The 72,089-nt window shown below is 38.1% G+C and overlaps 1 protein-coding gene across 1 annotated transcript; it reads right to left on the reverse strand.

Moving 5' to 3' along the window:
* Positions 1–416: 416 nt before the first annotated feature.
* Positions 417–34,113, reverse strand: LOC122165971 (atrial natriuretic peptide receptor 1-like). Its single transcript, XM_042829389.1, is given in 23 exon segments — positions 417–581; positions 1,174–1,265; positions 3,339–3,437; positions 4,264–4,416; positions 5,377–5,516; positions 6,463–6,550; positions 7,342–7,435; positions 8,387–8,506; positions 9,455–9,540; positions 10,429–10,499; positions 15,019–15,151; positions 16,689–16,810; positions 17,896–18,039; positions 18,299–18,385; positions 19,284–19,431; positions 20,793–20,865; positions 23,594–23,739; positions 24,956–25,058; positions 25,650–25,754; positions 26,516–26,639; positions 30,536–30,668; positions 33,004–33,100; positions 34,060–34,113. Coding segments are annotated over 23 exon segments (2,577 nt in total).
* Positions 34,114–72,089: the final 37,976 nt, after the last annotated feature.

Raw genomic sequence — 72,089 nt, forward strand, 5'->3', positions numbered from 1 at the left:
GGCTCTGCAAAAAGAGTAAAAGCAAGAACTTGGACATTACGTGGTTCTCCAGGATACCTGGCACCTGAAATAACTCTCAGCAAGGATTACAATAAGGCAATGGATTGGTGGCCATTAGGAATGTTGGTCTATGAAATGGCAGATGAACTCAGAAGCACCACAGAGGGAGATAAAGGAAGGGTGCATTGGACACTCTGGGCACAGCAGTATTCATGTACAGGTTCAGGCTGTGACCTGGCAATTCCACTTCACTTCCCAAGATGAGTTTTTGATTTTTTGTATCTTTCTTGCCCCTAATGGAACAGTGGTAACAGAAACATCCACAAGGCCAAAAGACATTCTATTTTCTTACTTTCTGAATCAGAAGAATCAACTAACAGACTGAGAACAGACTGGATATTGGAGTCAGTGAGTGGCTAGTAAGCAGGACTTGAGACAGCATCACTCTGAAGGACACCTGGTATCAAACTAAATGAAGTTCTGTTGGGATCTTGAAGAGTCACAGATGGGTTGGGGACTGTCTTGTGAGTGGCAGACGCTTTCTTACCTTCCAGCCAATAAGTTATCATGTCTCCTTTTCCCTGAAAAAGAAAATGAGTCATGAGGTTCTAATAGTACTCATCACTTGTGTAATCATCTTTTAATTACACCTCAGATTATGTCCCAAAAGGACACTGATATGTCTGTCACACATTTTATATATAGGAAGACAGGCACAAAATCTCACCTTAAAAAATAGTGTGCTAGTGGCAGCAGCATAGTTTAAACAATTCTTTGAAGTTCCCTCCAAAGCTACATCCAGAAATGGGATCATAGAATCACAGAATCATAATACAATAAATATATACCAGTATAATTTATATAGTAAATATACACTAGAAATATACTGTTGTGTTACAGTTGGTAATGTTGAAATGTTGGTATTTATGATGTTCCTTAATGAATTCTTTTATTGCAAGAAGTTTTGTCAGAATTCCGAGCTGGGTGTAGCCCTTCACTCTCTGAGTTAGCAGGCTTATCCTGATTAAATGCCTGAGATACCTCTCTTGGGGGGCAGGAAACAGTCTAATCCATGGAGTTCAACAGAGGACTGCATGGGTTAGAATTCCAGAACTCCAGACTACCTTCACACTCTCCTCTCTGAAAAGCTGAGTGTAAACGTTGCATACACACCTTGACTTGTAAATTCCCACGACATATTAACACATAGTCTCCAATCTGCTCCAACAGCTGGTATGTACTTGGACTGCACTGTATTTTAAGAGCTGGAAAAAGAGACAATTGTCATATTGTTATAATGATTTAACCATTCAGGACAGAAAGATATCTTCTGTGTACCAAAGACTTCTAGACTTATTCATGAACATTCCCTTATTGTTTTCATGTTTTTGCTGTCATTCCATTGTTGTTTGAAGTGCTCACACATACATGCTGCAATACCCTGGCCTCTTTGTGAGGGCATCTCAGGACAAATAAATGGCTGTCAACAAACACTACTTCTCACATCCTGCATCTGATATTATTTTTCTACTCCTCATAGCTTCCTGGCTGAAATTACAGGCAAGGAGCCCTTTTGCCTAGTAAAGAAAACCATGAATGCATAGTTCTACCTCACGGTTTATAAAGAGCCAGTGTCTTCTTTACACAAAGTGTTTACAGCAAAGTATAAACATAAAAGACACTTTTATCCTTGCTCTGCTTCCAAGCCTGTAAATAAAAACAGGAGGAAGGGATAATATTACCATAATTCCACTTTGGTTTTTCTTTTCTGTTTGTTGGTTGCTTTTTACTTAGATGTTTTTTGCTGAAAGACTCAAGATAACTCCATTCAGATTAGTAATACATGTTTCAATATACCCAGATACACAGATCTGAAACATTCTTGCCAGCAGATATTTAATACTTCAATAGTTTGTCCTCGTTTGGAACAAATCACACAGCACTCAGATTCCAACTGAGAGAAATTATAATTTACATTGCTAGTAATGTTTATTAGCTCATCTGTTTTACAGTGATCATCTGGGGGTTAAAACATGGTGACATATTTTGAGATCCTCAGATGTGTGACCAGAGAAAGGGGGGGAAAAGGAAATTCGTAAAAGATAAGAATCTCTGACTCTCTATTTAATTTTTATGTCATTATGAGCCATAGGGAAGACAGATAAGCATACAGACTAAAAGATAAAGTATCAAGAATGATGGAAGCAGATTTTGAAATCATCACTTTTAAAACCATTCCAATGACACCAGATCATACAGGGAGCCTGAAAGGAGCAGGAGAGAAGTTACCTGGAAAAATGACAGGAGGGGAAAAAGTTAGATGTGTTCAACTCAGGATAGAATTTGTTTTGGAAAAAGGTTTGTAATGGTGAGAAGGAATGGATCCTGCTTGATTTCTCAAATACCTAGGCTAAAGCAAAGCCATCCATTAGTGCCACTCCTCTGCCTTCCTGTGTTGTTTTTAGTGGATCATTTTTTATCCTGAAACTTAAAAACACCTTGGATTCTGCCTAATTCAAGTCATTTCAGAAGGCATTGCAGTGTAAGCCATAAAACTATTTGGCTTCACTGCATGAATGAAAGAAACAAAAACAAACTATCAAGAATGAATGTTATTGAATCATTCCCTCATTTTTTAATTTAATTTCATTTCATTTCATTTCATTTCATTTCATTTCATTTCATTTCATTTTTTCCAGTTCTTGTAGTTCAGGCTAACATATTTCAAAAGCTGAGATTCAGATACTCATACTGGCTAAATATAAAGCTTGATAACTAAACATGGAGCTCTGGTATCCCCTGGGAAGAAGTGAAATCGAAGTTAGCTCCACAGTTTATTCTACAGAGATTCTCCTCTCATTGCTTTGCTGAGATATATAACCTTCTGTACTGGCTAAAGACAGACACAGCTCCCATGGTGTCTTGCTATCTCCTGTGTTCTCCATTAGAAGAAAGTTACTAGTAAAAAAATACATAAAGTATTTTTCCTGTAAATTCAGCTGGGTTCCAGGTAAGAAACAAAACAGTGAACATACCCACATACCTTTTTCAGATCTTCTCTAAAGTCTATTTCTTGTGTACTGTTTTTTATTGTTGAGAACTTCAAAGCCATGAAAATGCCCCTTTAAGATGTGAGGTATTGAGGGGATGCTGTTACAAAGGTTTTAGGGAATAGCACTGGCAAATTTCCCCATGGGCTATGAATCCAGAAATCAACACCTTTCTTCAGAAATTGCAGTAATTTAAACAGGACAGGACTCAAAGTTACAAAGCATAACATTTGTTCAATACTCATTAAGGGATGGTCAAAACTGCACCTGTGGTTTGCGCCTCATTACCTTCACTGGTAGATTCCATCCTGGAAGCTGTGTTCACAGTATCTCCAAATAAACAATACCGTGGCATCTTGGTTCCAACAACTCCAGCTACAACTGCCCCTGTTAAAGAAATGGAGAAAAAAGATATTTTGTGTTTTTAAATCATGTATTTAGCCGTATAACTTCCTAGCCATTTCCTACATTATCTTATTTCTCATTCATTGGTAAGTTAGGACTAAGTGTCAGTACTGCCTCATATAAGTCATATATCAGGTTTACAGATGACTTCCAGACACCGTGGAAGAATGTGCAAAAGAGAATGGTGAGGGAAGTGAGGTTGAGATAAAGGTACAATGCATGAGTTAAAGCACCTGCAGAAACTGGATTTCAGCACCATAAAATACTATTTTTAGGGATAAGGAGATAGGAATCCTCCCAGTAGGAGCTACACACACAACACCCTCGAGTCATGTGGAAAACTGGGAGTAGGAAATAACCTGATCCTGCTAAAGGCAGAAAATGTCTGTGTCCATCAAATATTAGTTTTGATTTCTTCTTGTCAGCCCCAGGGGATTTATATAAAATTTGATCTCTTGCTGAGACAATAGAAGCTGCTCAACTTGCAGACACTGGACTACATAGTGCATACCCAACTCCATCAGGAAGGAGTTGCAGTCACATATTAGTTTAGATCAGGCAGATGAGAGTCTGAGAATGAAGGCTAGATTGAAGACCCAAAAGGAACACTGTTTTGAGAGAACAACTGAGAAGGAGAGCATTGGAGCCACACTTATGTACCCAGTGAACCCTGTAATGTATACTGTTGAGATGACCTCTGCGAAGTGCTCCATCCCATGCTGTACATTATTTTCATTGGAGAGGAAACACGTCCAAGGAGACATTTGATAAACCAGAAATGAGTTCTTTTGTAGCTCTCTCAACATACCTGAATGTATTCCCGCTCTTATCTCCAGAAGGGTGTTGGGCTTGTGTGGGATCTTAAAAGTCCTGCAGACATTCACAAGGTCTAAAGCCATGCTTGCAATCTCACCAGCGTGAAGGATCCCATTCTCTTTGGGTACTCCGGACACTACCATATCTTAACATAACAATGCAACTATGTTAACCTGTGACATTATACACACACTTATCAAAGTGCCAACGTAACACAAAAGAAGCCCTATTCCTTTCTACACTGAGGCACAGCTGTGTCTACTAAGCAGATAGAGTCATCCATTGAAAAAATTCTGGATTTCATTCTTAGTTTTCCTACACTTCCTTCCTCCCCCCTCCCTCTCTTGAGGATCTCTGAAAAGAGGACCTGTTGGTGCATTTCTTCAAGAATTCCATGCTCTACAAAGCCGACACCATACCACAGAAAAAAAAAAGTGTTGGCGTTTGTGGGTTCCTTGTTTGTTTGTTTCTGTTTCGTTTTTTACTTTCCCACTATCTAAAGAATTCCTGATTGTCTTATCCCAAGTTTTTGCTAGATTCTTCTGGGTTTTGGATGTAAATAAGCTTTAATAGTGGTTAGTTGCTAGCAGGTTTCCATGAGGGCAAATACAATCTTTTCCTAAAAATCCAAAAGAAGATGCAGCTAAGAAGATAGAACTTAAGGGGAGAAAAGGCTATCAGAGTCTTTGGGGGAAAAATAAAACCAAAAACCAAAAACTACATATTATAGCTTAGGAAATGGCATTTATGTTCCCATGCAGAAGGTACATTTTTCAGTTTTGTTCCCATGAAACAAAAATTGCCAACTGTGATTACTCAGTTTCCAAGATTTCAGTTCAGACTTTGCAAGTCAGAGGAACCAAATAAAGAACTTTTGCTGCACCCCAATGTTCTATCCACAACATTCACCAGCTGTAGAAATGATGAAATACATGCAATGGAGATGTTCCAAAAGTTTGCTGGGGCTGTGCTAGGACTTTTTGCCTATTTGTTTTGTGTGTCTTCCCAGTAGTAAAAAGTTTTTCTAAATCTCCTTCACCTGCCCTTCCTTGTCATCAGTCTCTGTCTTGATGTCCCAACATTTTCCACAGTTCAAGGAACTTACAGGCATCTCCTATTGTCTCCACCTTGTAGACATCATAGTTATCTATGATTTCATCAAAAGTGGTATAAAGCTTGTTCAAGAGATCTACCACTTGGTAAGGTGTGCTGCTGCTGGATAGCTGAGTGAAGCCAACAATGTCACTGTTAAAACACAAAAAAAGAACATACGTACTGTCTTAACCATAGCAGTCAGGTAATTTTAGACATTCAGACTTCACTTTTTTCACTTTGTCTTTGGCTGGTGATCTTACAAAATAGTTCTATCTTAAAATGTTTACTTAAACTAAAAAACACCCTTCCCATTTGAAGGGACTGACTAACCGAAGTCTTTCTGCTTACTAATGGAATAAAATGTTGGCTTTTTTTACAACTAGACATTAATGTGTCAATCTAATTAGTCTCTAATTTTAGTTTATGTAAAAATGAAAAAAAAAAAAAACCCATAGAATCTATCCATTTTATTACAAGAGCAAATTTGATTTACATGATGCTACAAGCACACATAATGACACCAAGTGTCAAAAACTGTAAAGATCTGCTGACTCTAAGGATGGATATGTTTCCTTTACATAGCTAAACCTGGAAACTGTAATTAGGCTTGTCCTGTGAAATGGATATGAGTGTGTGTAACACCTACAGTGATGTGCTGCTGTGTGTTAGAGCTCTGCAGTACTCATTCTTCTTTTAAATAATTCTAATGAAAAAACTGAAACATGGAATCATAGAATATCCAGAGTTGGAAGGGACCCCCAAGGATCCTGGGGCCCAACTTCCAGCTCCACACAGCACCACACAAACCCAAACCCTGTGTGTGAGAGCGGTGCCCAAATGCTCCCTGAGCTCTGGCAGCTCGGGGCCGTGCCTGCAGCCCTGGGGAGCTGTGCCATGCCCACCATACTCTGGGGCACAGCCTTAGAATCTGACAGTTTTGATAGACACTTATTTGCAGTCAAATGTTGCCACCTGATACAAGCAGTGGTAGTTTAAATATAAATTTGATACTCAGCTAGAAGCTTCACCTACAGTAGAAGCCTAGATGCTGCTAGAGAAGGAGTCAGTTCTATTCCTATTGCTCACTTTTATTTACCTGAAAAAGATGGTGGCACTTAAGTAACTTTGAGCTTGTGCACGTTTTCCTTGCCTGAGATCATCTGCTACTTGCTTTGGCAACATACCTGTTATAGAAGGTAAAACATTTTTAATATTTTGACATAGATAAAAGAACACAGTAATAATAATATGTTTGTTTAAAGATGTAAGAGCAGTGTCTGTAAAGGTGAAACAGTCTGAAGGTGAAAGCAGTCTTAAGCATCAAAATCTGTTCTGCAGATAATGTCAGAATTCACAGTAAATCTCACTGGTAGCAAGTTCAGATTTTTCAGATGACTCATATATTTTAGCTTTAAGAAACCAGTACCTATACATTCCAAGAAATGTCAGATTCTAATAGGGTGACCTGGGATATCACTAAGTCATTTTGACAACTTTTTGTTAGTGTTTTCCTCCTGTGTTGGTTTACTATCTCTTTGGTTTTCTTTATCGTCTTTATTTCTACCATCTTGTATTTTTTACAGCCTCTTCCTTTTTCTCTCCTAGGAGTTATGACTATTTCATCATCCCTCTACTTTGAGGTATTCCCAAAGACATGATGCTAGCAAAAGTAACCTCAGTCCAAAAGCAATTCCCCAGTACTCATAACTATATAGAAAAACAGCCAAACAAGGTCAAAACAAACCAGAGCCACTAGAGTATCCAGTGTCCAGAGTATCCAGTCAAAGCTCTGAGATTAGAGCGCTGACTTTTAGGAGGGGCATATAAAAAGTAGCTAAATGTCTTTAAACTTAGCAAGGAACATGTGCATAAATTCGTTGACAACTAAACTTATTACAGGATTTTTCTGTTGGTAATTAGCTAACTTCAAACTATTTTGAGAATATCCAGCTTTTTTGTCCTACTTATAACTTACTGTACAACAGACGATCGGTCTTCTGTTTTTCATGCATTAAGTCTTGGGTTCTCTCAGAAACCAGTATCTCCAGGTGTTTGCTGTATTTCTCCATCTAAGTAACACAGAAAATTGAACGAAATAATCTATTTATTGAAACAGGTTCTAGTTGGGCAGGATCTAAGCATTTGAATTATTATGCTTTGAAAATATTCAGATGAGTAAAGCCCCAGGTTTGAGATAGGTTGTTGATTTTCTTACAGAATGCAAAGACCAGCTTTCTCCTAAGGTAAATTCACAATTCTACATTGAAGATAATTTCTTACACCTAAAAGGACAGAAGCAAGTCCCAGTATTTTCAAGGCCTGTATGAAGAGTAGTGGTTAAATCCAAAGCAGAGACCAAGTTTCCAGTGTTTATTAAAATATGTTACCAAGACTGAAGAGGTATGTAAGTCTCTTTTTTTGTCAAAAATTCATACTGCTGTTTCATAAGCTTTCCAGCTATGCTATGTTTTTTTTTGCGCCCTTGCTCTGTAGGAGGCAATAAGATGTGAAGTCAGGATTCTCTTCTGTCTGCTGATGGGCTTAAGACACACTGCTCAAAATATGTGTGTAAACAGATTTGTATCATGCTGGGTTTCCACAGCCCCAGCACTGTAAAATCACCACCTAGCCATAGGGGAGGGGGAAAAAAAAGCAGTACTTGACTGACAAAAACAAAGTGTTCAGCTGTAGAGCAGCTGAGAAAGTTAAGAACAACTGACAAGAAGAGGATGAGAACAAAAGTCTGAAGGAGAACTGCAGCTTTGTTTTTGTAACTCAGGTTACATTTAATCTGCCAGAAGTGAACAATTGACTCAAAGTATTCCCATTAAACACAAAATATGAGATTAAACAAAAAATAAAATAAAATAAAATAAAATAAAATAAAATAAAATAAAATAAGATAAAATAAAATAAAATAAAATAAAATATAGAATAAAAACCCACAAACCCCATGAAGCATAGAAGTAGCTGCTACTGCAAGCAGATAAATCTAAATTGGATTAAAAATCTAAAATTACCAGAGTCATCATCATGTCAACAGGGTTAACTTTATTAGGATTCATCTTGTTTAACATCTTCTTGATTTGTTCAAATGTAGGCCTCTGGACTGGATTATTTTTTCTGCATTTTCTGATTAGCTGTGGCACAAAACGAGAATGAGAAACACAAACAGCCTTTTGTCATTCTAAGCACATGTAGTGTTTCTAATTAATACTATTATTTTCTTGGTCCTAGCTAATCAGGTGAAGCTGTTATCTGCAGTGGTGAAAAATGGCAGAGCTACACCAAGACCTCCTGACTTACACAGATCAATGCTGTGTGACTCAATGAAAGATGTTAGCTCATGGAAGTTCAGCTGGGGAAATCAAGAAATAAATGCTTACATTCCTTCTACCAACCTCTGCATAAGGTTTTATCTTGTGCTTTAAGGTATTGTTATGCTACTGAATCAAATGACCATTCAAAAAAATTCACAGGCACTTAAAAACTGAAATGTGTCTTAATAATTTTAACTACCCACTGAAATGCAATACTGCTTACGAAAAACCTGTTACATTTAGGTTGCTACAGTCATTAAAGGTGAATTATTTAGCTCTTAAGCTGAAATAAGGATGCCATAAAACCTCATTCTAATTTACCTGAACAGGCAGGGTGTGCAGCTTCTTCCTTATTTGAGGCTACTAAACAAGTCAAACTTTTGCATAAGAATCACTGAACTCATGCTCTGCCTGAGAAATATACTTCAGTACTTGAAAGAATTTTGCTTTTAAGCTAGACACATATTACTAATATTTATTGAAATCAACCTTTACAATAAAGTGAAAATGCACAAAAATCAATGACTGAATTTAATAACATTTTTTATTATACTGACGATTTGAGGGGATAACTGAAATTTCTATTTGGGAGGATGACTGCTCTTCTACTAAGGATATGAAATCAATTTCACTGTTCCTTGTTTGAGATGTGCATCTTGGTATCTCAGTTCCTTACATCCATCAGTGATATTGCCATGAAACTTCTGTCACATTCGTTGGATTCATTTCAATAAATAATTTATTTTTGTATGCAGTATTGTATCTTACCTCTATGTAATCTGTGGGACATGGGCAGGAATCCTCTGCCTTTCCTGAAATTAATTCTGCTAAAGGTAGACACCAAGAACATTCTGCTGAAGGCACACCATCTTTCTAGAGAAAAAGGAATTAACAGTGTTGAAAAAGTGGCATTTTTTTTAGACAGCTTTTAAAAAATACATTACTATGACAATCTCTGTCTTTATGACAGCTTCCCTATCACTTTTTTTACATTAAAAAAAAGTTACAATTCAGTCTAACCTGAGTGGCCTTGTTTATGAGGCTTTTCACTGCTATAAGGCTTTAATTCGTGTGTTTATACTAGGTAAACAAATTTTGAAATGAATATCTGGCAAGATATTTGCTGACTTCTGAGAAACATTAATGCCTACATTGGTCTAGTATCATGAGCTCTAAGAAGTGCAAGAATGTTAGTTTCAAGTTTTAGTTGTTAGAATTACTGTTAAGTAAATTATTTCAAGCAGTATATAATTATTTATTCAGAACATCTGATTTCTAGTTCAAGGTGCAATTTTTGTGTTTGCCATTTAGCACTGGCCATGAAAAGACATTTTTCTTACAGTAAGCAGCTCAGTTGACCTTCTATCATATTCTTAATGGTGCAAGTCTCCACTGACAGGACTGGGAGTATTAGGAAGGAGGAGAAACTACTGTACCAAAAGAAAGATGCTAAGGTATGCAATCACCCTCTCATTAAATGTCAGAGAGCTAACACAAAAGCAGTTTTAAAGCCACAGTTATTTTCTTCATACGGTCTTCTTTAAATCTTCTTTAAAGTTCTGGAGGGTAGACTGATATGTTCATGAAGAAGCTCTAGTTGCACTTTCCATTGGAACTGAATTTGCACCCAAAAAGTAAAGAGCAAAGTGTGTGTACTCTCCCCTCCTTCAAAGAAAAAGCACAATTATTCAGAGTTTGTATTATATCTTCAACCAAAGCAGAATCAAAATTACCATACAAACTTCATAATTCATCTTTACTTACTGGCATGGGGTCACTTCTTGTGGCAATTTCTAGTAAAATGATGGCATAACTGCAGGGTAATAAAAACAAATCTTAATGGAGTAATAGTTAATGGAGTCACTGACTTCAGCTTTCCAGGATTTCTCATTTCTCCTAATGTCATGACTGAAAGCACAGTATCCCATAAGGAAGGCTAGCAACTTTTCTGTTATCTGTTACTTCTGTGTTTTTAGAGATCTGTCACTGATCATTAGCACTGAGCACACATCTACTCACAGATCAGTCTCAGAGATTAAAGATTTGAGTCTGATGGACTGCAAAGCAATTTTCTCTGGAATTCAATGGAATCCATAGGGAATATGTGCAAGCACTACATGATACCTATCAATTAATCATGCAAGACAGGTCAGTGTTGTAATCAATGGACAGAATCAGATTAACCTGAATCGTAACAGGGATGAGTAGTCTTTTTTTCATTAAAGATCACTGTTCTGGAAAACCTCCACGAAGTTAATGATAAGACATAGTGCCCAGAGTAGCTTACACAGTAAGCGTTTTTGCTGCTTGTTTCTGAATGATATCTCCATCATCAGCATCAACATCATCATCATTCTCCTTAGAGGAACCAAGGTTAAATACACTCATCAAGGACGAAGAATGAAACAAAAGTGTTAACAACTTGATGTTCAGTCTCTTTATTGAACCCACTTTCAAAACTGTGATCTCTGGGAAGCCAATAACTCCTGCAACCAACAATATTGATAAAGTTGTTCTTGCCTCTGTAAATATTTAAACTGTGTAATATTTACTTCACAACAAACATCTCTTCTTGATAACATTTTTTCTTATGAGTAAACTGCTATACAGTCTGTTGTATTGCTAATGAGTCCTCTGCTTAGTATGGCAGTCTGGCAGAACAGTGGGACATGGCTACCAACCTTTTGGAATATTAGTGGGATATCAATAGCAAATAGAATAACACATATAAATAATACTGAATAATGTAGAAACTAATCTGTTGAAATTTTAATGCTGATTTTGTGGTGATTTAGTAGTAGAAAGGATTACCATTCCTAGTGGGAGAGCAAAGCTCAGATTTTCAAGGCAAGTAATAAGAAACAGTATTGATTTTATTCAGCTTTAGCAGTGCTGCACAAGAGAAGTCTTAGTAGAGTGGCAAGTCAGATTCACATAACCATCACAAATCAAGAGAAGTTAATCTAGGAGAAACTGTAATGGGAAACTGCCTCTTCAGCTCAATTAAGAGGTGCTTTCATGTTCCTGTTCTCATTTCCATTTTAACTTTCCCATCTGACCAACACATTCCCTGGAGAACTTTAAAAGCAAATGATTCATCTGCAAAAGCACACAAAATTACAAGTCCCACTCCTGTAGTCTCTACTCTTTCTTCATTTGGGCCAGATCTTCAGGAACATTAGTGTATTTTTTTGGTCAGGAATTTTGAAAATTGAGGATTTCAAGATGAGGCCACTGCTTCCTGGCCAGTGAGCTCTCATGGAAGGGCTTATACATGGTCATATGAATGAACACAAATTGTGTTAAAATGCAATTTCTGGAGACTAGCTCTCTTAAAGAGAAAAGCTAGCTAATACTACAGGATACATCTCTTTTTCTTCATCTTTCTTCCATGACTGGGCATTTCAGCTCTTACTCTTTTTTTTTTTTTTTTTTTAGTAGCAAGCAAGGATTATCTGCAATACAACAAAAGGAAACCTAGATTTTGCAGACACAGGAACTGACAGCAAAATAAATTCAGCAAGCATTCAATAAATCTGTCAAAACTGCATTGTGTAGTCATTTACAATATAAGAAAATCATTTGTTAGCATTATTTTAAGGGGAGTCTTTGTCAAGAAATGGCTTCAGGAAGCCAGGCTGTCTGCAAAGACAAGTCATGGCATCTAGCCTCAATATGGGCAACGTGTAAACCAAGCAGGCACTAAGGAAATAACATTTCTGGAAAAGAGAATGCATATTTAATTTGGAGCAATTACAAAGTGCAATGTATAACATAACTCTAAATTACTGCTTACTTAAAGCACAGCAAAGCCAGTTCATACAGACAATATCAGGATTGAAACAGGACAGAATTACAATAGCCAAAGACATCAACATGATGACAAGATGCTTTTAGATAAGCTATTCTGAAGCAAATTATAAAGATCTATTTTTGCCCATAGATAAAAATACTACAGAGACTTCAAATTCTTATTTCCATAATCTGACCTCATAGAATGGATTAAAAATAATGATTGTTTTGGCATATACAGGTATTTTATAAGCATACGAGGGATCAATGTGAATCAATCCAGTAAATCTTGCAGTTTACAAAATCGAGCTCAGACTTGCCTTCAGACTTTCATATACCCCAATTGGAAAAAAAAATGAGATTTAAACATTTTCTGTTTCTGAGACTAAATTTTCAATGCAAGCCCCATAACGCTTATTTAAGGCAGTAAACACTTGTTGGAGCAAGGCCTTTGACATAGTCCCCCACCATATCCTTAACTCCAGTTTGGAGGGATGTGGATTTGATGGGTGGACCATTCAGTGGATAAGAAATTGGTTAAAAGGCTGCAGACAGAGAGTGGTCATCAATGGTTCTATGTCCAGATGGAGGCTGGCTGTACGAGTGGTGTCCCCCAGGGGTCTGTCTTGGGACTGATGCTCTTTAACATCTTTGTCAATGACATCGATGACGGAATCAAGGGCACCCTCAGCAAGTTTGCTGATGACACCAAGCTGAGTGGTGCAGTTGACACGGTGGAAGGAAGGGATGCCATTCAGAGGGACCTCAATAGGCTGGAAAGGTGGGCCTGGGTGACCTAATGAGGTTCAACACAGCAAAGTGCAAGGTTTTGCATTTGGGCCGGAGGAATCCCAGGCATCCGTACAGACTGGAAGGAGAAATCCTTGAGAGCAGCCCTATGGAGAAGGACCTGGGAGTCTTGATAGATGAAAAGCTTAACATGAGCCAGCAGTGTGCTCTTGCAGCTTGGAAAGCAAATGGTATCCTGGGCTCCAGAAGAGTGGTGGCCAGCAGGGACAGGGAGGTGATTGTCCCCCTCTACTCTGCTCTTGGGAGGCCCCATCTGCAGTACTGTGTCCAGGTCTGGAGTCTCCAGTACAAGAAAGACAGGGAGCTGCTGGACAGGGTCCAGAGGAGAGCCACAAAGATGATCAGAGGACTGGAGCACCTCCCCTACAAAGACAGGCTGAGGGAGCTGGGCTTGTTCAGCCTGGACAAAAGAAGGCTGTGGGGTGACCTCATTGCAGCCTTTCAGTACCTAAAGGGAGCCTACAAACAGGAGGGGAATCAACTCTTTGAAAGGGTTGACAACTGCAGGACAAGGGGAAATGGTTTTAAGATGAGGGACGAAAGATTGAGGTTGGATGTCAGGGGGAAATTCTTTACAGAGAAAGTGGTGAGGTTCTGGAACAGGCTGCCCAGAGAGGTTGTGGATGCCCCGTCCCTAGAGATGTTCAAGGCCAGATTGGATGGGGCCCTGGGCAGCATGGTCTCTGTGGAGGTTGGTGGCCCTGTATGCGGCAGGGGGGTAGGAGATTTGTGATCCTTGAGGTCCCTTTCAACTCTGGCCATTCTGTGATTCTGTAATTCTGTGTGATTCTGTGAAACTTGAAGCTTTTGATAAAAATAACAGTATGTACCCTTTCATAAATGTTTTCAACAAGTAATGCTAACAATGCCTTCATCTGCTCAACGATCAGCATTTCAAGCTCCATTTAAATTTGAGTACTTTATGCTTTGCTAGCTACTAAATTCCTCAGAAAGCAGGAGCCTTCTGCTGTTCTGAGAAAAGCAAAAAAAAAAAAAAAAAAAAAAGAGAGAGAGAAAAGCCACAAAAATCTTGCATTACCATCCTGCAATTTTCCCTGTCAACTACTTTTAACTAACTAATTACTGGAAACAAGCACAGAGGAAGTATTGATATTATAAACTAGGATATACCAAGAATACAGTTATTTCCTACTTACTGTAGAAAATTGGTGGGAAAGTCAAGAAATATTGATATGGTATTTTTCAACTCAGTTTGATGATTTTGTTATTAGATTATTATTCTCTAAAAATTCAATAGTAATCCCTTTCACTTGGAAATGAATTGGATCTTCTTTATAGGAAATCACTTTGCAGTAGCTTTTTTTGGCTATCAAGTTTAGTGTTGCCAGCTGTCCATCACTGGTAATGCAAACCCTGATGACCAAATAAGCCCTTGCAATGATCTCCCAAAATAGCTTTCAAAAGGAAAGGGATAGAGCAATTCATTGGTGCTTATTATTATTCACTACCTTCCTAGCTCTAATTGTTACCTGCAAACTGAATATTATCATATTATCATTGTCAACAATGTGTTGACACTAATTATAGAACTGTGGGATGCACAAATATCCTATCCTGCAAAACTGATGCTATTAACTCTAAGGTATTGCCATTATTGAATTTCTGTAAAATGCATTCAAGCATATCCTTGGGATGACCATGATACTCTTGAGTCTAAAAAGTGAAGATAGTATACTTGAGATGTAATGATTAAAGAGACAGGAAATTACCTGTATACATCTGTCATGGAATTGGGTTCAAAATCCAAAAGGGAATGGATTTCAGGAGCTATGTAAATCGGTATGAAGTTCTGCTGGTATCCCTCAGAAGAATCTTCTTTTCTGTACAACTGCAAGCCGTAATCTACCATGGAAGAAAACAGAAAACAAACCGCTCAGTCTGTATTTCTCTGAAACACAGGTATTAGTACACAGTGACAAAACAAGTCTGAAGGAATTAGGTTTCTCTCTTCAAAATAGAAATCTCTGTCCAAAAGTGATGTGTGCCTGGTAGTTCTTATCTTTCTAAAAAATATAGGAAATTTAGGATCTGGAGAGTAAATATTTGGGTGAGACTGCATAACAGTCTTTCGAGAAGGCCAGTTGAACTAAATGGCCCCTTCCAGAGAGAATTATTCTATGATTTCATAAAAGTATATTCAGAGACAGTATGTTCACTTGAGTGCAAGAATTAATATGCAAATGCAGATTTCTTTTCTACTTATTCACCAATCCTCTGACAGATTGTTAGAGCAATGACAAGTTAGATAGCTATCAGACCTGCTATAAATCAGGGGGGGTTTTACATGCACACCACTAGCATGAGAACAAAGGCAGATAAACATCTTTACAGCTATACTTTTGCTTAACACAGAAAAGGCTCTTAGTATCTGACTTAGAACTGAAGAAGAGAAAAAAACAACAGATGTCTGTTTTGTTAGATATAAACAGCACTCTGCTGAGTATATGGTGTGGCAGGAGGTAGATCCCTGGTTTTTTTTTTTTTGTTTTTTTTTTTAAAGACAATCCTAAAACTTCATTCTCCATATTGGATCTCTTTGGAATTTTTCAATTAGGTCCCACATTGAGCATCTTGTCATTATGAAAACCACATAAATTAAATTCTCAGTTATTTCATGGGGACCTCATTTAAAGCAGAGGTGTTGTGCAAATGTGATGTAGTTGATGTAGTCCAGTTCTTTCAATTTTTTTTGTTTTTCCTCAGAAAAGGCTCTAAGCAAAGCATATTCTTGCAAGCAGGATACTAAAGGTGGTAGAGAAGCAGCCATAGCATTTTGTAGGGGTCTTATTCTTAGGAGAAATTTTTGAAAGTGTATCTATTGCAGTTGTTTTTAAGTTGCCTGTAGATTATAGGGTCAAATAACTAGCCTGGGGAAAGATGAAGAAATTTTCCAGTCCATTGGGTGTTGCAGAATAATCTAGGCCCTCTAGTGGTTTTCATGTTTCCACATACTGTCTTTCTGTAGCAGGAGCAGGGTGACTATAGCTCCATAATAATAATTCAGTTTTGAGTACAGGATTGAAAAGCTCAGTTGAGTCTGCTTTTCTCCACGAACTACTTTGTGTTTGCCAGTCAGCATTATTCCATGTATTTACAGTGGTGTCCATTGCTAAGATTTTCTCTCTGCATCGTAACAGAGAATGAGACAGAATTTCTGTTCAGCCTGATGTTGATAGACTGATAGACTTCATCACTTATGGAATCTGATGCATGCAGCAGTAACCTATTTTAAAGGAGAGGTCTGAAATGATTGCATAACACCAGCATTTTCACCAAAAAGGTCAAAATGAAGGTGCTTGGGAGCAGTGTAAAGTGTGAAATCTCCACACATTAGTAGACTACCTTGAGAGTTTTGAATTTTCATTTATCTTCTCTTTACCTGCAATTTTACAAACCCATCGGTCATCTATTACACAATTATTAGACTTCAACCGTCCATGATACATTTTGTGGTGGTGAAGATAGGCCATTCCTTGGGCAATATCAGTAGCAAAAGAAAACCTGAAAGACAAAAATCAAGAAGCTAGCATGTCCAATAAACCAGATCTTCAATCAAGAGTGGGTTTGAAACCTCTTGAAGCTCCAAGGCTAACTAGAGCCTTGGAGAAAGGCTCTAGTAATTGGAATAGCTTCGAAATCTGTCACTCCACCTCATTTTTCCAAAACATATGAAGTGGGTTGATGAAAGCCTTTAACTCTCACTCAGTTGTTTGGGGTCCACAGGCCATTAGCTTCTATTATGACAGTTCAGATTGCTTTAGAACTTCCCAGTATGTTTGCATCATTGGAAGTGCTTTTCAAATGTTTACAAGAGAAACATTTTCCTTCTTTATGCTCTTTTTCTTTGCTGAAAGAAAACAATAGGCAGAAGTAAAAAGAGCATGCCAAGATTAATCTCAAAAAACAATGAGAGTGCCCTTGTGGATTGGGACCATTAGCTCATTTTCTTTGTCAGTAAATATAACAAAGTATTTGTAGATATGTTAATCATTTAATCTATGCAGTTTTACAGTGCTTTTTAATTAAATGCAGATGCCCAAGATATTTCGGAAACACACGAAATCCCACAGAAATAAAGATCTAAAAACAGTAGCAGTATAAACAAGAGTGGGTTGAAAAGTCATTAACTTAATGTAACCAGTGCTCAGTGTATGACTGATCAAAAATCCAGGAACTCAGTTAGGCTGGCTATTTGAATTCATAGAATCACAGAATTACAGGATCAAAGAATGGGCTGGGTTGAAAAGGACCACAATGCTCATCTCGTTTCAACCCCCCTGCTGTGTGCAGGGTCACCAACCAGCAGACCAGGCTGCCCAGAGCCACATCCAGCCTGGCCTTGAATGCCTGCAGGGATGGGGCATCCACAGCCTCCTTGGGCAACCTGTTCCAGTGCTTCACCACCCTCTCCATGAAAATCTTCCTCCTAAAAATTCCCTCTTTCTTCTTCATTCTCTCCATAACATAATGTAAGCCTCATTCCAACTACCAACTGTAATTTCTATTTTGTCCCAAACAGCACACAGCATCTGTCAGCACAGTTTTGTATCTTTTAGCTTTTTTAAAAAAATCATTATTATTTTTACCTGAATCCCCAGTTCAAAGGGATATCTTCATTGAGCAGAACATCACGAAGGCTGCCTTTGGGGCAGTACTCTGTCACTATGGCAACATTTGGTACTTCTATACAACCACCAATGAATTTGCAGAGATTGGGATGGTCAAGTTCCCTGTAAAAATTAGCAGAAAACACAGCACACAAATAATTTTCATGGATCTCCTTCCTACTTTCTGTAACTGGAAAACTAGAAATCTTGTCTCAGAAAGTAAAGAAAAAGGTAAAACAGCTGTAAAAAGATTTTCATCTATTGTCAAAGCAGAGTTTGAAGAAAAAAATATGAGTGTATTATAATGTTTGGACAGGTTGTAACCTTTAAAGAACCAATATACACATAGAATAGCATACAGTTTTCAGGTTTCACGTCTTACCTTACTTGCTTTACTTCCTTACGTATGGATTTGGATAGGGTAAATGCCTTCTTCATTATTTTTTTAATGGCCACTGTTCTACCGTCACTGAAACAGAATTAAATGCTGTTCAGAGAATAGTAGGCCAACTACATAATTTCATAAGGCTAGGAAAATTGGCAGATTTTTTTTTTTACTGCAAGCAGCTTCATATCTCTAGAGATGAAGCAGAATGGCCGTAAGTATGTGTGAAGCTGAACATGAGTATTTGACAAGACCCTGCTTCTATGATAAGACAAGCATTAGTACTTACAGACAAGCATTCTTGTTGTGTGTATGCCACTTGAAATACGAGAATGTTATAGTAAATTTAGGCAGCTGGATGATTGAGTAGCAACAATGGGAATATCAGAGATAGTGAACACAGCAGTACCTATTCATTATTTCTCTTCTACTGTTTTACAGATCCACCACTGATACTTAACATCCTTCTGCTTCCATGGGATGAAGCATTCTCAGTAAAGCAGTAGTAAAGCAGTAGAATTTGAACAGACAAAAAAAAAACAATTTTCCATTAAAGAATCCAGTGGGGATGTATGCAGGAATTAACTGATTTTTAACTGATTCTGTATGGTACCCAACATATAAGCACTATGCCATTCTTCAAATAATCCAGCTGTGATCTACCTGCATTTCAGAAAAAGATCTGCATTGAAACCTTTGGTTCCAAATGTATTTGAGCAGTAGGTATCATTCATTAACAGCTGCAGGTCACATTATGCAGTCACCCACGTAGAAAAGGGGAAATGACAACCAAAACAAAAGACACTGTGTTTCAGATTCTACAGCCAGTAAGTGGTACAGAAGTCAATGATGCTACTAACTTACTAGATTTGGTGTAACAAGAGAATTTCAATCTATTTATAGCGAGGTTACAAGAAATACAAAGCACAGTGAAACTACAGGACAGTGAATAGTGAAGAAAATTAGTAATACGTTGACTTACTATCTCCCAGTCTGGGTGAAATGCTGTTTCTTGGGTGCGTTCGCAGCTGCAGGGCAGGAGCTCAGAACAGTGATACAGCTGGCATTGGATTCACTCAGTGCTGGGAGAACACTTACCACGCTTCCTGTTGCTGTCCAGAGTTTGTGATCTAAATGGGATGTGGGATTAGAAAAGGCACCTGTAAATGCATATTATTACAAAGGTACAGACCCTGGAGGCAGGCAAATTTAAGGAATTCACCAAATCTTTACATGCAGGATTGGTCTTGTCAACATGTAAGACAGATATTGTTTTTAGAGTGTGACTGCTGCATAAAAAGTGCAACAACCCAAGAGGTGATGTATTGCAACAGATCTTTCCCACTAAATCTCAAGATTCAATGCAAGTCTTCCTGATTTCAGGATGATCAGTTCTTGCTGCTAGTGCAATGCAGAGGACAGAACTTAGGGAAGCAGAGCAAGTTCTGTGCCATATTTTAACAAGTCTATTTGGAGCTCCTAGAAGACTGTCGAGTACAGGGTTGTGGGAAGTGACTCTGACATCTAAGGGAAGTCAGAGAAGAGAAATAATGCAGTTAGATAGGGGGGAAAAGTGATCTCAATGTATGTTTTTAATATATGTTGATCAGCTTTAGGTTACAAAATGAATTTCAGAAATTTTTAATTAATTTCTTATTGTTTCACCATCTCCACCAGGTTTGGCCAGTTACTCTGAGCACTGACAAAACTGTCAAGGTTTGCATTCTCTACTCAAATTAATTTCTATGCCAGTCTCCATCCTTTAATGTAACGAGGATATCATATTAAAGCTAGCTGCACAGAAATTAATGTTCATATCCAAAGGTGAAAGTGTCACTATAGCATTAGCACAAGAACATCTTTATACTACTAGAAACACAATGGCATAAAATAGCTAAAACTGATCTATCAATTCCTTGAGGAAACAGAAAATCAGAGAGTTCATATCAGCACAGGCAAATCAATTTCAGTCGATTTCTTCAAACCTGCCTCTTCTGAGAGTCTAGGCATTTCTCTGCTTCTGAGTGCTAAAGCTCTGGACAGGAAAGTGAATCAAATGCAGCACTGTACAGGATTTAATAACATCTGATCTTATTCTTAACGTATTTAGTTACAGCCAATTAAAATCATATTTCATATCCTGAAGGTAAAATGAAGAAGAAGTCAGGTCACAGTGAATTCATTCTTGCAGCAAAACTGCAAAAGACAGTATTCACTGAGAGAAATTAAGACTCATTATATCTTTCATTTTATTTGTGTAAAGCCAGGCTAAGCGAGTGAGGCCAATTATACAGAACCACACATCCACTGCAGCAAATATGATTTATTTTTTCCAGGTCTAGAAGCTGTCTGTTCATTTGGGGATAGATCTGTCTTTTTGAACTGAAAAATTTCTGTCTATTTCTGTAAACAAGATGTACTTACGATTGACATTATTTCATAAAATTATTAATGAAGCTGCTAAACAGTAACAAAATGAAACGTTACTAACCTTGTTTGATACAGGTGAACTCTATAATCCAGCTTTCATCCCAAAGCATCTTTTGTTTCTGATACTGAAACCACTACAAAAATAAATCACATTCATTCCTGAATTCAACTCCACCAACTTTGAAAGAACTTATCCAGAGATACTTTTTTTTTAATATGAAAATGTTTAAATCTGATGTTTAAGTATCCAGTCTGTATCATATCAGCAGCATTAGAAGTAACAGAAAGAAGAAGAAAACAGAATCTAACAAAGTTCTTTAGAACAGTATATTCTATATTCTAGGAGCTAGTGACATGTAATATTTGCACTGCTATGAACTCTTTCCATTATTGTCAGTAATTTTAACACAATGCAGTTGATCTCAGCCTGGGCATCCAAACAGTTGTTTACATCACCTCGTAATACAGAAATGCCCCACCTATGATGCCTCATTGCATGACAAGAACATATTGCTCTGCAGCCCCAAGAAAAGGAGCACTGCATGTTATATATAGTGACAGAATAATAACCAGATTTACAAATGAGATCAAGTTAAGTCCAATACTTTAGTATAAGCAATATTGGATATAGATCTTGTGGCTATTTTATAAATAAGACAAAGATGCTCTCATAAATAGCTGTCTTAGGATATTTACAAAACATAAAAGTGTAAGCATATGCTTTCAGAAGACGAGTAGCAGATTAAACTACACAGCTGCATAGCTGCAGTCAATGCCAAACCCACATTTCACCTTATTTTCTGTAGTGTAGAATTGAATATTAGAAATCATGCATTCCTTGAAACAGTTAACAGAAGTCCAAATGACACTCAAATATACTCTCCACCAAGTGGAAACTGTTTCAACATTTGGAAGGAATTTAAGACTGATGTAGAGCTTGCTGAATCAAAATTATATCATCCCATCTATTTCAAAAGATTTCTGGGAAAAGATACCTGCATTTTATTTTGTAAAGATATGACCAATGACATATTAGCTAGAAGTGACCACCAGTCTTGGTGCAGACACTGAGATCAAACGAACTCTCTCTTCTGCTTGAATGCTTAAGAAAATATTAGATTCTAAGATGATAATTCTTACATAATATTAATTACTGAATTAGATAAAAGGATCTTTCCTAACTCATTTACTCATCACCTAAATAACAAAGAAAAGAAGATGCTATTGCAGAATTTGACAGAAGGAGTAAGTATGTAACAAAAAAATTCCCTAAAACCTACCAAAAAAAAAGAAAAAAACAAAAAAGCAACACTAATAGGTAAGTTTCACTACATTAATAAACTTTTAATTTAGTTAAATCTATTCAAAGTCAAGAAACTCCATTTTCTTTTTGTAAAATTTCAATTGTTTAAAAATATCTGACTTTGTCATCTGTTCAATTATACATTTCTATCAGAGCATATTCTTTTAAAGGAAAGTTACCATAAGCACTTTGCCACAGCCTTTGTATGGATTGTAAATGCTCGGGTAAGAAATAGAAACACAAGGAGATCAAGGCTTAGTTTTCAAAAAGACTTCAGTTCCTAACTTGCAAAGCCACACAAAGAGATGCAGAACAGAGAACAAAATCAAACGGTCATTGAGACCAACCACAGTAACTTACTCTGTGGGCCATCAACATTCTTCCACGTCTTTTCAACACACTCAGTTACTTCAGGTGCTCAGCACAAACGCAGTATGAAAAGAATGGATGAAATATGATTTTATTGATTTACATGATCTATAGGCTACACCCCACAGAAATTATCGAGTAAGTGGACATAATGACTCTACAACTGTACATAATCATCTGCCATGCCCTTGTTACAGACTTTTTTTTAACATGTGAATAAATGAGGCATACAACTCCACCTCACCAAAGGCACTACGAAGAGACAGTGCTAAAAGTAACAGTGCAAATAAGTTGTAATAATTTGTCATCTCTATACAGAAATATTTCCACTCAAATGAATCCACAAGACTAGTGGTCACTTCAGGTTAATTTGCCTTTGTTCAATCATACTTTTACAAAATGAAATGTAGATTTTTTTTTTCTCAGAAATTTTTTGAAATAAATGGGGCAACTTTGACTAAGTGAGTTCTGTATCAGTCATAAATTTCCTCCAAAATAAGGACACACCATGTTCCTCTCTTGTTATCCTTTTGGTTTTCCTTCACAAGTCTTTTATATTAATCAGTAACACAGATAATCACTAAATTAGTTCAGCTACATTAAGAAAATAGCTTTTTTAAAAAGAGCACACACAGATAAACACACACAAAAAAATTAACAGAAAAAAAAAAAAAGAAATATCTTCTCATTATTCCTTTGGATGTCCAGCTATCAATAATCTTAAAATATCCCAAGTTGAATGTATTCTATAACAAGATGTATTTGGACACTCAGACTTAATGAAGTCTGGTGGATCTAATCCCTTTATGAATTTATCTAATTTGTTTTAGAATTTATGCATACCTCTCACCTCCACAGAGTTTTGGAGTATTTAGTTTCATAATAGGATTTTATTGAGTCAAAAGCACTCTCACTTCACTGGCCGCCCCTACCTTATGTTGTGAAGGACTTAATACCGAGGTGTTCTTATTCCACCATTATGTAGCCTTCTGTGAAATTCCCCTTCAGTCTTAAGCATCAGGGGATGAAATTTCCTATCACAACCAGCCTTCTCATCTAGAGAAGCCATTAATGCCTTGTTTCCTACCACACAGTTTTAAGATGCAGAAGAAAATTTACCCTCTATTAGAACACTCTGTTCAAAATAATGAAATATTGGAGGCAAGAGTAAAGAAAGAAAGAATACTCACTATGACTGTCACAATGAAGCCAGTGCAGACTAAACATACGGGTAAGGCAATTGCTATCCTAGTATAAGCAGACAGAGGGCATTCTCCACAATCTGCTGGACAAACAGAGCAGCTTTCCTCTTCCTCGCAAAAGCCATCTCCACAAACTGATTAGAAACAGAAATGAGAATTAGGTTATTTTAAGGTAGTTTTATTAATCAACAAGGTTGAATTAAGATTTAAACATGTGTTCTTAGGCTGGAAAACCTCAGAGTACCTGAAAAAATACATCCAAAGAATTCAGAGATGGTATCACCCAAGAAGCTGAAATAATTGTGTTCGTTTTTTCTTTTTTTTTTTTTTTAAGTGATGTAGGTTCTGCTTGATCAGATGAAACTGTTAATGATGTGAGAGCCTTTGACTTTTTTTGTGTCTTAACTCATCGTCCATCTGTTGTTTTTTTGTTTTTTTTGTTCTTCTTTCCTGAGGCAAGAAGTTTCTCCGTGCGCACATTATCTTTTGTGTTCTTTGTACTTAATCCAACCCTTGGCATCTCTAGAAGTATATGATCCCAGGTACTTCAGAGTGAAAGCCTGCAATCCATGCTTCAAGGATTTATTTTTCTCCAAGGTCTTAAGAAAATTATCAAATGTGATTTAAAACAAAAGCCCTAGAGGACAAAACTCTGTCTGTGTCTTGAGTTCTGTTTCAATTTTACCTCTGTGCCTAAACTAATAAAGTTCCGCACTTCAGCCTCCTGAGACAAGCGAAGGATATTATCCTGTCACTATGTGATACATTTAAAAAAAAATCCTCAGCAAAACAAAATCCATTGCTTCCATCCACTTTGGAATTGCTTCGGTTCTGCTTTTTTCGTGACACTGAGAAATATATTCTCAGACTTTCAGAAGAGTAGCTAACAAGAATACTGTGATGTTTGCTTAAGCCAGTATTTTTCTTCAAGCTGCATGTTTAATTTATCAAATAAGTTTTTCTTTTTAGATTTCATTTTGCTAATATAATTTTATTACTATTTCTGCTTTCCTGCATATAGCTAAACTAACGTGCACAGAAATGTGATGACTTTGGAAGCAAAAGGATTTTAAAGTGAACAATGGTTACAGGAAGGGTTTCTACCCTTACAGTAGAGTTAGGTCTAGTTTGCATTCCTTCAGATGAAGAATGTGCAGATCCTCACAATGTCATGACTGGAAGAGTATTTTCAAGGTATTTTCAGCTGATGCTGTTGGTCTCGGTTTGAGTTTACCTGTTTCAATGATAGAGAGGGGTAGCTGTTGCTCTTGGTATCCATGCATGAATGTTAAAAGCACTGAGATCTGCAGTCAATGTGCAGTTCCCTCACATCTTCACTCTGTATCATACCTACTGCAGGAAGGACTGTGGTTTTCGCTTCCAGAGCAACCTGCATTCTTCCAACTCTGATGTGTGCGATGAGAGAAGTCACACCCACATGAACCAAAACAACCTGCCAAACAAGTGAACAAAGCTGCCAGGATCAAAACTTCACTTGCATATAATAAGTCATTTTAATAAGGATCATACAGTTGTGAAGTTCTCAAAAAGAAGGTATGCATTTTTCAGTATCAGCAAGGAAAGGAGTGCTTGTCTGGTAAGATAAGCAGCAACAAGAAACACAAGCCTCTTGGGATTCCTTTCACTGGTATGTTTTCTTTCAGCCAGGAATGTCTTTCAGCCTGTACATCCATCACATTTGTTTTCCCGTTCTGTTTGGAAGAAAATTCACAAAGATTTTGCTAACCTGTAACACAGTCCAGTCACTAATGCAGTATTTTCTTAGTGTAGACTTTAAACAGACAGATTAGGCTGTATTCTTCCTTCTCATCCCCATTTTTTTTCAACTAACTGCATAGGAGTAGCAGTATAAAAAACTTGTGTTTCCAATCAAGTCAGCTGGGAATTGATGATACTCAGCCTGAAGTACCACCTCCATACATAATCCTGACATAAGTACATGAGTCAGGAAACACTGGAACCTATTAGGAAGTAAGTTCTGAGAACAGCAAAGCATTTGTTGTATTCAAAAAATAAATTTTACCTTGGCAGTCCAGTTTCTTTGGCTCATTTTGCCAGCTGTCGACAAAGTGTGAGTAAATATCTGGCCATCATCAGGAATCCATGGACCACATATTCCTCCTCTACCCTTTATCAGAGAGATTGGTTATGTCACTAACAATGACCATAAAAATCCTAGGTCTCCCTCTTTTACCTTTTTAGAGTTATTTATATTCTTCTCAAGAAATAACCAAATCTGTTAAAATGAATAAACTCAAATAATAATCATACACTGAGTTAAAATATCTGACAAATCTCATTACTGTTGAAATACATGAACCAAAATCTGGTCATACATTTAGCTGCAGTAAGTTTATGAATATACTTTTTCAGTTTTTGCTGTACAAGAACAAGAAACAGAATTGTATCCCACATCTTACATTTTTCTAAAGGAGTTTTATTGCAACTTTTAATATTGCAGTTTATTTTCTTTAGAAAGGAAAAGATCTTTTATGAGTCAATGCCAGTTTGCAGAGCATATCTCACTAAAACTGTCAAAAAGTAGAGAGAGATAATGATACCTGCAATGACAATTCACTCTCTTTCTCTACTGACTGTAAAGAAAGGGTGAATATGAGTCAAGTAATCTTTAAGAGTTGAAACTGGTTCCATCAAGCATAATGAGCAATTCTGAATATTACCTTGTACAAAAACACAGGTATTTGCTTTGCAGCCTCAAATATAGTACAAAACTTTCTGAAATTGACTGACATCCCCACAGCTGCTTCAGTGAACTACTGATTTGGTCTAAATGTGATCACAGAAATAACATCAAATATTTGATCACTGCAATGACTGTCTTATCCATTATCACAAGCAGAACACAGTAACTCATACTATCATACTAACCATAAAAGCCAAAGGACAGGAGTGAATATTGGCATGGTGGACACAGCAGTTCTCGCCATTTGCATCTTTCCAGCTGGCAGGGCACTCATGCTCCTCACAAAATTCCTTTGCAGCACTAGCATTGCTAGACAACGAGAAAAGAGTGATAATTTTATATTAATTCATTCTCCCTCAAAAATTGTAAAATGAACAGAAAACCTTTCACAGAAAAATTACCAGCATAAATATATGCAGTGATAGAAATATTGTTACATCATTTCTTTCTCCTTTGTTCTACTTCTGGTTGAAGCAATCCTATAGCAAAGAGTGCTTTCAACTGGATCACCATCTATATTAAACAATAGGGAGTTCTGTCAGATAAAATAGCTTAGACAGCTACCAACCTCCATTCATGTCTCCTCACTGTCTGCACAACCATATGGGACTACTTGGCACTGCTACATCTGGCTCAGAAGAATTACCATTACTACACTTTTGCTACCAAAAATCTGTGTCCCTGGCTACCTTCATTCTTAGTACTGTCAATTTTGTATGTCCATCTACGCATGTGGTTACTATCTGACTTTGGTATTTTCTTCACAACCCAAACATACAAGGATAGTTAGCACATTGGACAACAATATCAGATAAAATTCCCGAAACCAAAAGCTTAGATCAAAAAGGGGACTATATGAATAGGTTGTTCTTCAAAACAGCCACAGAATCAAAGAACAGCTTAGGGTGGAGTGGACTTCAAAAGATCATCAGATCCAAACTCTCATGAGCAAAGGGAGTCTCTGTGAGATTATCTAGCACCCTGTCCAGTCACAACTTAAAAACTTCCAGTGATGTTGACTCAACCACAGTGACCCCGCAGAGACAGTTCTGGTTACTAACTGTTCTCACTATAAAAAAAAAAAATCTTTCGTGAATCAAGATGAAACCTCTGCCAATGCAGAGGTTGAAACCTCTGCCAGTGCAACTTTTTTCCCATTGTTCCTTCTACCTGTGGCTGCTTGTGAAGTGGCCCCCATCCTTTTAGTAGCCACACTTGAAATACTATAATGTGGTCCTCCATAAGCCTTCACTTATGGAGGTTGAAAAATTTTAATTCCTTCATCTTCTCCTCACAGGACAGGTACTTCAGCACTTGGATCATCTTTGTGGCCCTTCTTAGGATCCTGTAGAGTCTGTCTGCAGCTTTTTTGAATTATGGGGACCAGAACTGGACACAGTACTCCATGTACAATTTGACAAATACTGAGAAAAACTGGCCAGTAGAGAGTAGGCTTAAAAGAGAAGACAATATTATATGAAATGAACATTAGGTAGAACTTTTGACAGTTCACCACTGGAGGACGGATGTAGTTCTCTGGAAATGTATCACACTTTTTTCCATCTGTTTGCTAAGTTACACTTTCAGAAAAACAACTACTTCTCTGAAATTGATTATCACCCTAATAAACATATTTTACTTTAAAATAACATAATTTTTTAGAATCACAGAATCGTTATGGAAAAGACCACTAAGATCACTAAGTCCAAGCATCAGCCCATCCCCACCAGGCCCACAAAGCTATTCAGAGCAGCATCCATGTGTTTCTTGAACACCTCCAGGAATGGTGGGTGACTTCATCATCTCCCTGAGCAGCCTACTCCAATGCATCATCACTCTTTCTCAGAAGAAATTTCTCCAAATATGGTTGACTTGGGAGATATAGCCAGAAGTAGTTATATGGTTTAGTCTGAAAGTTACACATGGTATTTCTCTAAATTGAAAGGAATGCCAGCACTCCAGGAAATATCTATATACAGGCTGCTCTGAAAGTAATACCTCCTATTAATTTCCATGGAAACTACAACAAATGCGAAGAGCACAATGACACCATTTGATAGAGCAAATTCTCAGCTACAAAATCTATTTTTCAACAGAGTCACCATCATTAGCTATGCTTTTTTTTTTTTTTTTTTAGCAATAAATAAAAGGCTGCAAGTGTGGTTGTAGCATTCTGCACTAGTGGAGGTGACCACTGTCACTGCTGCCACTGTTGAAATGCACCACCCACCTACCCCTCACACTCACTGCTCGGTCTCCATAAATGTTCAGCATGTATCAATGAATGTCAATGAGTACAATATTTTTTGCATAGAGGATTTCAGTGAAACACTTTTTTCTTCATCTGTACTTCCATGTCAGATGCTGTTTTGTCAGACTGCCTCTCTGCTGCTATCTGTCACATGTAACAAAATGTAATGGAATATCGGTGGTTCAGCCTTTACTGCCATACAGCCAACATCTGCCTCTTGTGTGGTGGACTGACATAATAAAAAAAGGAGGCATTAGTTTCAGAGCAGCAAGATCAAGTAGCCAGAACCTAGCAGATTTAAAAAAGAAGACTGTATTGTAAGAAATAATGCAAAAACGGGCAATAAGGTTGACATAGGTCATATTAAGGACCAGATTTACAAAGGTACAGACATACCCGATATCTGAAATAAGCAAATCTGTCAATCACTAAGACACCTAAATAAATAAAATATTAAAATATTAAAATATAAAAAACATAAAGCTCAAGGTAAAAGTTAAAAGAAAGAAAAAAACCCCAAAACCTTAAGATAATTACTCCTTAATGCTTTTAGGTCTTTGTAAATGCTTTTTAGAACTTACTATGCATTCAGTACTGCTTTCTGAAGTTCATCAGAACCTTACCCAATCCTTCTGAAGCACATACAATGACTTACCATCTACAGTCATATTTGAGTCAGGCATTCTGAGAGACAACTGAGATAGGCCTTAGATACTGAGGTACAAGTTGATGCCTCTGTAAAATCACAGCATAAATGCTTCCCTTTTTAATATTTACAGCCTGTCTCTTTGTGCAAGATATGTGTAAATATTCAAAAAGCAAAATTTTATAAACTTCTTACTTATATAAGGGAGTGGGTCACTTTGGAAAGACCAGAAAAACAGATTAATTCCACAAAGTGAAATGTTTTTTGGTCAAGTTCTTGGAAATATCACAAGCCAGAAATCTCAGATAATTTGATGAAAAACTATTACACAGATCATCAAAATACAGCAACTTTTTTTTTTTTTTTTTTTTTTTTGCCATTGCAAATGGATTATAAGTAACATTTCAATTGTAAATAAAACCACTTACCACAAAAACTCTTACAGTCTGAACTTTGTAAAGCAAAAACTCACACTGACAAAGAAAGCATGTGAGGTTTTTCCATAAGCATCTCTTCTAGTAGTCAAATAAAGCACAGAGAGTGGGAAACTAGGGCTGCCATCTCTTTCACAACCCTTTTCTTATGTGGTTGGAGCATGCTGTGTACAGCTCAAGATGTATCAGTTCACAACATATTAGTCTTTTATTGACACAAAGTTATACAAAAGCTGTAGGTAGCCTACATTGTCCATAGTTTGTGAGGTGACATATAAGGCTACGAGGTGATATTCCAGGCTGGATGTGGCTCTGGGCAGACTGGTCTAGTGCTTGGCAGCCCTGCACACAGCAGTGCAGTTGAAACTAGATGATCACTGTGGTCCTTTCCAACCCAAGTCATTCTATGATTCTATGATATAAACTTCTGGACAGATTTCAACGCTACAGCAATCAAAATAAGCTCTTCAGTGGGTTCTGGAGATTCAATCCCTATGTCATTTATGTTGTGCACTTTGAACGCTTTTATTATTAAAACTGATACAAATTACAGTGAGTTTGAGAGTCACACTAGAATTTCAGTTGTAAATTCCTTGTGTAGAGATCAGAAGTAACACTCAGAGTTGTACTGAGACTGTAATATATATGCAGGATGACAAGCATTGTCACTAACATGCAGGTGAGTGTGTCATGATGTGATAGCCAAGCTATTCCAGAGGGGCTAATGATAGTGCAAATGCTTCTGCAAGAGAACTAAAGAGATGCAAGAAATTAGTAAGGAGCAAAAGATCACGTGTTCTAACTGTGTTACAAAAAACGTGTGTACGTACAAAATCACCATATACTCGTGAAAACATATGATAGGAGGTCATACCTGTGAGAAAGGACTCCATTTTGTACTGCATATTGATAAAAGCCATCTGAAGCAAAGACTGCATAGGTCACATTGAAGAATTCCCCACTTATTGCAGTTTCTGGAGGCTTTTGAACCCACGCCATCTCCAGACCTAGAAACAATAAAATCTTCAGCCTTTTCTACTTGACAGTTGTACAAAAATGTGAAATTTCTTCTGTAGTAGGGAACATAGTGTAGTGAAACAGAAGTATGATTTTCAATTATTCTTCCTATTGCTTTTTACAAGCCCCAGATATTCATCCATCTTAGTGGCTGCATAGGTAAATGCAAATGCACATTTAGATAACAATTCTGACATTCACCTTCTCTAAGCAATTGGAGAAACAGGACAGAAAATCTGATCATCTTACCTATAGTAAATTTATTCCCAGTATAATGGAGTGCTACACTTGATTTCCTCTTACATCAGGTAATAAACATTGTTTGCAATTCTTGGCTGCTTTCACTGAGGCCTACCTCCTGGAAGAACAGACAACTCTAATACCCATGAAATACAGTCAGAACAGTTAGCCTCACAAAATATAAATTATATGTGCTAGGTAAACACTTTAAAAAGTATTATCTTCTTATAAAACCATTTGACAGCTAGAGCAGAGGACAGTGGGAGTACTGCTACTCAGACATTTGTCTTTTTCAATTTCTATACCCTTATAATTTACCCAAATAATTTATCCCACTCATTTCCCTCATTCTCAAGAGACCTTATTACCAACTTTAAACCTAGAAATGAAGTGAGATTATTCTCAAACACTACTATCAAAATCTTTCCATTCTTTTCACCAATCTTTTCCCCTGCTGTTAGATGAAGGTTTTAATTTCTGACATGTCAAATTACTAACATTATGCAGACACATAGACCTCAATCTGTGAGGAAATTTAAAATCCTTTCCCAGAGGATGGGTGAACCTGCTGTTCAGTTGCTGTTCAGTTATAGACTCAGGTATTACTCCAGAGCTGTTTTTGTAAGTGTATTATACACTTGCACTGTTAGTGAAATAAATCACTATTTTTCCCCTTAAACACAAATCCCTTTCAGAAGTAGCAAATTGTAAACTAACCTAAAGATATCACCTCTCCCTTAAAAAGTAAACACTCATTTAGGAGCAGCCTTATGAGAGAAACTACAAAACAAAGATTTACATAAAATGCTAATGTGATTTGCATTAAAAGGAATGAAAGCTAAGCTTCAGGAAAAGTGAGAGAGAACGAAGGTAGAAGGTCAGCAAAAAATTCATAAAAACTCTTATTTCAGTGATAGATACTTCCACATACAAATGATTTGAAGATCTTGCATTACAAGTTAAATTCACAGAAATACAGTAGATGCCTATTACTTTGCATTTAGCAATGCACCAAAGATGAGAAGGAAGAATCGTAGAGAAAGGCAGAATAAAGACTGGAGTTTGTTCTAAAACCATTTGTGAAGGGTTTATGTAAATAAAGCTGCCTACTCATATTGGTTTCCTTTGTCCTAAGTTCACACTGATTTATTAGTAAGAACATTTTTCAAACTAGTCTTTTTTTTTTTTTTCTGGTAAATAGTAGTTTCAATGTTAAAGCAATAGTAAATTCTTACAGCTTGACAACTTACTTGACAATTATCTAGACAGTCTTTCAATTTCTTTGTTCAATCCAAACTTTTCACAAAATGTTTCACTACATTTTTTTTTACTACATTTTGTGTAGCATGGAATTCAGAGCATCACCCAGCAGTTTATTTCCTGGAGTATTTTTACCAGTATTACAGTTTCACAGGTGCACTTGTTTTTCTCTAAAAAAGCCTACCAAGAAAGAAAGAATCGTCTCCAGTCCAATCTTTTCTAACATAAACAAAAGGGTTCCACTTTGTTTTCCCATCTCAATCAATTCAGAAGACTTAAAAAAAAAAGAAACTTGTTGTTGCCATATCATCATGTAAACTCAGTTTTCAAACTGGAGTAAGTGGTTAAAGATCTCAGATTTTAAGTGAAACACAATTTTCAGCAAGGAGAGAAAAGCATGAAATGTAGAAATGGTATTTTTACTTCCTGGCTAGAGGGTTTAAGTAATTCACTTTTTAAATGATGCCACAGAATTCCAGGAATAGAATTTGCAACAGTACTCAGCTGACTACCTGATTTGTTTGGATTATGTTGCGTTCGGTTTTCTAATGAGAAATGTTTCCGATTCTTATTTTAGGAGAAGGGGCTCAGCTGTTGCGATTACTTTTTCTTTTAGAATCAATAAATACTGAGCAAATAATTGCTCAGAAGTATCTTTTGACTGTTTTCTTTCACCTTTTTCTCAAGAAAGAATGTCATCACCGACTCTGATGCCTGCCACCATATGAAGCATTTGTTATGAGTTAGGTATCAGTCTGAGCACTTCAATTTTAGGTCTTCAGCCATTCCCTGAAGTGATATTCCTTCAGCAGCTTTAGAACTCACCTCCACAGTCCATCATGTTATATTCATCTGGTTTTTCCAGGGGCCAACAGTCATAGTCTTTGTTGTCTAAATCATGCCATCCTTCCACTAATATCACCTGCCAGATAAAGACCTTTTAAAACACTGTATAGAAATGGGAAGGATACTTTCAATCTGCAGTTTGCCTTTCTATCTGAAGCAACAATAGAAACAATACCTGGCAATTTTATTTTGTCTCTTCAAGTTCTGGAGACAAAAATGATATTTCCTAGGGATCAGTATATTATTTTGATCTACCCAGTAATTAGTCGTAAGACAATTAGGTGAATTAACTAAAACTTCTCTTCCAGAAGCTTTCCTCTGCAAAAAATAGGCAGTTCTAGGAGCATATGCAGAGATGTATTATTTAAAGACATTTTTTCTTTGTGTTTAAAATGACATACTCCTGCTCCAAACTATCTTTTTTTCAATCTTTTACACATAAATTATTTCAATGACTATTTTTCATTAAAGCTTCAATAACAAATCATATATATAATACATATAATTTCACAAATGTTATAATAGGCAATTACAGAAAAGGTTACATATGCCTATTACATGCATAATACAGCATTATAATAGCATACAGAGTGAATTTGAATGGTTACAAAACATGTAATATACCTATATATATATAAGTTATACACTGCAAATGCATTTATACTAATCAAGTAACAGAATATACACTGTAGGCCATAGATGAAAAGAATATATTGTGATAATACATTTTGGTCTTAATCTACAGTTAGTAAAGCATATTAAGTTCTATTCATATAATCTGTTTCTTTCTGTACGTATTATTGGAGAATAATCATCTACTGGTTTATGCAATTACTTATCCCATTATTCCAGGAGTAAGATTTATATAATTGATTTTTACAATGCAGCCTGCCCTCATTCTTGTTTTTTATGTTACTAAAAGAGGATTCAACAATTACCTGAAATTAATAGCCATCTCCCTGCAATAAGCCATCTACAGTTCCTTTCAGACCACACAAATATGTGATGGTGAAAGGATCTACATAGCTTACCTACCAATAAACTGAGGAGGCTTCGTAGCCTGAAGGCAAGTGTTTTGGTAGCTCTCATGCTCACTAGTGTGCATCCAGCTCATCAAGTGATGAGGCTGCTTCTGACACTGCTGTTGCTGCTGAATTAGATGCCCCTGTCTAAGAAGGGGGGTTGCTAGGCAAGCTGATTCTGACAACTTCAGCTGCTGCAGATGTTCTGCCTCCCCCTTCACTCTTCTACCCTATTCTACTTCTTTTTGGTGCCAGTTAGAAACACTCTGCCACACCTCTGCCAGACCTCTCTGAAAAACCAGTACTCTCTTAGGGGAAGCCCCACCTTCAGACTGGTGTCATTTCTGCTCCTGTTCAGCTCAAAGCCGTAAGAGCAATGGGAGGATTTTACTGCAGTGCCTGCTTGAGTTTGGATAGCATCTGACCTTTAGATGGTATCAGACAGATGATGAATTAATAATGTGGAAACAATCACAGAGACAAGTTGGGCCTGGGTGAGGAGAGGTGTACAAACTTCAAGACAAGACAGGGCCAGCTAGAAGTTAACTATGTGATCTCCCTATGTTCCTTCCAATCTGAAGTATTTTAGATCCCACAACTCCAATTACTCAATCCTGGAAGCACAGGACAACTTCAGTCTATGATATGCTACACCCAGCCATATTGAAAAGATGCTTCTAGGGCTCCTCTTATTTTCTGAAGTCACTGTTAACACAGGATGTCAGTAGTGATTTGGCTCTTCTAAGTAACTTGTCTGGAATTTTGGCTCTCAACCCAAAACGACTTCAAGAATCTTAGTCAACATGCTTGACTTCACAATCTATTGAATTTAAAGTTACTCTGATGCAATATATGCCCTGTTCATCTTGAAAGTGGTTTTAGGTCAATTAAAAAATACTTAGCTCCCTGTACTTTGCTGTGAGCATTTCACACAAGTCATAGGTTTAAATATATGGAAGCATTTACAGATTGTTTCAACTTGGCTATATTGTAGAAAGAAAGGAGAAATAAAAATGCCATTTTGGGCTAGAATTAACTGCTCAGAAGAGCTCTACATATATTAACACTAGGAGAGGTTTTCTTAGTGATTTGTTTCAGGATGTTTTGTGCTTAATGAGGAATTTGCTGGCAGGAAAGCTAACGATTACAGATTGCTAGATCCTACAGCAGCCAACAGATTAATAGACTGATCTTATTTTATTTAATAGGGCTGTCAAATATTCAGACAACATTAGTATCATGATTCAAGGCCTGCTAGAATAATACCTTAGCTTTGTAGCTACTTGTCTGCCACAAAGTTCAGAAGTCCTGGAAGGTGGCCATGTACAACAAGCTGGCCCAGGAATCTGAATTAAAGATGGATGGAAATCAGTGGTGAATATCTGATTTAACAACCTACCTGAGCAATACATTAGTCATGTATTTATACAACTTTGTATACAAAGGAAGTCAGAAAGAGATTTCAGTGAAGTGAGATGGTCATCTGAAGCTTAATAATCTTCCCATTTGCTTCTATTTCACTTAGCAAATTACCTGCATATTAATTTCTCAGTACTGCATTATGCTATGAGTTATATTTCAGACACAGTCTGACGAAAATATAGATTATTCCATCTACTGCCACTTGATTGGCTCACTGTGCTCAATAATAGAACTCCTTGGATCCCTCTCTTCAAAGGAGAAGTAAATGAAATAAAAGTAATTTCTACTCCTTCAAATAAAGTTTATCTAAAACTTATTTTTACATATTTATTTTTGTTGGTTATGCTCAGATGGTCATTTAAGAAACATGGTTTCCATTTCATTCTTTAACTTACTTACAATTTCTAATATTGTAAAAATGAAGGAGAATACTTCTTTAACTTAAACATACATATACTGCATTTGTAGAAAATAACAGTGGTTAAAGTATTGATGAATAAAACTTCTTAAATATATACTTTGAAATATTTTAGAAAAGTAATTTCAAGCAATATACTGAAAAAAATAAAAATCCTACCATGAAACTTCCACAGCCCATCTTTGAAGATATTTATTCTGGAATTCAAGCTTTCTAGGTAGTTCCTGTCTTGGTAACAATCTAGTGTTAAAATAGAGATGCTTAAACTATTCTGTGTCTAATTTGATCCAATTTTATAGAATGACAATTATTTGCAACATAAAACACTCTCAAAAAATCATTACTAAGCCCTCATATGTAACTTAAAAATAATGGAATGCCAGTGATCTCTTTTGTCACAAATGCATTTTCTTCTTTTTTTTTTTTAATATTACATACTACTATGCAGTGTATGTTATTATCCAGATTTTATCAGAGCATTTTATACATACACAGGAAAAGACAGATTTAGAAAATGACAAAAACAAACAAACAAACAAAAAACTTTATAAACATTTGGATGGACTACAAAATATTTATTCAGGGATGAATCAAGAGGGACAGTTCAAGGGGAAAAACTGGGCATTTATTACATAAAAGTGAATGGATAAGGTGTGTGAAAAAAAGCTCCAATAGCATTTATGCTTCCTAAAGGGAAGTGGTTTATATAATCTTTCACATTACATGCATGCATTCACACACAGGGATATTATGACCCTAAAGACAAAAAAAGAATTCCAAGCAGAAACTGCAGAGATCCTGACCAAAAGATCATTGCACACCAAGAAGTCATGAGCTGTGCTGTACACCCAGAGTGGCCGTCAGGAAAGTAGTTTCTTTTCCAACAGTGTAATTTATAGATGGGATTGTTTCCTTGCAATAAAAACGTGCACTGGGTGAATGACTGAAAGGGGACAATCTCTGCAACGTACAAGTTCTGCGTGACATACTGTGTGTGGGTTGGACGTCTGTCTGCTGCTTCAGGGCTTGGGGTTCCCAGCATCTGAAGGGCCATAAAATTATCCGTGGTATTCTCTTTTTATAATCTTAGCTCAAATACCAAACACTGTAAATGGAGTCCGATTGCTTTTTTTTTTTTTTCCACTGGGACGTAACACTGGGACCAGCACCTCCTTGCACAAGACAGAAGCTTCTACACTCATTTTTGCTAAAAGGTAAACAACCGTGACCAGAGCACTCTGAGATTTCCCTCTAGTGGTGGAACGGCAGAACAACGAGAGGACGATTCCCCCTTGCGCGCAGGTGGGTTTAAGCATAGCTTCCACTTCACGCCAAAGGTTCCACAAATGGAGCACCTGCAGCGTCACCTGCCCGCGAGCAGCGCAGCACAAAAACTGTTTATCTTCTCAACTGAGAGTCTGGTGAGACAGTAGGGGTGGCTCCCTACCTCTTCCCTTCAGGAGAGTGATGCAATGGACAGAGACTCAAGCAACGCACAGACGTGTTTATAGCAAGTTATTACACATCCACTGTTTGCACGTTCAGCCTGCATAAAGTGCTCTGCCATTCTACTTAATGCAGCCCATATACAGAGAGTATAGTTCCAGTGCTGGAATTCCATGTTGACACAAAGTACATGTGTTCAGTTCTCCCAGCAGACTTTCTGCTAATTATGAGATTAACTGGGCGATCAGATCAGAATCATGATCTAGATACAACTGAAATTTTCTTTTCCTTGTTCAGCTGCAAATGTTCTAACTGGGTCAGGGTTTTTTCCTCTCACCCTTTGCCTTTTCTCATCTATTCTGGCTGCAAAAATCTCTTGCATTCAAGTAAGAACCTTGTTCATGATATGGTTCAGTAAGACTTCAATCATAGCGAAGCTTCGGTAAGATCAAGAAACAACATCTCATTTTCTCTAGAGTTCTTGGTAATTTGATTAAAAGACTGAAAATTGTCATAATTTTTGTAGTAGGTTGGAAGCTTCAGAAGTAGTGAGTATGGAGAATGTTGAGACCAAATTGCATTGTGGTTAAATGCTGGGGTGCAGGAAGCAAGCTCCAGAGCCTTGCATAAAGCACACCATCACATCACCATATGTATCTTTAGATTCCCCTCACTCCCCCAGGTACTGGAAGTTGGAGAGAACTCAAAAGAAAAAGGCCTTGGGCTAAAAGTATGCTAATCAGAAAATAAGAAGGGGTAATGTATTTGTTCCAAAAGATCTGAAAGCTTAATGTTAGATAATTAATCTTTGATGACAGTTTAACTGAAATGCTGCAGAATGAACAAACAGTTACACAGTTTACACAAAGGAATAGAGCTGGAAGGAAGTGTGAAAGCATGACAGTTTTGTGATAAGGTAATTAGGGGCACTGAAAACTGTAGCTAGAAAACTGCTTCTCCTGACTACAATCTAGAATGTTACATACTTTACAAATTCACACGAATCTCAAAAACGCAAATAACATTCATCAGTAGGGTGACAGGTAGTCTTCTCTGGACTCTCCAGTTGCTTAAAAAATATACATTTTTATAAATACATTCCTTAGGCCCATTGCAGTGTGTAGAGAATCACAGAAAGGTTTGTTCTGTGGCTGCAGCAGTGTTTAATCTGCAGCAGTACATAAGATTAAATATTTAATTCATCTCAAAAATGTTAAAAAAAATAATCAGAACACAATGCATGAAATATCAAGAACATTCACTCTCAATTGTGTTAAAACTGTTATCTGGGATATATTGCAAATGTGAAATAATTCTCTTTAAGAATATACACTTCTGTCTGTTCAGAGAATTGATTAGCACACAAGCTGCCATGGAAGGTATGCAAACTTTCAGGATTTTCATCGTGTAAAGAAATCTATCCTTCTCCTAATAAGAAAGTAGAAGGAAGGATGACATCTGGAATTTCACAATCAGAATACCCACAGTGAGAAATCTAGCAAGCAATAGTGATTCTCTAGCTGGAAATTCTGTTGATTGAAAACTTTGGGACTGGATAAGAAAAAAAGAGTGTGCAGTTCTCATAGAATCAAACAGCAACTTCTCTTTCTAAGAGATCCAGGTTAACCTTCAGAAATTCTTAGCCTAAGTACATAACTTAAAAGAGATTTTTGCATCTAGAGATTTGCTTGAATTAATCAATAGGTTTCTGCTACTGTAATGCAGGATGTCAACATCAGAGTTGTTCAAAAGGCATTCCAAAAGCCTGAGAATGTGAAAATCTTATCCTACTTCAGTTTGATAGGATGACTTCCTGAGAGGCGTAGAAGAATTGGTCCTAGTTCAGCACAGAATAATTCTGTTTGGGAAGAAACTGAGTAGAACATCTCTGATGTTCTCAAATGCCTCTCATCATTCGGTACTCCCACACAGGCAGAAATGTTTGTAGTCCTAGAGAACAAGGTAACTTAGTTAAGATCTGCTGGGGAGGATCTTGGTGTCAGAGTGACAGCAGTGGAAGGACATTTCTGTTCTTACAGAAACCATGTTCCGTAGGTACACTGATCACTCCACAGGTTGCAGTGACATTTGAATGAAATCTACATTTTGCCTACATTATCCAATAACTTAATATCTAATAACTTAATCTACATTAAGTTTTTCATTCTTCCTCCTTTCTCACTGCATGACTCATTTCTGTTTACAGAATTCTTGAATGATTTTCTGACCATGTTTTCATCCATTTAGTGTTGCATATTTATTGACATTTCAAAAAGACACCCTTACAAGCCACAGTAGCCTCAGTGTTTCCAGGAACTCATGAGATCAGGAATTCCTCATTGATACTGAGATGTCAATGACATAGGGATCTTTTCATTGTATGCCAATGAAGGATAATTTGGTTTTTGGATAATATCTTTGGATCAGACGAAAAATGAAATGGGAATCCCAAATTATTCCCTGAAGTCATGATTATTTTTGCATACATCAAACTAGACAGATTTTTGCTTGACTTCTTTTTAATAATCTTCAGTATGATCTTTACCCCTGCACTGGTGGCCTAGTCCAAATAATTCACTAGTCTTCCTTGTAAGAAAGCTTTTGTAATGTTCAACCTCTTTCTATGTTGCAGTAATTTCAGCTCAGAACATGGAGAACAGTTAACAGTCTGATTTGTACACCAGGACTACAAGACTTCTCTCATACTGTAATTAAAATAAATATCACACTTCTGGAAAGACATAGGAAACATTATTTGCTTAATATTCCAGTCTATTTGCTAATGGAAGCATCATCTCAGTGAACCTTTAAAATCTGTGCATCGAGTGGAATAAACTTGATTGATGTCCAGTTTGCCATAACTCGATTTTACAGGCTGTTTTGCTGCTAACTAGTTGTCTTTTGGGAGATGCTGAGAATTTTCAACCTCTGCTGAACCTGAAAAGATTTCAATGCCATTCAAGATCCTCTGCTTCTTTGAGTACATTACTTTCTTTGCTAAAGGCAGATGTGTTTTTTTTAACAGAAAACACAGGAGAGCCAGCAACTCTATTCCTGCCACATTTAGCACCCAAACAGAGATCAATCTGATATTTGCACTGCAGCTTTGACACAAGGCACAGTGGCTCAAGAGCTGGCAGAAGAAACAGAAAAGAAAACTGAACTGAATTTGAAAGCTAAATATCCAGTGTGCCTTACCTGTTGGGATAACATAAGGTATGCTTTTGCAGGCAACTATCATCTTATGTAGGACTCAGCCTACACTTTGAAATGCCCTGCACACATCTTTGCTTTTTCCAATGATATGCTAGGTCCAGAACCTGAAGGGAAACTCCAATGAAAACTTTAGGGATACCAAGTCATTATTATAATTTGTATTTTCCATGGTCTTACTTTTTTATTGCCTTAGGCAAGTGGCTATTTAGCTTTTTCTACTGTCTGTCTCCTCCAGAGAGCACACACTAGAGTACTGTCATTACTACATCCAGTAGAGGCAAGCTAAGTGGATACGTAGAGTGTCAGTATGATTCTACAGTTATATATTTTTCACTCTGCTCTGCTAGCACACAGATAGGACTTGAGCTGTGTCTTCTCACTTATACTTCCCTCAGTCCTCTTTCAACTTGTACAATTCCTTGATAACTAAACTTCTTAAAGCAGTCATCTTGTGGGAGACTCTCAAAGGCACCAATAGCAGCCAGAAGCCTGATGTCCACTGAGTCTCCCTATGGTATGCCACTTCTTTCTTGGAATAACCTCTTCTCCTTTTTGTGTAAGCATGTGTTTGATGGGTAATAAAGGAGACACTAAGAATCTTGACAGAGGCTATCAGGACCTAGATTTATCTCTCCCTCCTGAAAACTATGCTGCCTGGACTTAGCAGCTATCCTCCTTTAAAGTGATGTGAGGCAGAGATGTGTAAGAAGCCCTAGCACAAGCTCTCCACCTTTCTCTGTTAAGCTGCTTTTAGGCTGGGTTTTCATGCCTGTTTTCTTACAAAGCAGTGTTGCCCCTCTGCCCATACCTGACCAGGTACCCTCTTGATTTGAATCCTGACACTGAAACATGGACTTGTCTTCAGAATTCTCTTATCACTGTGGACTTGCCTGGAAAGCTGCACTCTTGGATTACACTGTTTCCCATCTCCAGACCTGTCCTGCTTGCTGTGTTTCGGCACTGCTATGACTGGCTTGCTGTCACAGGTAGTTTCTGCACCTTCCTTCCTTGTGGAGGACTCTTCCCCTGTGGCTCATTGTCAACGAGATCTTAGCTGTAATGCTACAGAAAAAAATAAATATATTCTGAGGAAAAAATGCAGTAGAGTAAAATTCTACTCGGAGAGGAGGAAAACATAAATGTTTTATCAATACCTCTCTACTTTTCATGATCTTCTTTTCTTTCATCCTCAAGTCTTTGGTATATTTTCCTGAACTTTTTCTAAAAGAAAGAGTGGCTTATAGCAAACACCTACTTTCTACCAAAACAAAAAAAAAGGAAAAAAAAAAAAAAAAAAGTTATTGATTACATTTTAACTAGGTAATTATCATACAAAATTAACTTCAAAACCAGGCCTTATCAAACTTTGAGACTTTTTTTTTTTTAATAGTACCTATTTATTTATTTTGCTTTCCAAGCATACTGCTCCCCTATAGTATTTGCTTCAGACTGGCAGTGGATTTAGAAGTTTTTCCTGAATTTATACAAGCATTTTAGTTTTTTAACAGTGATAGCTCTATTACATTATCTGACCACTACCAATTTTCAGAGCATGGCCAGCAGGTCAAGGAGGTGATCCTTCCCTTCTACTCTGTCCTGGTGAGGCTCTTCTTGGAGTACTGTGTCCAGTTCTGGGCTCCCCAGTACAAAAATGACAGGATCTCCTGGAAAGAGTCCAGCAGAGGGCCAGAAGGACAATAAAGGGCCTGGGACACCTGTTTTATGAGGAAAGGCTGGGCAACGTGGGTCTGTAAAGCCTTGAGAAAAGAAGGCTCAGAGGAAGGCTAAGGTATGGGAAGCAAAGGGACAAGGCTAGACTTTTCAGTGGCGCATGGCAGTAGGACAAGTGGAAACAGACATAAATTAAAGCATAGGAAGTTCTGCACAAATGCGCATGAGAACTTCTTCGCAGTAAGGGTGACAGAGCACTGGAACAGGCTGTTCAGGGAGACTGTGAACTCTCCTTCTCTGGAGACATTCAAGACCCATCTGGACACCTACCTGTGCAGCCTGCTGTAGGGAGCCTACTTTTCAGAGGGGTTGGACTAGATATCTCTGGAGGTTCCTGCCAGCTACAATTCTGTGATTCTGTGATTAGTTCATAAAATCATTCCCCAAAGACAAGCAGTGTTCTCCCCTCATGACAGAAGGGAGTTAAAGAGTCAGGCTACTTGTTGAAAGGTTAGGAAAACTAGATATGCCACACAGACACAAGAACAAAGGAAATAAATTGCTCTTCTACTAACTCCTGCAGAAAGCAAGGCTTCCCAGAGATTTTGAGGCTTATTCACTTTACTTTTGGAAAGCAAATATCTGGACTCTGAGGACTCAGAAGTATGGAGCTTGAAATGAGCTTGATGTTAGAAGATTCTATGTTTAAAGAGAGAAGGGGTTTATGAAAAACCTGAATGCCCAAGGAACTGGTGTGCCTCTGTACTGATGAGGAAGATGCCATTTTAATGGTGGTTTGGGATGAACTCATTAGCACATTGAGCGTGACTCATGAGGACTGTTATAGAATATTTTAGAGATTTTTCCCCTTTACATTTGAGCAGAAGAGTGCTTTTCATCCCTGGTTCGGCTATTTCTGATAGCTAGGGCATATTTCAAGGCATTCTCCATGTTTCATGCGGGGCTTATGAAAAGACTATTTTTACCACATGGCTATTAGCAAGTCTCTCCAGCCCTCCTGCCTCCCTCAGGGTCAAATTCTCCCCTGAAAATGCACTCTGATTATGTAAGAGATATAAATTGAAATTCCACTGGGGAACTGTAGCTAGGATAAACCTGAAGAGAAGATTACTTGTATGGTTTTGGTTAAGCACAAGTGGATCATTCTTTTAAATAACAGTTATTATTTTTGTTCCCTCTGACGTACCAGTGGTTCAGTACATGTCCTGCTCATAAGTTCAGTTCTTACACCAACTTACACCTTGCTCTGTTTCAGAAAACAGTGAAGAAGAAACAAATCTATTTGAATTAGTGAGCTTTTATGACAGAGGTACACCTGTTTGTATTATGAATAGAATGTATTTAAAATTTGAATTTCCTATAGAATTCCTTTCTTTCTGAAAAGCAGTCTGAGACCACTTTTTCACTCCTCGTCATGGAATAAGCATGGAATACAATTCACAGTGTCTAGCCAGTGGGATGGACTCTGACTTTCTCAAGAAGCAACACTTCTTATTATGTGCTAGGGATGCACTTTTGTTTAAAAAAAGAAGTCATATTATGTAAGATGATCACGTACCATACAAGATAGCATGCTGTAGTGTATATATTGTTCCTGTGCATGGAAACCAGGGTAAAATGGCTTTGTTAATATGCAGAAGTGATGGTTTTGGGTTATTAATGTCAAAACTATGAAAGAAGAAAAAGAGAAATAAAATTTTCATGGTTGCAGAGGTCTGTATGACAAAGAGAACTAGCTGTATGTGTTCTGATAGGATTTAAATAACCAAAATATGTTTGGTTAATGGAGCAAAATCTAGGTGAGCAAGCAAAGAGCAGCAAGCAGGATCAACGACTAGTGCTGCAAGGATAACAGTTTATATGTGCCTGGCATCATACAGTAAGGAACTACTTGTACTTCTGTGTTGAACAAATGTGTTTCTGGGCTGAAAGTGATTTTGATGGGATGCAGATATACTCCAACTGTTTTGTTATGCTGTTCTCTTTTTCTGACAGTAGTTTCTGTTTGCCAAATGAAACTAACTAGCAGTAATAGGTTTCCTGAGTGCTGCCCAATGGCACAGTAGAAGGATGCAATTGTGCAATTGCCCTGTGATCTCTTGAGATCTAGGTACGTGGCAATGAGAATTCATGCAAAATGATACTTGAGAGGAAAGCACAGAAGCAGGTAGAGGTGAAGGGTTTACTGATCCACTCTGAAGAACTGTGACTTGTAATACAGAATAAATATCAGTTTGCTCTGATTTAACTGAGAAGGACAAGAGAACCTTAAAGGAAAAATGAGGCTCAGCTGCCATGGAGGAATGGGGAAGTGCTGCTCAGAATTATGAGATAAGTAGTTACTATTCATTAAATGTATGAAATGAACCAGAGTAACAAGAGCCAGGCATATCTGGACTTACCTCATGATGTCATGTACAACATCTCCCCTGGCTTTTCTGAGATCTGGAACTGATGTTGGCTACTGCCATCTTCTATATTGAAACCAGAGTCCATTTTTCAAGTAAATGTGCTGAAATAGTCAGTTTGTCTTAGATTTACAAGGAGTAAAGACACTTATTTACTAAATGGAATCTTAGATTCTAGGAAAAATTGCCAGGATCCAAGCAAGTAGCTTTACTTATACATCTTTTAATAAATGTCAGGCAGATTATGTTTTCTTATGGATAAAAAAAATTCTAGTCATATGCCTAATGCAGATTTTTCACCTGTGTTTGCAAATCCCTGGCTCTGCCTGTGTCAAGCACTCTTACTAAGGGATTTGGTTTTAGACTGAAAGACTCAAATTCATACCCAGGGATATTAATACACAACAGCCAAAGAGCAAGGCAAGTTTCTACCCAGTCTGCCAAGAAAAATCAAATCTGTAATTAAAGATAAATGACTGTCTATGGTTAATGTGTCACAGTGGGTATCTCTGGTCATGCAGGATATTTACAAGTATTTTTCAAGTTTTTGTAATAAATACTGGAAAGCTAACTTTTAGTTATATCAATAAAAACACCTTCATTTAACTCCACTAGTTCTAGTATGAGAAGAATCTCAAACATAATTCTGTATACATGACATTCCTATTGTTACAGCTCTGCCTCAGTGGTGAATTGTGTCTGACTTGTTAGAAGTAACAACACTGATGGTTAGTACCATACAAAAAAATTATCATCAAGAAGGTGAATTCTTTGGAATCAAGTGTTTTATTTTAGGTTTGTCAAAGCGTAAAATGTGGAAGTAGAAATAAAGAATAAATTTGTATTACAGCAGCATACTGATAAGATAAATAAATCAGAATTGAGTAACTTCTACGTTTTCTTCTATGATTCTAGGTTCACAAGCCTTGAGCTAGTGTTGGCTGCAGTACTACAAACTGAATTTCCATGCCATTAGACTGCACTGGGAATTCAGTGCACCAGGATATATTTCAAGCAATTTTCTTCAGAATTGTTTCCCCTCCAGATGCTATTTAACTTTGACAAAGCTGTCCCAGAAAGTTTAATTGTGTCACACTGATTATACTTGTTTGATGATTTTCTAACTTTTTTTTATTAGCAGTTGGCTTTTATTACTTTGACAAATTATGGGGAAAATACAGTGAATATTAATTGCCAGTGGTAATTTTCTTCTTAGCAATTTTCACTTCACTATACATTCCATAGAGTATTAGTAGCAAAATGCAGGTATAATAAACTATCAACTTACCACTATTTTTCTATCTCTAATGCCCTCTCTTCGGAGGACAGTCATATATTTTTAAGCAACTCACTTTTCAACTGGGGTCTTATTAATTTCACTTATACGTTGCTTCTTCACTGTTAAGATTTTTTTTAACATACTTAAAAGGTTTTCAGTGACATGCATTCTGAGAGTTATTTTCTGAAGAGGAAAATGAGTTCGAGAAGATGAGGACTAGTGAAAAGAATGTATTCTTGTAGTACAAAGCAGCACTGATTTTCTCTTTAGTGGAAAGTGATCTTAGTGAAAAACATAGGCGTTCAAAAACTGTGTAGTATAAGTAGGAGAAGCACACTGAGTTTATAGCATTTGCTTTTAAGTTCCTGTAGCTCTGCAGTTAAAATAAACAAACAAGCAGACAAAACCCTAGGTCCCACAACTAAAATTAAACAAATAATTTAACATACAATTAAAAAAAACCAACCAACAGCTTATCACCTTTACTCAGAGAAGAACAACAGCACTGCCGTGCTAAGTTGTTGAAGGAGTTGATTATTTGGTTGATAATGGAACCGTGTTAAGGTCAGTTCAACCTCTTTCTCTGTAACCACAGTTCTATGAAGGCAGTACACTTTTACTGAGTCTCTCCTGAGATAATGCCAAGCAGGCAGCTTACAGCACTTGTGCTGACTTTTAACATAACCTCACTTATGTAGTTGCTTAAATTAGGTCTTCTGGATGTCTGGTCACAATCAATGAGATCCTGATTTACCACAAATGAGAGGCATGCTCAGTGATTTTACAAAGCAATCTATTTTTAACCCACATTTACACTCAGAAGACTAATTTAAGGCACCTTCATTTTACAGGTTTTTACTTTTCCTTTCCAACTAAATGATCCAGTTATTTCAGGCCCTAGAGATGTCATTTCTAAAGCATAGGTCTAAAAATTTTATATCCAAGAGTAAGCTAAGGAAAGTCATTAATGGTAGACAGACCAAACTCCTTGAAAGAAAGAAAGAGAGGTGGGCAATGTCTTGTCAGTAAACTGGCTGCTATCACTAACTTGGGTGATTTAAACTAAAATTATCTGAGGATACCATTGCCAGCAAAAACTTAAAGGAGGTATCTATACTTATGATAACAGATTTTGAATCATTTGGCAAGTTACTTCCATTATCTTATCTAGCTCAAAAATATAAGTAGCATTGTGCTAACAGGACAGTATAGGCCAGCAGACATGAGGAACTAGCTGGAGCTCATCTCTACCATATACCTGCTCTGTATCAGTGTAGTTTATCAAACTTCACCTATCTTTGGTTTTCCTGTTTTTAAAACAAGACTACGAATAATTGATTATAATCCTAAAGATTAAAAAAATGCTTTATAAAGGTGAAAGTATGGTTGTTGCTAGGCAAGCAATAAAAATAAACAGCACTCCTTACAGCTGTGAGCATGTTCAGGTATAGACAATGGTAGCAAGATGACATTAAGTAAAATTCAGTATCCAGTACAATCTTGTAGCCTCTCTCCTACAAGTAGGCTGAAATACCAGAGATTCTGAACAATTTGCAACTTCTAGTATCCCAATATTGTTATTAATGCAAATGTTTCTGATACCAGTTAGGCTACAATAAACACTGATCTAAGTGTTCGTTCTTATCCATTTTCACTCATTTTTAGAAGCCAGTTTTCAGCACTTAGAAAGTAGCTTGCCTTTTCCTTACAAACAGACAAGCAGGAGCCCTATGTTTTATCAAAGAGTCTATGTTCTTAGACATATAGCGTATTTGCCTGGTTACCTGAAGATGTCCTATGAGTTTTACACTGTTCTTGTCTTTATTTTTAAAAAGAGACAGTGCTGAATTAAGAAAAAGCTTTCTTCCCTGCAATTTGTAGGAGCTTACCAATAACTTCTTTTGGCCTTCCAATCACGGATCTGATGTCACTGTCTTCCCTGAAGATACAAAATAGCAAGACTCAGTTATCTATTTTGGAAGAAAATATAAATTCCTTCAAAACAACTTCAAACTTTTCTTCAACCCTTGGTTGGTGTGATCACTTTGGTAATCCCTACTACTTTAAATCATGGAATGATAGAATGGTTTGAATTAGAAGGGAGTTCTAAAAAGTCGTCAGGTTCCAAACCCTTTTCTGTGGGCCTTCACCTTGAACATTCCCAGGGCTGCTGCATCTGCAAAGCCTCCGGGCAACCTGTTCCAGTATATAAACACCCTCATAACAAAGAACTTCTTCTTAATGTCTAGTCTAAGTCCTTTTAGTTTAAAACTGCTTTTCCTTGGCCTATCACTACACATCTTTGTAAAGAGTCCTTCCTCACATCTCTTGCAGTCCTTTTTTATGTATTGGAAGGCTGAGATGCGGTCTCCTCAGATCCTTCCATTCTCCAGTCCAAACAATCGCAAGTCCCTCAGCCTTTATTCATAGGAAAGATCCTCTAGCTTTCTAATAATCTTCATGGCCCTCCTCTGGATCTGCTTCAACAGCTCCATATCTTGTGCTGAGGCTTCAGACCTGGGCACAGTACAACAGATGTGGCCCCACAAGGGCAGAACAGAGGGGGAGAATCATCTCCTTCATCCTGCTGGCCACACTTCTCTTAATTCACCAGTACTCCTAAGCCTTTCTTTGCTGGGCTGCTCTCAGTACATTCATTTCTCAGCCTGCACTGATGTTTGGGACTGACTCCACCCAAATCGTAACTCTATAGTCTCAAGTATTCTGTTGACCATGTGAAAGAGGATACAAAAAAGGAAGCACTGTATGTTTTGCACATAGCCAGAACATGCCACTATTTTCTGTACAACCTCTCAAATAGAGAATATTGAAGTAGTAAGATTAAGTATAAGAAGCACATTTTAGTGGCATTAAACATCACAAGATTTCACTCATCCTCTAAAATAGAATAAATAATATTGTTCTATCACAAATACGAATACAGTTCCTTCAATTAAATGTAGCACTTTTAATGGGTATTCTAAGCAAGAAAAAAAATCTCTGCAGAAAAAATATCAAGTAACGCACATTAGCTTTGTGGTGAATCAAAAATGCAAACTGTAAAATGCATTGTTTCTGTAGTTCTGTAGCTGTATGAGATTGGAAGCTGAAACACCTTAAAGTATTAGTGATTAAAGTGTTCTCCCCTTCATACAGTGTCCATAGATTCTTGAGAACACAGAGCTTCTTAGAGATTTGGTAGCATGTTGACTTAAAAGACTAGAAAGGAAAAACATGTTATATTGCCTTTTCACTTTTCAGTTTCAGTACTGACTCTAAGGAAATACACAGTGTCTACAAAAATTAGCAGATGTGTCAGTTAGATATTAAGAAAGCAATTTATTTGTCTAACTAAGGCAAGTCAAACAAATTAAACTGGTTCTCAAAATACAGCATAAATGTCTTTGCAATACTGTGCCTTGAAAACTAGTTCAAAGCTTTATAAAGAATGAGTGACAGTAAAGGAAAAACATTCAAAAACATGGGAGACACTGAACAAACTGCCTGACACCAGTTGGACTTTTCAGAGAATAACTAAAAAAATAATAAAATAAATAGAAAATCTATCTGCCAGAAATTTGCCACTTCTGCAGTCGTCAGGTGATTTGCTGATTCAGAGGCTGGCAATCCTGACCACAAGGCAGAGGAGTGGAACTAGATATTCTTTAATGTTCCTTCCACATCACTGTAAGGTTTTATGATTCCATGATTTCCAAGACTGATTTTGTTTGTTTGCTTGTTTCCTTGGCAACTTTTTTTTAATAATTTTATTTTTTTTACCCTGACAGAATGATAGTTGAAACAGTCAGAAGTATCAAAAGGAAGCTGCTTCTGACGGACCCAGAGTTACTCAGCAGAAGCTGATAGTTGTGGCAATCTTTACTCGCCACCTGCCGGTTACCAAGTTCACTGATTGTCACAAAACCTTTAATTTTAATCCACCTACACTGAGAGATTATGTTGCTTTGATCAGATGCTGGATTTAGTTCTGTAAAAATTAATACGCAACTCTTTGAAATGAGACAGTTTGCTACTGCTATGTTCGATGAACAAATGTCTGCAACACAAACCACCAGCAAATCTGGAGATGCAGGGTTGCAACACATGGTGGAGATGTGATTGGCTTTTTTTTTTTTTCTCCTTCCTTCCCAGAGCTACAGCAAGTCTTCAGGTTGAAAATGAGGGTAGATTGTGAAAAACACTTCCAGAAGGCAGCGGAGCTTGTATCTCAACACTGACACATGGAAGAAAGAAAAAAAAAAAAAGAGAGAGAGAGAGAGAAGAAAAAAAAGGGGAAAAAAAATCAATTCAAGTCACCCAATATTTTCTAAGCTTAAACTGGCTATACAGCGATCAGGGGTGAGGATCTTGCCCAGATTCCTAGGCTTTGCCCTTGGCTGTCATGTTTCTCATGCTTTCAGCATTGGCGGCAGCCACAGGAGACTGGAAATCCCGCCACCCGCACGCCTCTCTCCCCGAGCTTTTCTTCTTCGTTTTTACTTCGGGGCGGGGGGAGGAGGGGGGGAGAGAGGGGGAAGGGGAATGATCCGCTGATTTGCTGTCAGGACAGCTTCATGAAGCAACCAACCACCAGCAGATGGCAGATTTGCACAACAAATTGCTTCCCCCTGGCGCCCTGCTGCCTGAAGGAAGATGGCGGTCTGGGGCGAACTCGGAAGATGGCGACGGGCGGCCTGAGAGGCCGCAGCAGGCAGGCAGCTTGCGCTGCCAGGGCTGCCTTCGATCTTCGGGAACGGCTGGCTGGGGCAGGCAGCCCGAGTCGAGACAGGGGAGAAGGAGCATCGGGTTCGCATGATTACAACAGGTGATGGAGGAACTGGGCAGCTTCATCGTGGTCCTGTGCGTTGCCAGCAGTGTTCTCTGCAGGTGCTGCAGATTCTCTGATCTGGTCTCTTATCCTCTAGCATCCTGGCCTTTGTGGGGGTTTCCAGCTGTTGGTAGCATAGTCTCCACCTGTCCTCCATCCCGCTTTCAGCCACCTTTCCCACCAACCATGGCATGGCAATCAAGTGCTGATTGCCTCAGTGCATAAAGAACTGGATGAGATGAAGAGAGAAACAAATAAAAATACACCATGCATTTTGGTTATGCAGTGCTCCTTATGCAACTTCGGCTTCTTTGGAGACTGGTGCTCAGTACCATGCTCCAAGGTTGCCCATTCTGCACTAGGCGTGGAATTCGTGAGGCCACCTCTGGGGTCAAAAGTGTTAAGAGATTGAGTAGAAGATCAAGACTAATTGTCAAATCATTATAGTTGGAAAAGACCTCTAGGAGCATTTGGTCCAACTATCAACCCATCCCTACCATGGCTACTAACCCACATTCCTTGGTGCCATATACACGTATCTCTTGAGCACCTTCAGGGATGCTGACACCACCACTTCCCTGGGCAGCACATTCCAGTGCTTTACCACTGTTTCTGAGAAGAAGTTTATCCTAATACCCAAACTGAATTTTTTCTGCTGCAACTTGAGAATGTTACCTGTTATCGAAGAGGACAGCCCTCACCTTGCTACAACCTCCTTTCAGGGAGTTGTAGAGAATGATGAGGTCTGCCTTGAGCAAACTCAGTTACCTCAGGTGCTCTCCATAACATTAGTTTTCCAGTCCTTTCACCAGCTTTGTGACCAGCTTTGTGACCATCCTCCAGGGTCTCAGTGACTTGTAGCAGTGGCCCAAAACTGAACACAGTATTTGAGATGCAGCCTCGCCAGTACCGAGTACAGAGCGACAGTCACCTCTCTAATACTGTTGACTGTTAATGGCCTCTTGTGTATTTTCCTCCTTACTTCGGTGATATACTGCATAATTCACAGCATGAAAGCAAAAATCCATCAGTGCTCAACTCTATAATCTGTTTGTCAACTGACAGAGAAGGAAGAACATGTCTTTCTTTTTCTCTCTTTTATCTCTGTTGAAAGAGCATGATAGTGCTTACATAGCCAAACACATACTGGTTGTTATCACACAGTAAAATTTCTTCATGCAAAAATGTATACTGTGTGGTGTGGTCTGACTTGCACAGACTCTCTGAAAGAAAAACAAGAACACCAACAAAAACAAACAAATAAAAACAAAATAAACCCACAGAGGCCGTAGGTTCAGGAGTTGTCTTTTCTTCTGGAATTTCTGGAGAATTAGCATCTGCGTCAGTTCCAGTAGACTAAACCAAATAGGAACAAATAGTAAACTGGTAATATTCACTTCATAGAATACAAATACAGGTCTGGTACCAAACGTACAGTAACTTATCCCAGATGTTATTGCTGAAGTAACACAACATGATAAAAACGTCAACGTCTTCTCTCCAGCTTTATCATAAACACATTTTTTAACTAGGACACCCATTAGAGAGTATTTTGGTCCTCCATTTTCTGTCCTCTTTCCAGAGAAATGCCCCAAAAGAGGATAGAATTGCTCAGTAAAGCAAAGACCTGAAGTGCAGTTTTTAAATGTCTGTTTTTGCTGTGGAGCATGATGATAATTTCCCCCTCTTAGGTGAATCAGGCTGCTTCTGTGGCATACTTTGCTTATGCTTGGCTAGCATTTTCCTCTGTTGATGCTATGAGGACAAATTGATGATTTGGGTTTCACACTTAAAAACCCTACAGTTCTGGAAAGGAATGGATATATTGCTCAGGAAAACTCAAGAAAATAGTATTAAGATGAACGGTCTCCAGTTAGCAGTACTGTTCAGTAGTCAGTAGTGTGACTACCGAGGATGATTAAGGGGTGCTAGCTGTCTAGCAGTCTCTCTGGTGCTTCTGTTCACTCTTCTTGTTGCAGGTAATCTGGAAGAAATCTGTAATCTCTTAAGGCAGAGCTGCAGTTTGTGGTACCTCAGTATCATAGAATCATAGAATCATTAAGGTTAGAAAAAACTGCTAAGATCACCTAGTCCAACTTCCCACCTACCACCAGTATTGCCCCTGTCCCTTAGTGCAACATCTACATGTTTCTTGAACATGTCCCCCAGGGACAGTGACTCTACCATCTCTCTGTGCAATCGGTTCCAATGCCTGACTCCTCATTCTGAAAATAAATTCTTCCTAATATCCAATCTGAATCTCCCCTGGAGCATGAGGGGAACCTTCCCCACAGTTCGTGAGGTAAATTAGGGTGTTTCACAGTGTACGTCAGTCAGTCTGTAAATTGTGGCAGTGTGTCCCCAGCTGATTGTGTGATACAAATAAAACTCACTGAAAACAGTGTCAGGACAATTCTGGAGATAAACATGAAGCTGCAGAGCTTTTCTAGCAGCTGGAAAATGCTTAATTAGACCTAAATTTAACTGCCTGTAGCATTTCTTTCTGAGTACGCAATCATCACAACTGTGTTTTCTGTGTTTTCAGTACTATATAGATAAGTATACATTACTTCTTAAACTCACAGGAATTGCCAAGTTGTATGTTGTATATATGTGCTCTGAAAAAATATAAATTAAGAGCTAGACGAGTACTAAGAAAACAATTTTTTTCTCATTTGCTGGTAGCTGGTGTAATGTCTTCGTACATGTTCTGAAAAAACAGGTGAATATTGAAGAGACTTAAGCAGCTATAGAAACACAGCTGCCGCATGGATATGCACACAACAAGTGGTATCTGACTTAAACAGTCCCTTAGCTTTGCTTATATTTTATTATACAGCAGTCTCAGTTGTTACATAACTTCAGATATGTGACTAATATGAGTAGTGCTATATACAGAAATGTGTGACTCTGCTTGTGTTGCATTTTTAATGTCATCTTAATCATAGGAGGTCAAGGAAATTTTCTGTGCAAGTTTAAAGCAAAACTTTAATTGCCTGATAACCGGTTTTTTCTGTTGCCAAGTTCTCATCACTGGAGATGTAAGACAAATATACAATATAAAGAAGTGCATGCTGCATACGTGTGCTGGGCTCCTCTTTGACAGGCAGCTAATATACCTGGAGTATAGTGATCCTGCTGCCTTGCTAATGAAAAGGGGAAGCAACTGTTTAGAAATAAATCATTTATGTATCTTAGTAAATACCACTGGATAAAACAGAACAGCTGTAAGTGTGAGTGAGTCTGTATTTCATCTTACTCTTTGGTAAAAAATTAAGTATGCGGCAACAGTTTCTTGTGATGTCATCCATCAAGATACAAAATTTTAGCTAGATTTATTTTGTGATTTCTCACTTAAAAAAAAAAAAAAAAAAAAAAAAAGTGAGAATTAATACTGTACAAAATGTTCCAAAATTCTTTCAATGGAAACAGTTTAAAATACATTTGTTGGATAGTGGCAGACCAAGACTGCATTCCATAATGAAATTACAGCATGTGCTGATCACTTATTCCTGTTCCCTGTTAAGTGGTAAAAATTATTATGATTTTCATGACTACAGGCCTGCTTGGGCCAAGTTAACTGAGTCAGTTCATTTCAAATGGGCCAGTAAATAGCTGCTAGATAATGACAGCTTTCAATTTCTGCTAAGATGAATTGGAATCAGCTTGTCACTTTAGAAATTACAGGGCAAAATAATTCTATTTAAAAAGATACTTTTAATCTGCTCAAAAAAACTTCAAAAAGTCAAGGTTCCATTTCCAGTTGCCCTAGTAATTATTTCTAGAAAATGCTTACATTCCTGTGCACATGCTTGAACCCATGCAGATATGTATTCAGAGTGTTTGATTTATACATCCAAATGTAGTTTAAAAAAATGTATAAAACTTGTTCAGTATAATGACTGTGTTGGATGTGAGCATTTTGGCAATTTTTTCACCAAACAGTGAGTTGGGCTTGATCCTGAGATTCTATAGGCAGAACTTGTACATTCATCAAAGGGAAGATATACATGGTCACATGTCTTTTATGTGTGCATACAAATCAACACATGCAGCTCTGCTCCTTCTGCACTTAGTCCAGTTTTTGTTCTTCCTCTGTCCCAGACAGGACGGAATAAAATTATTGAGCTATAGGCATTTGGAGCATGCTGTGAATCATGATCATTTAAGGGTGTCGGGAGTAGCAGACATGAATAAATGATAGAACAAAGGTTCTACTGAGTAGAGCACTTCAAGAAAAGCTCATGCACGCTGTTCTTGTGAGCTTTCTACTGCATAGCAGCCACCATTAAGTCATTGTGAAACCATTCTGAAGATTCTTGTTTCATTTTAGGGCTCAGGGATGTCCTTCACTCGTCTCTGAATGTTATAAAACTAGCACAGTCACTAAGTTACTTAAGTAGTGCATTTATGTATTTTCCATGCTATCTGAATTGTTTTTCTCCAGGATATGGCAGCATTGCAAGTTCTCTGATTTTGAACAGTAAAATCTAAATAGGTTTTTTATTTCTGCATGGTAATATGTTTGACAGAGCCACGTCATTTTGTTTAATTCAAAATCATGGCACAGTGTTTGGCTGAGGTAACTGACATGGCAACCAAATTACTGGAGCGTTGCCTTTCCTTTTGGTTCTGCAAAGAGCAGAGGAGTGACTCTGGGAATAGATTTGTTTTCCTCCTGCCTGCTCATGGCTTGCAGGAAACGTGCTGCAAACTATCTGGACTTTAAGAGGCAGTCAGAGTGAAAAAGCACAGCTATGATGATGAGAAAGGCCAGGAAGTGTACTTTCTGTTAGTCCACTTACTGCTTAACAATTCAAGCCATGCCTGTCCTCGGATAAGGCTGCCATTCAGTTTAGAAAAGTGAGGAACCTGTCAATGCTGGCCAATTTTGTGATGCCCTGTCTCTGCACATGACTTATTGGCACACAGCTATACCCCATCGAGAAGATACTCTGAGAAAATATTCTTTCTCAGAGCTGTTCCCATGAGTCTTCCATCTGTACCTCCTGATGGACTGTCACTTTCCCAGAGAGGGCAAAACACTTAAGTGTCTAAATTTTGACTGTGCCTAGTGAAGTGGGATGAAAGATGGGTTGAGGTAAAGCTGCTGCTGCTTGGAGTGCTGCCATAAAATCAGCACTGTCAAGCTCCTTACTCCAGTTCTCTGTTTTCTTTACAGTTTCTCTGAAACCAGGCTTTCTTTGATGCATTTTTTTTTTCAACATGTAAAGCTTGCTTCTCCAGCTCACTTTGTCTGCTGCATCATTTACTGTGATAGCACAAGTAGTATTCATGCAACACTGAGCTCCTGAAACTTCTGTGGTTTTCTAAACTGTGGCCTTGCAAGACTCAGTAATACAGTAAAAATTGAAACAGTGAACAAGCAAAACCTGTGTTGATCATCAAATGAGCAACAGAAGCAACCCTTACATTACAAAATCAGCAGTTTCTGAAAATCTGCTTTAAAGAACTCACTGTCCTGAACAGCCAGATGATATCTGTACAATATTGTCTCAAAAGACCTTGATTTTCTTGATTAAAATTAAAAACTTAAGGGGAAAAGCACACTAACAAAAAAGCTCTTTACTAAGACTTTACTTCCAGATTAGCTAAGTCCCAAAGTAGGTCCCACTGGTCTAAAAAAGATACACCTAGGGTTTTACTTTAATATAGATTTTTATTTGCTTTTGATTTTAAGTGAGTCTAGACAGTATAAAGCAAAGCTATGCTTTCCTGTAACAAGAAACAGATCAAAGGGAGTTACAAAAAAAGAAAAGGGGGCTGGGAAAGTAATGCAAAACAAAATCCTGTTTTGCAATCTGGAATAACTGTTTGCTTTTCAATGAATCAAGGTATAATTATTGGACCTGAAAAGCAAAAAATGCTTTGCCACAAGTTTAGGACTCTTGCTTTCTGTATTGGTAGATGCTGTAATTCCATCTGGAAGCATATATTAGAGTTTAAGAGATTTCTCAGAAATAACTTAAAATGCGTAAGGAACAGGGACTACTGTGTGCCATAAGTAGCGGAGAACTCAGGGTTTGTGATATCTGTTTAGTCACTTGCTGTATGCAGAAGTGCTCCAGTAAGATACAGGTTATCTGTTAAATTGAGTTGTGTTACAGCTCTCAATTCCACCGATCCTTGCAAATTTATCTGAGATATTGGCATTTTAGATGTCAACAATCACTTTTTCCAACCACAATAAAACATAGTCCCTTGAAAACACAAAGGTTTTTTGAATCCTCGTGACCTGTATCTTTCTAGCAACAACAAAAAAATCTGTTCCCAAGCCTTACGACAAATACAGAAGACAAAACTCTGTCTGAATGTTTGAATCTAATAAATAAAACACTACATTTACATCTACAATCTTGCAAGCCGCTGAAAACCTCCTGTTAAAATCTCGTTTCTCACCCCCAAGAAACAGATTATGCCTTCAGGTTTTGGATGAAGGGAGAAACTGAAACATGACTGAGGAGCACTGTTCAGTGTTTCTTTGCCTCCTAAGCTAAAGAAATTTTCTTTGTCTGTTAGTATTATGAACTCATTGCAAAGCTAGTTTGGAGGAAGTAAGTAGGATAAATGAACCTGAGCCATCATAAATGGGCATGAAAGCTTTATAGGGGGTTGGTCTATCAAGCAGTGAGATAAGAGACTGTCAAACGAATGAGAGACAAAGCTAGCTTCCAGAGTAGAGTACATTGGGATGTTGTGATCAGAATGGACACTTGGGTACTTGATTTAAAACCACATGGTTTAAACAGCCTGGACCAACAGAGGCACTGAAGGCCACTTGCATGAAAGCACTCACATTCAGATTTTCCAGGACTAACTTTGTTTTGAAAAGCTATGCCAAGATAATGTGTTGTAAACATGAAGACATCTGGTCTTGTCCTTGAAGGACATTTAATACAGTGGAATTTATGATCCCAAATACCAGTCAAAGGTAAAAAGTGGTTAAAAAAAAAAATTTACTTTGGTTTTTTTTTGTTTGTTTGTTTTTTGTTTGTTTGTTTTGTAATTGAATTAAAAAAAACATTTCTGTCTGAAAGAGGTGTGAGTGCTCGAGAGAAAACAGTAAGAGATAAAATACATGCTGATGAAGTGAGCCCTGTCACTTACTGCCAATGGCAGCTGCATTGTCTACTATAATGCAGGTCTGAGTCTAAGACATTTTCCTGGAATGCACTTGGAGCTATTGTGTTCTTTCTCTCCTTATGGAAGTAAATGAGAACACTCATGTTACTGAGCTGTTCTTAGAAAAAAATAAAAATTAATAAATAAAAATACAACAACCAAGCTGGTAGATAGACAGGGATATTTCAAGTTGTTACAAGACTCATCTTGTATGCTTCTCTGTCCTGTCATTCTCTAATTCAACAGAACCATCCAGTTTTACTTCTTTGCCAAGCAGAAAACAGTGGTAATTACATTTTTCTTTTCTCTGTATTGATGTGAGGCCAGATTATTTTTGAATTTGACAAAGGTTGTTAAGACTGGAATGTCAGTGAGGTTTCTAGTGTTTAGTTTTGTGAACTTTTATTTTTATTGCTGCTTCAGTAAAGGTCCCAGTTAAGCAGTGTGTTTACATTTGTGCGTAAGAGTATTGAGGGATCAGAATTTCAAATCCATACATTGTTGGGAGGTTTGCTTTTAGGTGCGTGCTTAATAAGCCTGAATTTGGGGACACAAGTGTTAAAATCAAATATATACATTACTAAGTTCACTTCGTTGGTAATGGTCTGCAGAAGTTTTTAGGATAATGTTGCTGATAGGAAAAGCCTAGATGAGGTCTGCAGCAACCAGAAAATGATGCTGTTGGGTGGAAAAGTCTCGAACACAAAAGCCACTGATCTTTTGCTTCAGTCACCCACCAGCTCTGAGAGGGCTAAAATGTAGCCTTGAATGAAATGCTTTCCCACAGCCGCTGGTGAGAGTGGCAGCACAGATTGCAGAGGACTCAATTTTTTTTTCATTGTAGCCTGCCATGGGGCATGTGCATGCACATCCAGCCACTGTATTGTATGTACACTGCCTGTATTCAGCACTGAGTGTGGAAAAGCTCTTCACAGTGCTATGGCTGCTGGCATATTTCTAGAGGAGCCTTTTTCTTTGCTTGCATGCAGCATTCTACTGAATGCTTGCATTCCACTGTAGAGCTATGTGTTTTGTCCAGCTTTGTTCCATGTTTAATGTTGCTACTCTTTGCGATTACTTAAGGCCTGCATAAACAAGCCTATACCTGTTACCTTTTTTCATCAAAAGATGTAGTTTCCTAGTCCTTTTGGCTAGTACTTTTTCTGAGTCAGGGCAGGCCTTGGGTTGCCCCTTGCTGTGCAAAAGTGCTAATACAAATCAAGCACTGGCTGTTCCCTGTTGTTTCTGTGAGCACAGGTTTTTCAGGTGACATACACTGGCTCAAGGAGCTTCAAAGAAGTGGAAAAAAAACCCAACTGGATTCCATATCCGTGTTACTACGAAAGGACAGAATGTGTAGAACTTCTTCCTGCAGTGTTTTTTACAGCTGTGAACGTGGTCGTACCTGATTCCTTTTGAGATGGGTGGCAGATGCCTTCAGTCTTTACTTTTTATGTTTTGCCCTTAACAATGTAGATTTCTTCTTCAGTTTACTTCATTTCCTAACTGGTACTCTGCAACTGTGAAGTGTTGTTTGAATAAGGCAACCACTGAAATTAGGAAAAGCTGCCTTGCCGCAACACTGTGTATTCCGATACAAATAATAAGCTAAAAATATGTTGCTTGCTCTTCCTCATAATTTTCCCTTGGAATATTAATAGAATATATGCATAACTCAAAGATAATCCACTCCTCTTATCATAACACAAAGATCAGGGGACTCTGTTGTCTTGTGCTTAGTGCTTTCAGAGCTAAAGAGTAAAATAGGACATGGTGTAAGTGTGAGTTAAGGACAGGATTGTCAGCTCAACAAATGCTCTAGCTTGGAAAGATATTATTGTGGAAAAACAGACATCCTGGTACGGGAACCTGCACAGAATCTGAAGGGACTGGAGGTCTCTCTTCCTGACTGCTGTTAAATCTATTGGACTCAAATACTCCTGAATCTTTTAATTTTTTGCTGCCACTGGTGAGTACCAAAATTGAATCAAGAAGAACTGAAAAAACCTTTCTGTACTTCTGTTTGGTAACATTTCAGTCTTCATTCAGGTCTTAGTGCAAAGAATGCCTAAGTTCCATAACCAAGATGCATCAGGAATCTATTTCAAACATAACCACTGCTTTTAAGAAAAGGAATAAAAATACAAGCACCATCTCTTTTGAATACCACTGGGTGCCAGTGTTGTCTTATTATGGCAGTATCATTTCACTACTTTTCTCTCTTGAATTGTTTCTGTTTGCTTTTAGCAGTGATATCAGTTCCTTCCAAACAGTGTTTTGTCCCTTGTGCCTGACAAAGCTGTGTAATGCTTTGTAAAGCTGGGAGTACCTTCACATTTGCTTTACCTGTGCTTCTGGATTTCTTGGGAGGTTTCCTTCTTAACCCCACTCTTTCTGTAATTGTCTTCTTAATAATGAGCATGTGAGAGTATGACTAACATAGATAATGTGTCAGACACCGCTTTCCTATGCTGTACAGTGTGAGAAATGCTTCCACTTGCTGGAGGAGATTCCTGCACCAGATCACATGGGATGGCCAGCGTGGTCCTGTGACACCTCAGCACCCAGAATCCAGGGCAAAGTGCCCACCAGACTGCGCCCACAGTGCCAGTCATTCCAAGGGACTGCTCTTCAGTGCGAGGTGCTTGAAATGCAGCCTCACATTACTTGCCATTGCCTACTGTAAATTTACTTCATTACCTACCATAGCTTTCTGATTCAGTGCTTGTACTACATGATGCTACCAACCTCATTTTAAAGGCTGCAGTGTTTGTGTTTAGTTTTGTATCTTTCCAAGTACCATTAGTCTTCCCAGGAAAGGGCTATTCTCGTTTATTAACATGGGGAGTGGATTCAGTTAGATAGCTCTGTTGTTTCACACTTCAGCAGATCTTTGTGTCACTCTTTTGGATGCTGTTCCATTAAATTGGTGCCTAAAAATCGCTGAGATTGAAAACTCTTGTCACTTTGATAAAAGCCATTGAGACAGATAATCAAAACAGTCACACTTGTACCGCATAACTGAATGAACAGTTAGCAATTAATTGTGATTTTAAGAGATCACAGACATGTTTTTTTGCTATCAGTAACTGATGTATACAGTTACATCAGGAATGTGAGAATGCTATTTATTGATATTCCTCAAAATTGCTTAAAACAGTCTAGATCTAGATCTGGATCTAGTAGCTTAAAACAATCTAGATCTAGATCTGATTAAATTTCCTGGTGTTGCTGAAACTCCTTAGTGCTAGATCTGTAAGGCAGTTTAGTATGTAGGGTGTGAATAGAAGTAGAACACCATAAAAACTTTATGTTTAATTAAAATAGATATTCTTACAGGGCATTATGCAAGGCAGTGCAACACACAGCATGTCAATATGAAGTTTACTTTATAAGCAGATTTTTATAACCACAGCTTTTCTGGTTCTAAGTGTAAAAAAAATGGATTTGTCCTCCTCTCCCATCAAATCCTTCTGTTTCACAAATTTTTACACACACATGCGTATTCATGTAGAAATCCGGGCTCATAAAGTTTTCACTGCGAGTACCATTTGGTATGCAGTTATATAATCTTACTTCTGGGTAAAATTTAAGATAAAAATTCCCATTGTGATCATGATTCCCATCAGTGATACCATCACAGAAAAGAGGCCTTATGTTTAGAAGGAAATTAATACAGAAGAAATACACTGTATTTCTTGAATATTTCTTCAATTCAGGTATGTATTGAAGCATGCTTGGGGATGCATCTGAGCAATAGCATACACCTACTGTAAAGGAGTTCATGAAGAAATCCAAAATTATGGAAATATATTTAATCAGTACCATCTGATTAAAAAGTAGCATTGAAAAAAAAAAAAACCCAGTTTTTTTTTCCTCTGCAGTTCTTTATTAAAATGTGCCTGTGATTGTGGCTGTGTTGTGTAGATTTACACTCTTGTTCACGCAGACAGCCTCTATTAAGCTTAGCTGAGAGGACCAAAAGTTTGTTCACTAGGGCACCTGAGGACACAACTAGTCACAAACCTGTGGATGTTTGCATGGAATCATCTTTGCGCTCTTCAGTTTCCCCTAGTTCACAGTGTCCTGACAGACCCACATTGGTGATAGGTCTGTTTCTCATTCTGTGATGGCCTTGGCTGCCTTACCTTGAAGTCAAAGCCGGACACATCTTTCCTGCTAGTGGTGTGTCATGTGCCAGTGTCATCTTGACACAGGTACCGGTGTGCTTTAATCTCCTCCCAGGATGCAGCCTATGTGCCAAATGAACCGTTTCTTAGTGGCTCCCTGCCCAAGGCCCCTGTAGCTGAATACTTGCTTCCCAAGCTGTTCCCCATAACATCTGCAGGAATAATGTAACTTGAACAGCAGTGAGGGGCTGGAGACTCAGCCACATGCTTAGGATGGTCAGACTAGCTGGCTGCCATACTGCTGCCAAGACACCAAGACTTGATGCAGGAACGTGCCACCTGCTTCGCCCCATAGCACGCTGTGGTGTGAGATGGGTGTTAAGTCAGAGGTACGACAGATAGCTCGAACCAGCTGCTGCCCCATGCTGTGGGACATGGCAGAGGAGAGGAGATCATCTGGGTTCTATCTGTAATTCAGTTTTTAGTTAATGTGCTTCAAAGGAATCTGTGAAATGAAAAGATGAAAAGCTCTTTTCATTATCTGATATGGAAAGCACGCTCAACTTTTGTACTAATCTCTTAGTCCCTCTCTTAGCTCTGCTCCCAATATTTGTTATCAGCATGAATTCTGTGGTGATCCTGAAGCTTCCACAGCCTTGCTGACTTTTTGGGTGCAGTAGAGGTATCACCTACCATGACAGCATATCATTGCGGGTCATTGAATATTTGCTCGTATTGAGAACTCCTCAGAGTTCTTCAGGTCCTCTGTTTTCACCCTGTTCAAGAGCTTGTTGTTCTGGGATGAATGATATTGCATCAAATTTTCAGGAGAGAATTTGGTTGCTGAAGCAGCAGAGCTTGTGCTTCAAGACTGTGTTGCCCTCAAGACCAGATTTCTGGAGAGCAGCATCTTGAACTGGTTCCAGTGAAAAATATGGATGAAGGTGTTGTGGCTTATGTGCTGTACAGCCTGCAGCCTGTTACACTGGGAGACATAGCCAGTTAGCCTAGGAAAATAGACAAGACTTAGATGCAAAATAAAAGCTTATATGCTTGTAGGTGCCTCTGCCCAGCCTATGTCTGAGCTCTGTCAGGAACTGCAGAGGATATGTTTGGTGCATCCAAGACAAATGAAACAGGAAGAAACAGATAACATTTAAAAGCTGTGTTGTCCATAACTTTACTGAACTTGGGAACATACCAGCATGCAAAGAAACAGAATGTTTAATACTGTAAACCAGAATTCTACATAGTTCACGGTAGGTCTTCTAGATCTCATTGCACTCAATGCTGAGACCATTGCTTCTTCCGTGTATATTGGTAACAGAGGCTTGTGATGATCTTTGATGATAGCATAATTTCCTGGAACTCCAAAGCAATTTACACTGTGCATGACTTCTGCCTTGTCTTCTGCAGTTTGAACCTTGGGCCAAGCTTGTAGTTGGTCTTTAGAAGGAAACCAGCACTGGTTTCTGCTGTGCCCTTAGAAAAGGAATTATTATTCTTATCAGAGGGACTACAGTGAGCTTCTTGTTATATGTTCTAGGCATGTTTAGATTCATACTCCTCTCCGTTTCTGCTGGAATCTCTGTTAAACATCAGCTTTAGTTCCTTGTGTCTCTGACTATTCAACACTGTATGTATTCTGCCCTGGACTGCGTGGACTACTTCCGTTGTCCCAAGTTGAGCTTCCTGTTTTTTCAAATGTGAAAAGAATCTGCCCCGAAAGGATTTTTCTTTTGTTTTATAAAACACGCTGTTGTGACTATAAAATCAAAGTTGTCATAGCTAAAACCTGTGCATGGTTTAGGTTGCTTCATTTTCTGAAAATAGCTACTCCCATTGACCCAACTTAGAGAGCTATATTATGGGTTATTCTCTTGGTAAAAGCCTTAAAATTCCTCCAAGAATTTTCATTTATTTTCTTCTGTGCAATTTATGGTACATAATTTCCTGTTTTCACAGTATTGTCAAAATATATCCTTGAAGTTTGCCTTCAATTGATAAAAAGTTGGGAAGTCAGACTTAGGAAGAAACTTTCAGTAAATTTGCTTTCTGACACCTAATGGTCAAAGAGCAACAGGACCCTGCTGCAAGACCATATGGAAAAACTCTTGGCTTGCCTTGTTACCTCCTTCTTGGTAATCCCTGCATTCACTGAAAACAACTAAAAAGTGCTCACAGTTTTCAAAATACTGTGGCCAATACACTGTAAAGAAAATTATTCTGTCCTCGTAACCTTGTCACAATTCATGTGACTTGACTGTTGATGAAGTTTCCTCTGTTTCCTCTGGACAACAAATATGAAAGGCTGCTCTAACTCACAGAACGATAAGACAGTCTGAGACAAATCTCAGGCTTAAACTTTCCTCAGAGAACAAGGTGTTAGGAAGCTCTATTCAAGATTTGAGAGAAAACAGAAGGGCTTGATCTGTTCTGAGAGGGATCTGTTTTGCAAGCAACAATAGTTGCTTGCAAAATACTATGTCCCATTCATGCTAAAAAGCTGAAATCCATGTAACGTCTTTGTTCTTGGTATAACTCTACTGTCAGCTTGTGAAGGAGCTTAACTTTTACAGGATGATGGTCTTAGTGTTGAGATAAACTTTCTTGATGAATATCTGGTGGATTTGTCTGGTCTTCAATACTGTATCTTTGGCCAAGCCTAATAATTCTGTCTTCAACAGAGTCAGCAATAACTGCAGCTGGAGCTGCAGCTGTGGGAGGTATGTTCAGGGAGTTTCTCCTGGCTCCCACTGACTGCATTATTAGAGTGGAATGAAAAGATGCTTTGAATACCAAGGTAAAGCAGCTAAACATCTGTGTGTGTATGGAGACTACTTAGGGCTAGATATGGGAGTGAAAGAGACTGCTGGAAAATAGTAGTAAAAGATAGGCAAAATGCATAGTGGAAATATTAGAGTGGAGAGACTAACCCTTTCAGATGGGGCTGTAGTTCTGAATTAACTTTTCAGTGTAACAAGGAACAGGGGAAGATTTGAGGCGTGGAGAACTTTGACTTGGCAAGAGAAGACACTGGAACTGGTCCAAGGAGAAAAAACTAATATAAATTACATAAAATGAAATTAAATATTGGGCAGTGAGAGTGGAAGCCTGGAGTCAGTAGAGATAGCACAGCACGTTGTGCAAACTGCAGATGTCACAGTCCGATGTTGTACTCAGTTAGTGAGAGGGCTGTGCATCATCAGACATCTAACATTTTCTCATGTTCTGGATGTTCTGAGGACAAGATCTTGCTGAAAGTAGTGATTTGTTGGAATCCCAGTCCTGTTTTCTCCCTTCTGCCTCTCCATCTCCACATATGCTCTTCTCACGAAATTCTTTGTGTTGACCTGGATTTGGGAGGTTACACCACCACAATATCTTTTACCATGAGAGAAGCTGCTTCGGGATAAAATGGTACATTGCACTTGCAACCCACAGACTTGTCATCAGTTTATTTGGAGTCATGAAGACCTTCCTATATCTTACAGTATGGGGCGTATGCATCCTGCTTGACATGAACTGCCAATGCTTGATAACTGGGCCAGCAAAGTGAAAACCTCGTCTCTTAGTAAAGAAAATATAGTTGGCTATTTGTGTTGCAGAAACCGTAGCCTCAAGCATAGCCTCTGTATGTATTTAGCAGAAGTTATTTGGTTACTGAATTGTGTCACGCATGCTCTTAGGCTTTATGATGAATGGCAATCAAATACCATGCAGTGATGCCTATCACTTGAGCTGATAATGAGAAAATTACAGAGGAAAATACTTTTAATGAACCTCAAGCATGGTAACTTTGAAAGAAAATAGAGCAAAAGCTTGTGAGGTGACACTGAGAGAATTATCCTATGTGGTTTTATTAAAGCTCACTAAAGACTGAGGACATAGACTCTTGCCACAGTGCTTTTCAGCTGATTTCTGTAGATTATGTCTGCAACTGAATATATAATTGAGTGTCTTGTGGGTGACTCTCATCATAGTAAGTAATTTTTGCATCTGACTTCTTGACCCTTGTGCTCCTCACCTGTTTTCATCTGTCCTTCTTTCTGAACATGAGAGACAAATCACATGACTTAGTTCATATGCATGTGGCTGTGTGGGTTTCTGGAGCAGAATGTGACAAAAGCACTTTTCCACTGTTCTGTTGCCTGCTTAATTTCATTACTGTGCACAGAAGTACAGTGAGACTGGGAAGAAAAACTCTTCGTGAGACAAAAGGATATTCCAAGTGTGAAGAACGTAGACAAGCCTAAATGGACAATAAAAATTGACTGGAAGGAGTGATGCAATTTTTAGTTAAGGGATCTTAGTTTTTTATTTTAAAAGAAGAGGCAATGAGCTCACAGTAACTTGCACTGAACTGATAATATTCCATTTTTTCACCAATCCATGTGGTCGTGGCTAAGTGCATTACTTAAGAAGACAATTTTAAGTTTCTGAAGAGTTTCTCATATTCTTATGGTTAAAATAATCTTTTTCTCCTTAAGGCATCTTAAACTGAAGGTTTCACTAGAAGAACTGAGTGGTATTTCTAATTCTCTTGAGTGAAATTTTTTAGCTGATAACTGAAAAACTTCCTTTTCTTTCCTTCTTTCATTTTTCCTTTGGAAATTGGAATGCAAAGGGTTACACGTGAAAGAGGTGAATGGTCACTGGGACTGTATTGCACTGTTTCTTGAAGATCAATGAGGGAAGAATCCTCCTTCAGAGGAAAATGCTGTAATAATCTGACACTCTTAAACAACTGTCTGTGAACAGTGTTGTACAAGCCTGGTCTGCACATGTCCTCTTGATGGTGTGGAGCATCCAGAGCTGTTTTCTGCATAAAGCATATGCACCTGTGCTAGCCCACCTTTAAAGATAGCAGTGAGAAGGGAGGCTTCATATTGTGCAGTGTGGGGCTATCAGGGAAGGGCTGAAATCACCAGCTCTTCAAAATCCTTATCAAATGCCCTAATGGCTCACCTACACACACCCTGTTGGCAGCCTCCAGTCAGAAGCAACACAAGATTTCAATAAAAACTGTTTTGCAACCCAGAGTCCTGAGGAAATTAGCTGACACAGTCACTGGGACACTCCTGATGATACTGAAAAGTCATGGCAGTCAGGTGAAGATTCTGGTTCCTGAAAAAAAAGGCAATATAGCACCCATTTTTAAAAAGGATTAAAAGAATGACCCAAAGAACTATCAACCTGTCAGTCTCACCTCTGTTCCAGGAAAGATGATAGAGAAGATCCTCCTGAAAGCAGTATGAAGGTACATGAAAGACAAGGAGGAGTTACAGACAGGCACAGTTTCACCAATGGCATGTCCTCCCTGACCAACCATGTGTTTTTTTATGATGGTGTAACTGCTTCTGTGGAAAAGGGAAGAGTCACTGAATGTAGTCTATTTGGACTGTGGTAAGGTGTTTGACACGATCCCCATAACATCCTTCTCTAGAAATTGGAAATATATGGGTTTGACAAATGCACTGCTTGATGGTGAGAAACTGGCTATGAGATTGTACCCAGAAAGTGGTGGTCAACTTGTGGATGGAGATCAGTGATGGGTGGTGTCCCTGAAGGCTTAGTATGGACAAGTGTTCTTCCTCAGTGAGATCTACAGTGAGATTGACTACATCCTCAGCAAGTTTGTGGATGGCACCAAGCTGTGTGGGGCTGTCAACACACCTGAGGGATAGGATGCCGTTCAGATAGATGGGCTTGAGACATGGGCCCAAATGAATCTTGTGAAGTTCAAGAGATCCAAGTGCAAGGTCCTGTACCTGATTCATGGCGGTCCCTAGTATGAAAACAACATGGGAAAATAGGACAGAGCACAGTCCTGTTGAAAAGAACTTGGAACTACTGGTGGATGATAAGGTGGACATGAGCCAGCCCAGAAAGCCAACTGTATCCTGGGCTGCATCAAAAGCAGTGTGGCTGGCAGGATGAGGGATGTGATCCTGCCCCTCTAATCTGTGCTGGTGAGACCTCATCTGGACTACTGTGTCCAGACTGGGAGACCTCAGTACTGAAGAGACATGGGCCTGATGGAACGCATCCTGAGGAGGAGTATCTCAACAGTGATCCTTGCCTACCAGGTCAGGCTGAGAGAGCTGGGGCTGTTCAGCCTGGAGAGGAGAAGGCATCAGTTAGACCTGATAGCCACCTTTCAGTGTCTAAAAGGGAGACAGAAGAAATAAGGAGACAGACTCCGTAGCAGGGTCTGCTGTGACAGGACAAGCAAAAATGATTTCAAACTAAATGAGGAGACACTTAGATTGCATTGGATATAAGAAAAAAAAAAGTTTTTTACAATAGTAATTTCTGCAATAATACAAAATACAAAGGTGAAGCACTAGAACAGATTGTCTAGAGGGATGGTGAATGCCTCGTTCTTGGAGACTTTCAAGGTCAGGCTGTACTGGGGTTTTAGCAGCCTGATGTCTCTGTAGAGAACTAGGACAAGGGAATTAGGCTTGCTGGCCTTTGAAAGTCCCTTCCAACCCAAATGATCCTACGATTCTATGACTCTGTTTAACCAAAGTTGCTTTTTGTGTGGACATTTATGGACAGTAGTGAGGAATTACTAGCAGGTGACTAATCAAAATTTAGAATGAACTGTGCCTTAGTCTATAAAACAAGTGCCTGATTTTCTAGAAAAAGGGTTTGATTCTAAGCTATTTTTCTGAAAATAATGTAATTTATTTTTAATGTATAGCTGTCACTTCTTTTTTGATCTGTCTGTGAGCTGTAGTGTTTCTGATCATTTGAGGCTGATGGCACATTTCCTACTGATTTACTGCAGAATAACAGTTACACTATGATTAACTTGCTGTAGCGAATAATTCTCAACATTGTTCAAGTCAATATTAGAGAGACTTACTTTTTTTTTTACAGAATAATTTTGCAGTAAGTTCTTCCTGATCATTCAAGTTATTTGTTGCCCCATTTGCAGAAGATGACAATTCCAAAGGTCAGGTATTTTACTGAATTTTTATGAATTTATTATCAGAATACTGAATATTCTATTCTGTAAATATTTTACTACTTACTGTAAATCAGCCTTATAAAGCTTCAGAGCAATCCTTTTGGAGTTCTCCCTGGCTGCTAATTTAACATTATCTTGGCTGAAATGAGAAACTGTATCCCAGTTAATAATGGAGATTTGTGTGCGAGTTTTGTGAGTGTGCTTTAGCTAATGGAATACAGTGATTTTTGTACTGAACTTTTCCCTACCACACAGACAAAGATCCTCTTTGAGAAGAAATGCTTGAAAATACCACTAAACACTGCTATCCTTGTCTTCAAAACAGTGAGATCTTATGCAATTTTAAATAGGATGGATTTATTTATTTTTTTCAGTATGGAAGGATCCTATATGGATCATTTTGCTGCATGCAGAAAAATAATTTTCAGTTAAGGGTTAAACATGGTTAGCAGACACATAATACTGAACCTTCTCTCTAATTAAATGGATAAAACTCTTAATGGCTTAGGAAACCTGTTTTTTTTTTTTTTCCTGCAAGGTTGTTCTTAGAGATTGTACCAGTGAGAAATCCTATCCTCTCACCTGATGGAGTCATTCTTAATCAAAGCCAGCTTTCTGGCCTTGGGAACAAAGCTTCGCTAGCCAAAGATGAGAAACAGGTCTCTTCTTTGCCTCAGGGAAAAAAAAATAAAAAGAATGAGAAAAGTCAGGACATAAACAGGAAGCAGGGCAGATGTCTGAAGGCTTGGGCTTACCTCTTTTACAGGTTTTCAGGGCTATAAGAGATGCCAGAGAGAGCAAACCATCCCTTAGCTTGGCTTTTCAGGCCTCTGACACAAATCAGACAGCATGTTCTTGGTTTCTTTGAATTTTTCAACAGTCTTAACCCAAACCTTTATTGTCAAGTCTATAGCTATTTTTTTGCATTAATTTATCAGATGAGGGAAGTAAAACGCTCTTCTGAAGGTAGTGCTGCTACTGTGGCTTACTCTAGAAGAATATTTGGCTTCTTTTTCATGATTTTGGCGTCCAGCATACATTGTTATTTCTTGATATATAACATTATCCTTGAAAATTAAGATTATCTAAATAGGTGGCAGCTCTGGCTCTCCCCTGGTAGAACCAGCTCCATTAAACACCAGATAACAGCAGCAGGATTTCAGGTGATGAGTGCTTGTAAAAGCCAGGCATTTGGCCTGTGGGATGAAGAATAACTGTTTATTTGTACCTGCAGTAACATGGTTATAGACTGACACTTAACACTTGATGTAAAAAGAAAAATTTTTATCAGCAATGGAAATAGACTGCAGACAGTACTGTACTTGCAAAAGGGAAATACAGCTGGCTGAAATGATTTAATACTTACTGTTAAAGCCAGCCCTGTTCTTCAACTGATAGCATTAGGCACTGTGGGTCAGATTCACAGAAACAAGCAATGTTTCCCAAATAACCTGCACTTTTTATGTAAAACAGGTACAGTCTGGTCTGCCCCAGAACTGTGTCTGAATCACTTACCAGAACAAACAACCAAGATCATTTAAGCAATCCATCCAGCTGCTGAAGGAAAACTCTTTGAACTGTGGTTCATAAAGTGCCCCATGGCTTAAGTGATAATGCACTTAGGACCTACATCAGGGTAGATACCACATGCCTTTTTTGAAGATACATAACTTATTCAACCAGAGACCAGTACAGAGACATGTTTAAATGTCTTTCCCTTTACCTAACCATTTTTTTTTTCTCTTCTGACTCATCCAGAAATTATCCTGAGGTCAAGGTATGAAAATAATTTATTTGTTATGAATTTGGGCTTTGCAGATGTTGTGTTCCTCCTTATGATTCTTTCTATGCATATGTTCAGGGAAGGCTAATAGATGACTATAGAGAATTGTGCATCATTTCTGATCATAAGTTAACTTTTTGTAAATAAAAGAATTTTTAGAAAAGATTGAATGTAAACTTATTTGACAGGGAGAAATCTGAAAAAAACACCAGGAAAAAAAGAGGAGACTGAAAGGGAAAATTGGAGATGGGACAAGATAGGAACAAATTATAGAATCATAGAATCATAATTATTGCAGTTGGAAAAGATCTAGCCCAACCATCAACATACCACCATCATGCCATGCCAACCATCTCCATCCGTGCCACATCCACATGTCTCTTGAACACCTCCAGTGGCTCTACCACCTGCCTGTTCCGGTGCCTGACCATTCTTCCTGAGAATTTGGTTTGTCTTTGCAAATTTGTTTGGGACAGGGATCCGATCTGTGCTTTCCTGTCCTTTTCTGTCTTTTCACTGTATCACTTAAAGAGCAGACTATGTTGTTACAGAAGGAATTCAGTGCTAGAAAACTCAAAAGCAGTTCTTAGTGCTAACTGTTGTGACTGTGCACAGCTTGGTCTCTTTCTGGACACCACGTAACATTCAATGGCAATATTTTTAAAGAGAAAAGGGAAAATTTGTTTATTTTTCTTTTTTTTTTTCTTAGAACTTTATCCATGTAAGAGGTTGTAATACCCTTCATAGTGCTAAGGTAACAAATTTTGTTCAATATAAAGGGCACTTTCTTTCCCAGTGTGCAAAATACTGACCTGAAAATGAGCAAAGAACCCAAAATGATAGAATCCTATAGAATGCCATCTACATCTGATTAGCTGTGTTACAATGAAGAAAATGTAGAATTTACTGAGATCCTAATTAAAAGTATTCCACATTGTCAAAAAGAAATCCTCTTCTCTTCTTACTAGAAAACACAAGCGAAAAGAGTCAGTGGGAATAATTTTCATAGAATTTCTTAGAATGGTGTAGGTTGGAGGGGACCTTAATGATCATCTAGTTCCAACGTACTGCCTTGCACAGGGTGCCAACCAATAGATCAGGCTGCGTTAAATGAGGATCCCATCCAACCTGGCCTGGAGCACCTTCAGGGATGGGGCACCCACAGCTCCTGTGGGCAGCTCTGCCAGGGCCGCAACACTCTGAGTAAAAAATTTAATCCTAATACCTAACCTAAATCCCCTCTCTTTATTTTAAAGTCGTTCTCCCTTGTCCTATTGCTATTTGCTGTTGTAAAAAGTT

Source organism: Centrocercus urophasianus, unplaced genomic scaffold, assembly GCF_019232065.1.
Source record: "Centrocercus urophasianus isolate 14NV4802_14NV808 unplaced genomic scaffold, USGS_Curo_1.0 seq_31, whole genome shotgun sequence".
Classification (NCBI taxonomy): domain Eukaryota; kingdom Metazoa; phylum Chordata; class Aves; order Galliformes; family Phasianidae; genus Centrocercus; species Centrocercus urophasianus.